The 72,089-nt window shown below is 35.1% G+C and overlaps 1 protein-coding gene, 1 non-coding gene and 1 pseudogene across 2 annotated transcripts; 2 read left to right on the top strand and 1 right to left on the bottom strand.

The window, feature by feature from the left end:
- Nucleotides 1–22,403: 22,403 nt before the first annotated feature.
- Trnas-cga (transfer RNA serine (anticodon CGA)) lies at nt 22,404–22,476 on the top strand. Its single transcript has one exon. It is a non-coding gene; the product is annotated as a tRNA-Ser (tRNA).
- Nucleotides 22,477–60,087: 37,611 nt separating this feature from the next.
- LOC149789469 (uncharacterized) lies at nt 60,088–66,867 on the top strand. Its single transcript, XM_089973612.1, has 4 exons — nt 60,088–60,180; nt 64,785–64,981; nt 65,419–65,589; nt 65,898–66,867. The coding sequence occupies exons 1-4, from the start codon at nt 60,088–60,090 to the stop codon at nt 66,508–66,510; spliced, it is 1,074 nt and encodes a 357-aa protein (XP_089829738.1). The 3' UTR covers nt 66,511–66,867.
- Nucleotides 66,856–68,287, bottom strand: LOC149789468 (uncharacterized; annotated as a pseudogene).
- Nucleotides 68,288–72,089: the final 3,802 nt, after the last annotated feature.

The following is a 72,089-nucleotide window of genomic DNA, read 5'->3' as shown; positions in this document are numbered from 1 at the left end:
ATAGTCTCTCAAACAGTTTCCAAGCATTTGTTTAGTATATTGTGAATAAGGAAACATATAATGATGCCAGACAAAACACATGCTTAATTAAGCAGTACGTCTGAGAATGTTGAAATCTGTTTAAACTTAGGCATAATTCGAAATTCGTATGTACAAATATATATTTCACTGGGTCTAAAGGTTGTGATTTCTTACAACAATATATAATATCATTCTCGACCGTTTTAGTTGAAGACCTATTTGAATGTCTGTAATGTAGATCTATAAAAATATATCATCACGTCTCTTGATTATAATTTTTACAAAAAAAGAATGAGGCAAAATTTGTTAAAAGTCTTTGAGAACACCTTCAACACACGGAGGAAGAATCGAATATAGCATGTCAAAAATATATAACTATTCCAAAATGTTATATTACAAACGCGCTAATAAAGGATGCATAACTCTTTACAATAGTTTTAACTTTTTGTCAAGTTACTTCCTTTCGATTTAATGCGCTCCTCCCATCTTGTGACGCAAGTCCTTAGTGCGTGTAGCATCTAAGCAGCTGACGGCATTTGAAGCGAGTCACCGATATTAGTACCAATGTATATTCTGTTTTCTTGATAGTTTCCTCTTCACAAATCATTCAATTTTTGAAACGTTAAGCAGCCACAAGTAGCTAAATCTGGGTAGGATGGTTGGTGGTTTAGGTTTAGGTTTTCAATGCCAAGTTGTTGTGAGGTCTGCATTACGAACATACATGGGTGTGTATTGGCGTTGTTCTAATTCAAAATGAAGCCACACTGCAATTGGTCTGGACACATTTTGCTAAGATCCTGACCTAAAATATATTAGGTTACTGTGATAGAAGTTTATCCATTCACTGTGGGATTCTCGGGTTCCATGTGTTTCAAATGATTTCTTATTTCGTTGAAGTACATAATGTGTATAACATCTCCAACGGATCTAAGACATGCTTTTACATAAACTGGCAGATGCTGTATAAACATTCTGGAATCCAATGCACATGTCGAGTTGTGTTTGAGAGTCAGTAGCCCATAGCATAGACATATAAGTAAATATATTTCTATATTGTCTTAATTTAGTTAGTTATTATACTGAGCTAAGCCTCGATGATTCCTCGGTCAGAAAGAATTCATAAAACGCAGTTTCAATGTACGTTCCACCTATCCAAAGTCTAGTTTCAGCAATATTACTTTTCGATCCTACACTTTATATGTAAGTGTATTTATTTGGAAAAGTCTTGTATGTGTGTTATAAAGTATTACATAATCTATCAAAGTACATTTGATTTCTCCAATCAGATGTGGCCTATGTAGATATTCGACCATCTGAAACTATAAGGAGGTCTCAAGATATTGTTCCAGTTCAACAACCAGAGATTGTCATTTATCACTCTGATTAGAACTGAGAGAATGAGTAGTTAAAAGAGGATCACCGTGATCAATGACTTTTATTTGATCAATACTAGGCAGAAAGGTGACCTCATCAAAAGACCAATATATGTGTCACATAAAGGAATAATTTAATCAACTTCATTATCAAGAGCTATTTTTGCCATAGCTTTAGTAACTGCACAAGGAGAGCATAAATCAGGGATTTCAATCTCAACAGGTTCAACCTTTCGACCCAAACAAGGCTTGTCAGTTACCAAGGGATTCCGAAGAAAGCTTGTCAGATACCAGCGGAATAACCACAACCTGATACCTAGCAATAAATGAAAACACCAATGGACAAAGAAGGAGAAGCTCCGACAATCACGGGGCATAAAACTACGTCTGGTGACAAAATGTACATAATGGAGATGAACATTAACAAAGACCTACTCTACTGCCTGAGCAAGGACACTTTTAGTAGAAGCAAACTTCGCACATAAATGCTTATTGCATAAGCTTCCGTGTTAAAATTATATAAAAATACATTAAACCCATCTGAAGACTGATATTAAATAAAACAAGACTATAGGAAATAAGAATCATAAGAATGAAATAATATCTTTCGCCCTATTTATACCCATATGTATCTCTTTCGACGGTAAGAGGCAACGTAACCCATCGTAACAAACTGCACTACTTAACCGCATGACATCGCAGTATTCAATCACATGCATTACCCATCCAAGGGGAAATCACCCCTAACATGTCAACATGTATATTATTGACATTGATTGTAAGCACCTATTAATAGCTCACATGCAATCTACAGGGACGTGCCAAACTAAACGCATTATATATCTAGAAACAAATGGTTTGATAACTTGAGTATATTGTCCACTGGTCATTCAAACGCGATTCCTGTCATCGGTTCGAGGGTTCACTTCAAGGTAAGTCATCTCAATTTAAATTATTCATAGAAATGATATATGCTCCTTTCTTAACACAACAGAGAGAGAGAGAGAGAGAGAGAGAGAGAGAGAGAGAGAGAGACATACACAAAGCGGGCAGGCAGATGAATACGGTGATAGGGGAGGAAGGCTAATTATTCAATTCGAATAAAGTCCTTTCTAATGTATCTGGCATAAGTGTCTTGTCTCTTTCAAATATTACAGCTGCTTACATAAGATAGGAGAGTCCTAACATGAGCGTTCCTCTTTTGCCAGTTAATCAGGCCGGCATGTATAGCCTATTATGAGCTGACTATGTCGTTAAGCCCAAAACAGCAATAGCAACATCATTTTTCCTCCACCACCAGCTCCTCCGTGAAGATTTAAATCCGATAAAGGTAAATATATGTTAAGCTGTCAATGTTGGTGCTCTTTTATCCAAAGTTTATCTCTATATGCGTTGTAAATGAAATTCAGTAGAATAATTTTATTTCTAAATAATATTACGCTTTGGAAAAAAAAAGCTTAAAAATGTGATAGCTGGGAATAAAGGACATGGTAGAAGCCTTGCACTGTGCAAAATAAAATTTGAAACCGCTGTTATTTCGCTTGTAACAGGTACATCTACTGGAAATGAAATATGCTGACGGGAAAAACATATAGAAGGAGTTTGGGATGGTCAGTAGTAACATGGACGCAAAGCACACTTTGAAATAGAAACAATGTACTTTTCACGATAAAAATATAAAACTCTATATTTTATTAGTACAAATGAACAAATAGAACACACGAGAATCCCGTTAGAAAAACATGTTGGATTCGCTTTAGAGATTTGTGTGATATTGGTGGGTCTTTATGTTATATTCAGGATTAATTAAATGTGCCTGCAGTATTTAATTGGGGGGAGGGTATGCAGCAAATCACCTTATTTCACAGAACAAATATAAATATTCACTTCCAGAACCTCCTCCTTCACCCATGCTCTACCCTCCACTTTTGTTGTGAACTGTTTGGTAGGGAATAATTTGGTGATTATATTTTGTCCCTTTATTTGACATACTGTGACAAAAAACGTGATTTGCGCCAGAAACTCTCCCCGTAATCCACTACACTATAGAATGTTTTCGTTTTGATATTTATAAATGTTCAGATATTAGATTTGTATTTGAAAACGTTTTGCATCAGACATTAGAATATACTATATAAAATAGGGTATCTTAGCACATCATATGAAATGCAATATCCTGACTGCTCGATCAACGATATCGGACATGATTTAATAGATAAAAAGATGGTACAATTTAAATCTAAAAAGAAACTGCAGTTGATACAAGTATAACGATAGATTCTATCAATAAGCATATGGGCGGACTGAACTTTTTACAATCTTCCAATGAACATTATTCGATCTATTTTGTATTTACTACACATAACTGCAGGAATGGATGAACTGTCTTAATTCTGTTTTTGATAACGCTATTAAAAATGTTCTTGATAAATACAGAAGAAAATGTTGGCAAAATCTTGACTTACGTTTCTACTTATATTCGTAATCAGAATAAGTTTAAACTTAAAATCTAAACTTAAGTTTCTACTTATATTCATAAGCAAAATAAGTTTAAACTTTGAGTTAGATCAGCTATACTAGGTCTAACGTATTCTGCTCGGTTTTCGTATTTCTCAACTCACAGTAGCAATATGTCAATCAACATGCTGTCAAGAATCCGAAATTCTCTGATCAGATCGTCCATGTTATATTTTACACCGCGCAAGTAAGATTGTATTTGATCCAACACCTTTTTATAAGTTACAGTGGCAGTTTTACATGCACTTTTTTCTCTCAAATCTAGGTTCTATTTCCTCACTTGATGCTTAAAAGAAACGCCTACTCCAGGAATTATAAAAAAAAAGAACGAGTTTAACGAAGCTCCATTAGATTCGATACCAGATCCAGGTAATAGAACTGGAAGATAAGAAATCAATCGCAAGATTCTACAGTAATATTTGTAAAACAAATTTTACGCACCACATTTGTTTTATGATAGAATTTGTAATAGTGTCAGATAAAATTATACCAGGTCATCTACTGTGAATATTTTAAACATTGTCATACCTGGATAAATACTATTCCCATTAGTATAAAATATTCTAAAATAATTGTCCTTCCTGGCTGTAGGTTTTCGTAAAGTATATTATTGACTCGAACGAAGGTAAATGCTAGACACTGTTTTTCATGATATATGTGACTGTTGTCTGCCTTCGTCTACGTTATTGTGTTTATCATGCATTGGCTGTTCAGTTCGTATGTGTTTCTTCATCTCCTTGTTTTGGAAACGAGAAAAATTAGACTTTTTCTCAGCTTTCTTTCTCCACTGCTACAACGTCCTTTGTTGTTGAACCAACAGCCTTCACGTGATACTCGCCAGTCCCCCCGTTTATGCTATGGACCCTCATTAATTACTTTAAATGACTACTCCTTGTCTCTCCACACTACATTATGCACTAGACTAAACGAACTGGGGCTACATTCATCATTACTTTAATGTAAACGGAAGCTAAAAAAGAAACGTTGATTCAAAGCTGGCCGGCATAGAACAGGAAGAAGAATTCCAGTTATCCCCTCCTCGCCCTTTCCGGCTCAACAATTTAAAACTTCGGCAGTTAATTTAGATAACCTGATTCAACTCCCTATTAAATCATCAAACTTTGTGTCCACTATCCAAGAGATGCCACTGCCTATCGCATTATTCAAAGCGTACATAATAGTTAATGTTATCAACGTTCACAATATCGACGTCTTTTTCTTGACAGAGAACATGGCTACAAACATTAGGCGATGGGCCCAAGTGCACGGATATAACATTCACCGGTTACTCCATCAAGCCATTGCCCAGCCACTCACACGGAGGTGGAATTGCTGCCATCGCAAAGAACCCGATGATTAAACGTCTTAAATACACCACAACCTTCAATTTCTACCACACGTTGTCTGAACTAGTCGAATCCACATACACACTGGAACAATGGTCAGTCGTTTCATTTGCCTCTACCACCTTCATCCTAGTAGAAAAAAAAAGCTGAATTAATATCTGTTTTTGGAGCAGTTTCAGAATCTCCTGGAGTATGGAAATTCGAAATGTGGCAGCCTGGTAATGTTTGGAGATTTCAACGTTCACTGTGACTATTATGGTAACCCATAGATTCTTCATAGACCTGATGATAATATTTTACGGTCCTCCCTGGTATCCCTTTAACTTGCATCATATCACATCTGCACCACATGACATCTTGACGTATCAGTCACTAACCCTCCACCGTTTCTTGCAATCCACGAACAATTTCAAACATCCAAGAAAACATAACAACTTGCTTATCTCCTACAGCATAACTATTCGATACATGCCTGTGTTTATTGCTTTACCAACATGCTGCAGCAACCAAATGATGATAACACTAAATCCATACTGATCACAACACAAAGACTTTCTCATTGACATCCTTTACCTCAAACAATAAATATCAGCAACAACAACATTAATTTCACACAGTCAGTACAAAACCTAGGTGTAACTCTGGAAAGTATTCTCGCATTACAACATTTTATGAACATATGCCAGAATTCATATCTTGAGCTGAGACGCATCAACTCCATTCGCAACTATCTTTAAGTTGATGCCTCTAAGATACTTGTGTGTTCATTAGTACTTTGTTTCTGTTACATTGGATTTTGTTGTTCCAAATTTCATAAGAAAAGTCATTCTTTATTAATAACAAGACACAAATTTCACTTTAGTGAATGATGCAATTGTGTTACTCTGTCTAACGCGTTAAATGTTCTGGTTGGTTCTAATTTCTTAGTAATAGTTAGTTCATGTCTAACAATATATTTCAGATTTTTCAAAGTCCAATGTTCAGTAAAATTTAAATCTAGTATTCTAATCAACAGACTTAGTTAATAAATTACATTAGCATCAGCATCGTCAAGTCCGTGTTAAAAAATTAATTGTATGATCTACTGGTCCAACATAGTCCATGTTTACTAAACAATTCTTTATTTCATGTACATATATCATGATTTAAGTTTTATAAAAGTATATATTGTATAGAAATGTCAATAATCAACTTTGATACAGAACGTTCAATCAAACATAAACACAACATTGAACTCCCAGATTGTCATTATCTGATTGTTGGTAGAACCGGATCTGGAAAAACAAATCTATTAATTAATTTGTTTCTAAATGGCAACTTCAGCTATGACAAGGTCAACATTTATACAATTATTCCACAACAGGATAAGAATAAACTGCTAAATGAATAGAACGAACGATGAATTTGGTGTTGATGAAGAAATTTTTATTTTACACCAACTGAAAGATCTTATCCTTATAGGAGAACTATATTCTTCTGAACAGAAAATAATTGTTTTTGATGATATTCCTTAAACAACGATGAGATGAACAAAATAAAATAATACTCTTTTTGATCTAGAAACCGCTAACGTAATTCAGCTTACTTAGCACAAGGGTTTTAGGAAGTAGATTGTTTAACACGAAGAAATACAGGATGTTTGATATTATTTATAGTTTTAGATAATGTTGATGTTCGTAACATAGCACGTGAACAATGTAGAGATGTATATAAAGCTAAGTGCATTGTAATCATAAAATGCTACGACGTGAAAACCAGAAGTACCTTTCAATTATGCGTGACGTGGAACTATAATGTAGTTATTCAACAGCATAGGAAGACCCTGTTTTGGAAACTAATAACGATGCAAATTACACACTCTATTCTAAGAATGAAAACGAAGTTAGGGCATGATCCGTTCCACGTCTGTTTGGTATTTACTTCCACGCATATTACCCGGCCTAAGAAGAATTATAATTTATAGACAGCCAAGAACAGCGTTTCAAATTGACTGAACCGCAGTTAAATAGATTTCCTTTCTTTACAAAGTTCCGGTCACATAACAGCAAACACAGGTTGATTATATGAAAAATTTAGAATACGGAACCCATAATTAATCCCATAATATTCTGCGATTACAATTGGTAAAATCGCTACCCTTTGTGCGGGACTATATTTCCAACTTTAATAGTTGTAGAATAGAAGTAATTATATAATTATGATCAAACATTCATTATTTTCTGGAGAATAACACACTGTTTTCTAGTCTTCTCTTAAACGATGTACCAAGGAAATATTCACCTTCACTAATATTAATATCTTTTGTGTACGCAGCTAATGCAAAAATCCTTTTATGGGGTAGTGGGAAAATTCAGGAACAGAAGCACTAACGGTAGCGAGGAACAATCATATCTTCAATTTGGCGATTCAAAATGTGCATTTTACCTTGTAAGTAATTGCTCTTTTTCTGTACCTACCCAACATTATGTTTTACAATCTGAGTTGTATCAAAACAATCTCAGTTGACCCATAGACAAAGCTATCTCTCTCTCACCCCCACCCCCACACGTACAATCTCTCTCTATTAATATATATATATATATATATATATATATATATATATATATATATATATATATATATATATATATATATATATATATATATATATATATATATATATATATATATATATATATATATATATATATATATATATATATATATATATATATATATATATATATATATATATATATATATATATATATATATTAGATCGATCTGTCTTTCATTCTGACTCTCATTTCTTCTTTATGTTTCCAAAACACAAACATAGCGGAAACGATGTCGAATATTTCTTCTTTAATTTAAGAAACCATGTCTTCGTTTGTATGAGAATATACTAGTCTATGTACATCATGCGTCAAGAATAGTACGCATTTCTCGTTAATTAAGCAGCACAGAATTTGTTTGATTTTGTGTCTCAGTACAAATGTACAGCGAATTTATCGCAGGTATAGCCTAGGTTTGTAAAATGTTATGTTATCGTAGGAAGTGGCAATGGCCGCTAATGTTATCTTATATTAACTGCATAAAGACCCATGTTCCCAATGTTTTCCTTGATTATCTTATATACATATAATAACAAACTGAAATCGTATGTTATCTAGCTTCTCTTAGTGTAGTTATATCTGAATATAAAATCAACATACAGACAGGCCGTGAACTAAAGGGATATAGTTCATTCTTTCCATTGATATAAATTGTTTTAAGCCCATCCTTTTGTTTACTGTTAGTACGACGTTTGTTTACCTTTAGTACGAAGAATAGAAATCAACATTGCTCTCTTTGTACAATTAAGATTAATTACCGCACGGCTGATTAATAAATAGTGCACATGGAGAAGAAAACTAAATAAATCTACCATAATTTCTACAAGACCTGTTGTCCATGACCATATTTAACGAGCGGTGCAGCACTGTCGTGATTATCTTATCTATTGCTATACTTGCACGCAAGTGCATATTTGTACCGAGTGCATATGAAGATGAGACCTAACTAAACCTTCCTTAGTATTGTGTGTCTATTACACCATTTAGTGCTGCATTGATTGTCTTATCTATGGCGGCACTCGCTTGCATTTACTTGTCTATGTTGTACGTTGACGTTATCAAATTTACTATTTCCGTATGGTCATAGCAATTTTTGTTGATAAAATCACTATTAGAGATAATGAAAATTAATTTCACGGCATATCAATCTGTTTATTTCATATTCCTGTAATGAAAGTCACATAAATTCAAGATCGCAGTTAAATTTAAGGAAATTATTCTTACAACGACATACTCCAGTACTTTATTGGATTTCTTAGAGATATAGTCTTATATTTTCACATGTGCAACAATACAGTAGTTCCATAATACCATGCGACGCTTGAATGTTTGTTGCCGACAAAAGTTGTACCTGTAGCTACAAAAACGAATACTTTGTGAAGCAGAACAAATAAACTGAAAGTGCATTACATTGCAGACTTGGAAATTAATCTTTGAAAAGAAAACTGACCAGAAGCAGTTCGCGTCTTTCTGAAGTTGTTTTCCATTACGTTCTCGATAACAGCGACAAACGAACTGTAATATAAAGCTTTGTCTGATTTGCATTGTTGTCACTCAGAGTTAAATACTATACAAAAAGTAAAATGTCATTATCTGCTATACTTTAGATCAAGCCAATCATATCGTGTTCTTAAGTCACGTACATTTATACGACCAGGCTTTAAAAGCGAGGTGAATTTATGTAAAAGAGGAGAAAGTTAGCGTATTGTGCCGTGAGAGTGAATTTGATCTTTCAAATGGTAATTGTGGAGCAAGTTTGGTATTTGATAAAAACAAATCTTTTCCTACGTTAATACCACAATGATTTCATATATTGCTACGAAACACTATATATTTTATCTGGAGGCATCGCCACACTTGAATATATCATGTTGTTGGTACCACACGTGGGCATATATCTGGTATTAACGTAGGAAAAGAAAATATTCAAATCCCCTCCCTCTCTCTCTTTCAGATTTCCTTTTCTAAATCCTGGTCTTTGACGAAATTATTATGCAAGGAGCAATCATTACTACGGTATTTGATATATGTGGTATTTGCATTGTTCCCTTTAGATTCAAACTAATCTGTTTCTAGTAAAATAAAATATATGTAACATAGGCCTGGTTTTATCATTCTTGTGGGACTACTACTAGTTTAGTTTAGATGCGTGCTAAAAAAAGACATTCCACGGAATCTTTATCATAACTGCCATCTCTTCTAAAGCAGTTAAGTTTTCAAACTAGAATCATAATATTTTGTTTGTCTCTTTCATCCATGGTATTACGACTCGATGCCGTTATCGTCTATATAATGCTATTTCTCCATACTTGACATGAATGATATTCCCGCTTGATTCAATGCTTTAGCTTCGTGGTCAGTTACGCTGAAATAGTTTACACAATTTCAAAACTATAAGTTACTGCAACGTGTTGGGTGATCCCAATACTATGGCTCTCATTAGTTGCTGATATTTATATGATGACCCTATAAATATGATTGATAATGAAGTCAGTGCATGAAACGGGGGTATGCTGAAGAGTCCGTTTATTCCTATAAACTTCCAGTCAGGAGCAAATTAAAAATAAAAGTTTATTTTGTTTGGCATACAGTCGAGATATATTTCACGTTGTGGCACAGAAAATGATTATTTTAACTCTTGGCTTTAAAAGAGTCAACCAACCAATCCGGTGTAAATATGAGAATATTAAATATTCCTCTTTTTCACCTATATCTGCAGGAAGAGAGAATACATATTTTTTATTCCTTTCATTTTTCATCTCATTATAATACCGAAAAATTTAATAGTATTTTGTACATTCTCAGGGAATGTATATATATAAATATATATATATATATATATATATATATATATATATATATATATATATATATATATATATATATATATATATATATATATATATATACATTCCCTGAGAATGTAAAAAAGAACATTATTCCTGCCAAGCACACCGAAAAATAAAACATTCTTTCAAACTTTTTACTACATGTTATAGAAAAAATAAAACGCTGTGGGTCTATCTACTGTACTTTTCTGAGATCGGATGGAAAATGCAAACCGACCATTCACTATTCTGCCATGGTCCTTACGTCCACACTTTCACTAATAGGACATAAGTACAAATTGCCAAATGGGACAACTAGGTGACAGGTTTCCAAAATTAATATTGATCTTATGAATGAAAAGCTGTTGTTATAAACGAAATGTCATTTTTCAGCTTTGGGCTCATCTGCTAGTAGAGTGGACCATTTGTTTACGGTAAAGAAAACGCGATTAATTCCGAGCTGATAGACCGTCTATAAACACACCTATCAGAATGATACGACAGATGAAACAATATGCTTCTGCAATCTTGTGCAAAGATAGTGGAAAGTCTAGTGTCATTAGGACGACATCGGACTGAACCCACCTTTTATGTATCGTATGATTGGAAAGCAGTAGACGGTATAATTTTACTGCCTTTGACATAACACAAATAATGTAACATAGACGAGAGTGAGCTATATGTATTTATAGTAGAAGAGATATTATATTTACATTTGAATCACTGTCAGTCAGCTAGTTTTAATTAAAGTCACACCAGTCCTGACGGGCATGTGTGTACAGCGGTCACAATGTCACAACGACCTTTCTAATTATAACCCATCAAATTTCCTTTATAAAAGACCTGTATTTAACGGTCAGATGTCTTCCAATTTCTGCTCTCAGAAGTTTCCTAACCAAACAGTGGTTGCACCCTGATTTAAGGAGTCACTCGAGCGTATCAACAATGATCGCTTCAAATATGCAAATTAAACACTTTTTTTTATAAGCATGGCTTTGTTTTGATAAAGGCATATCCTGTGAATTGATATTTAAGCGTTTCATACCTCGGTTGTACTTAACGTATTCCACTAACACTGTCAATCAAACTCAAAGCTGTCAACATGTCGGCTTCAAAAGCAAAACAACCTGTATCGTTATGGTATTTTGTTCGTTCGCTGAATGATGGGAAAAGTAATTATGTGGATCGAAGCAGACATAGAAGGAACATTTTGTACCAGTGTGATAGGTATAGTTTGATATCTTATCTCTTTGATTGTGAATTAAATTATCTATGAAGAAAGAATGTATGTTCTACTTCGAATATAGATAAGAGTTACATTCCTTTTAATTAGGGTCATGGATCATTCAATATTCCAAACGTCTCTGGTAAGGCAGGCGAGGTTTCGGTTCATGTATCAACACGAATTGCAATATACAGCTTGTTTTGAATCACTGTTAAACACAGGCTTCTCAGATAAGCCGACTGTCTTTTGATCTTGGCAAGTTGAGAAAGTGACTCATCCAGATATTTTTATAGCATGAACAAACCACGATCGATGTATACGTTTAAGTTGGAGATACTATCATTTTTAATACGTATTAACGTAGATAAAGTAATCATGTGTATACACGTTAATCAGTGGGTATGTAGTATATACACATACTTATTATTCTTTAATACAATGAACACAAACAATCTTGATTATTTAATAATAATAATAATAATAATAATAATCGGTGCATGGTATATTTCAAACAATCATTATAAAAATAAAACCCGGTTACAACTGGTATCTCTGAGTAGCGGCCAGGTTTTCCTATTTCCATGTGTGACAACTATTGACAAGTTTGATTAGCTTCATCTTTCCTTTGAAAAAACACACACGAAACAAGAGGCAATTCATCAAAGGTATGCATACAATCTTCTCCATCTCAGAGACTAGACATAATCAAGAATATAGGTGTATTATCTTATTCGAGTACAGAATAATCAAAACATGTTGATAACCAAACCATCAGAATGAATGCATTTATGAGTGGGAAATAACCAAAATAGAGAAACGATGAACCAACAACATGTAATTCAATTATTTTATGTGTATTTACAGTTTATCTAAATCGTTACTGTGATTTAAATAACTTTGCCACCGACCATACAGTCGTTTCAATCCTCCATTTATATTTCTTTTCGTTGGTCCGTTTGACTTAAATGTTACCATCATTCATCGGTCCAACTAGTCCAGCAAAGACATAGACCCTGTGCGTTTTAAATCTCTAATGGAAATAGCATCTGTTAAGCTGAGGTGTCCTCGACAATAGTCGCTTCAGGAAAGGAAGGTCATGACGCCAAATGTTTAAAAGTTGTCTCCACTAGAGCTACAATATGCTTTTTTCTCGTTAGAGAGGCGGTATTTATCCATTACATAGTTCACAATAGTACGTCTGTCTTGTGCAATAATAGCATGTCCTTAACAAACCAGACGATTCAGTTTTTTATATTAAGTATATCGCTGATGAAAAGAAAACAATGAATGAAAAAGGATGATTGTATCTACTCGCGAAGATATGCAAGTGGAAGGGTTGCATGATGTTGTCATCTGCAGCAGATATTATGAAAATGGGGATTAAAGAAATTTGCCGACGATTATTTCTATGAAATTTGACAATGGAATTGTATTGCCACATGCCATTTCAACTATGAGATTTATTGTGCGATATCAGTTTCCTTTATACATGTTAAAAATAATCTCCACGAACTCTTGCTTCGACCCTTAACCCGTTAAGCCAGCAAACAGTTTTCGAATTGCCAGATAGCCTGCATGCGAAACGGACAGAGATTCCAACATTCTTTCTTAAATCACCAGCCAAACTGGTAAGTTGAAAAGACTTAGATTTATTGTTTTCATTTAATTATCATCTATTGGTGACCTAGATAAAGGAATACATGTACCATACATTATGGCCCAGTACCGATAGTTAAGGAACGACATTTTAATGTTCAGACAAAGATTACGTTTTCATCCATAATCTCAAGAAATTAAAACAAATTCCAGCAAAATATGACGAATTTAGATTTTTCACAAATCAGATCATGGATACTTTTTCACGTTATTTGAGAGTCAGAGTATTTTGTCGAAAAACACAGTTCTCCTGTAAGATATTTCTTCTTTCTCAGTGTTTTTGATCAAACTGATCATAGCTGTACATACGATTTTCAACTAAACACATTTCTTCTTCTGGAGTGCTTGCGCCACGACATATTTAAAGTAGTCGTCAGCTTCTACAGTAATAGCCACAGTCATTCCAACATGTATGCATTTATTCATGTGCGCTATTTATGTTTTTCAAGAGAAACGTCGACCCTCGTCAGGTGTAAAAGATTAACGTTGTACACGTAAGTCCAAGTATCTACATATCTGTACATGCTAATTTACGTCATGCAGGACACTAAAAAGTCCATAGTATACTCATTAGTATGCGATACATCTCAATTCATTTTGGCAGATACACTCACCTCCTATTTAAAGCAAAATATATCTCTTAAAATGTTTAATACATAAACGTGTGCCCATGAAATATATATGCATTAATATTATAATATTAATTGTATATTCCTGTTAAACCACGTGAATACTGGAATACAATTCAGGCATAATTTACTGAAAATACAGACATGAAAGGAAAGAATTCACCAATACTCTTTCTTCGGTGTGTACTTTTGCAATGACCCAACAATCTAGGGATTAGTTAAAATATGTCAAAGTTAGTATAAACATTAACGGGATATATTGCTTCACACATATACACCATTAGACTTAAGTGAACATTGCATCATAGCAAAGAAAATATGTTGGTTGACACCGAATTAGAGAAATTTGCTTTCATTCAACATGCTGATTAGCACGACAAAATCTATTAAAAAATATCAATATCCGTGAAACGTTCAGGACATTTCGCTTTATGTGAATGACTATACATATATGCATTTAGGTTTAATCCCTGTAACTGTCTCCAAAGCTTTGTTGTAGAACTGAGGCATGTGGCTAATAACTGGGACTAGCACACTAAAATTTCATCCTTGGGTGACAACAATATAATTCTGGAAAATATATCCAGTTTGTAACAATATGATAATGCCATTTTCAGGACATGTTTATTATTGTTATGCATATTCCATTTAATTGTTAGTTAGTTTAATTTTTTATTTCATTACATATTATCGTAATGTCACACTATTTGCTGGTCTTGACCTTGTTCATTTCTGCTTGACTTGATTAAGTTTGTTATTATTTAATTTTATGTAAACCGCTAATACATATCTACATTAGTCTGTCTGTGTATGGGCATACTATCAGAATCTTTATTAATAGAATGAGTACATGTATAATTTTGTTCAAAGTTTTGAAGTTTCCTAAGTGAATTATACATAATCCAGGTTATTGATTTTTAAACATCAAGATAATTCTAGAAGGTCATTTTCCATTACGTAATGTTTCTTTTAGAAAATGCTGATTCTGACCTGCTGTCAAATCGAGAACTATATAATCTTGTGGTTATGAGTATTTTGTCATTCGAACTTTATTATCTAGCACTTTCAAGTTATATTATGCTGCGACCAATTGGGGATCAATTTAATTTCTTCAAAGTATTGACTTCAAGTGATTTTTTTATCCCAAAATACAAACGTTTTCTTACAAAAATCTTGGAAACAAACATTAACTAGAATTTATAGTATATTCAAGCCTAGAATTATATTATTGTGATTCATAAAAGACTGCTGACACGTCACTCTTTAATATCTACCACAGACACGTCATCGACTTCAGTTTTGGGATTTTTCAGGACTTTTACTGAATTTTCTTCAGGACCTTATATTACTAGGACTTGTGTCTGCAATTCGTGCATTATTTTGGGATATAATTCGCAATACCGTAAGTTCTTTTTGTTTTCACTTTGTATTCATGGGGAAAATATTTGTTAAATTTTACATATCTGGATGTCATTAACACTTTTCTGTTACTAATTGTAAGATCATATACTCTTAACATATTATTATTGTTATTATTATTATTATTATTATTATTATTATTATATGTAATCTCAAATGTGTGTGACCGTGTGAATGTGTGACTGAGTAATATGTTTAGCGTCGATCATGTAACCGATATTGTTCCTACCGATTGTTTCCCCCGAGATTTTCTGGGCCAAAAGGATCGTGATTTTGTAGTTAAACACTTGTTCTAAACAAAAATGGGAGAATGCGTATTCTTTCGTCATGGTATTTGCTATTAAGAATGATGGCGGTGGATTAAATGTGAAGAAAACTTAGGTCCCGCAGTCTGTTTGAAGTCTGCATGGTTGCTTACGATCACACAAAAGGGCTCAGTGCATAACTGATCTTTGTATTCATATACATTTTTCAGCATTTCAACTTAGACTATATAAATAAAGGACAATGATATATAAGATATTTCGTTGAAAATATAATTATTTATTTTAATATAGGGTCAGGGGAAAGGATATGCCCGACAATTTTTTTCTCATGAAATTTTATCTAAATAAAAAGCTATGAGCGGGTATGGGCGGTGGTCATCACAGACTTAGAATTCAGGTTCAAACACGTCGCAATAAATAAACTATGATATGTAAAGATACCATATGATGTATGATCATAACGTTTGTCACAGAATGGAAATATTACATAATCAGCAGCAACATACTTACAAGGCAACATTTGCTCTGATCCATTACTTTAGGCTTTAGAATTGTATGCGTTCTTCATACTATTTCAGTTTCGATGTAAACTCCTGACCAAAGCCGATCAGCACAAAATGTATTACAATTAGAAGTTACTATGTTCTTCACAAGGCAGTGAAATTGTGTAATCCAACTTCGGATACCTAGGTAACGTATTCCATGAAGTTGTTGAATATAATAAATATACTTAATATACAATTATATTGATATCTCTCTTTCTGTTTATATAGTTTATTTTATTCAACATTGTACGTTGGACTTAGACTTTTCCAAAATCTGATCTGAATTATTCTTCTTTAATTCGGTAACTAAACTAGTACATAGCTAAACTATTATCGTTGTATATGGGTTTAATATCAGGTTTATTTTTAATATAATTCAACGTGTTTTTTTAGGTCTGTGTTTAGATTATTGGAATTCCCATACAATATGCATGGTGTACCTGATATAGTACAAGTTATATATTATACTTTTAGTAACAGACTTTCTAATTATATCTAACATTTTAATATATAATCATTAAGAACTTGCTAGAAGGATATTTTCTGTTAGGTAATGATATTTATTATAGAAAATATTAATTGTTACATGAAGTCAACTGGAGTACTATATAATCTTGTTAATGGAAAGATTATTCATTTATACTTTAAGATCGAGCAGAATCAATTTTGCATTATTACTGTGTCCAGAATTTCATTTCAGCTGGAATTTATTTCTTCAAGTTATTAAATTCAGTGATTAAACATACTTGGACAGAGGCATTCACTCCGATTTATAGTTAATTCAACCCTAGAATTATATGAGTGAGTTTCAACAAAAGAATGTTGGTACCACAACAGGATACGAGCCAACATATGCATATCAAAGGCTCAGCGTTATACTTCTTTAAATTTCCAATACAGTTTTTTTCAGAACTATATTATTAGGACTTGTATCTATAATTCTTGAATATATTGCGATATAATTTGCAATACGTTAAATTCTGTTATTTTTTTTTCGCCTTGTATTCAAGGAAAATACATTTTGTGTAGGATATTACAAAGCTTGTTGCTTTTAACTCTTTTCTGTTACTGCATCACTCTATTATACCTAGGTAAGACACTTTTATCCACGTCTTTCGATTTTTACAAAGAGTGATATTCATTCAGTAGTTTGTGCTAAACGTTCTTATCCAATATTGCTATCTGATCTGTATAAGCGTATTTCATAATTAGGTCTTTGTGCTGCTTTCTTATTTGTCTCCAATAAAAGTACATTTGTTCCGGCTGGGAAGTAAGAACAAGTAGCATAGGGCAAGGAGAATTTCCTTCAAAGCATTTTTTAGCACCCTTTTCGAAATTGTAGAGACCGTTTGTATGATGTAAACTAATATTGGCAATTTTGACCAATATTCCATACACATAAACGTCATCAAGCCAAAGAAACGGAGTGGCATGAGACGCTCGAAATAGCATTAATGACGTTTGAAGCGGCATTAGTGCGAACGCACCTGGACACAGTTCGAAAGGATAGTTCTCATAGCCCGGGAAATAGTCATAACTGATAGCCCATCTGCCTTTTCTGTCGACAGGTACGGTTTTACGAACTCTACAAGCAATCATATTACTAGAATTTGAGAAAACGGGCAACAGATCTTCAATAACTTTAAAAATATTTAACATCACATCATCATCTACCTTTAGTACAAATTTTGTACTTTGGCAATATTCTAGTACCCAACGATGACCGAGAATAGCTTTGTGTGTCAGGTTATGGTAGTCATCTATGAAATCACCTTGCACTATATCTTTGTGTACCCTTTCTTCGTCTTCTAAACGTTTTTGTACTAAAGATTGTTCTATTTTTCCTACGATAAATACAAGTCGAGATGTGTGTTCTTTCAGGAGCAAAGGATTAGCCCAGGTCTCGCGTAGTGCCTTTCTTTTGTGAAAATGCTGCACCGCGCTATGCACCAATATTAAAAATGTCAAATTTTCTGGAACGTCTTCACAGATATTTGGATTGTTAAGTAAATATTTCGAATAAAGAGTAAGTGACATAAATGTATAATTTGTGTAAGGGATCTCTTTTCCATTTTCTAACTTGATGTAATATGGTCCCATAAATGTTTTGCACATTTTTCTAGGTATCCAGGAATTCTTTTCTGGAACGAGCTCATAACTTTTGCTATCATTTTTCACACCGCAACGTTCATCGATTGACATATGCATATTCTCCAGGGAAAGTACGGGCTCTTTAATTCTGTACAAGTTCATTTTCTTATAATTAAATGATTCTTTCTGGTAAGAGTTTTCTTGGACAGTACTCCACAATTTCTTGGCTGCAGGGGTGGTTTGCTTTTTAATAGCGCTATGGTTTGGGTCTTTATCTAACATATTCGTCCATGCAATTGCATAAAACGTTAGGACGATTGTCAAGATGACTGGAATGAGCATCCTAAATTTCCTCCTCTTGATGAACATGTTTATTACTATCTGCAAAACAAGAAAGCAACAGTTTTTATGTGACAAAATCTTCTAAAGGTAGAGATTGCTGATTATAAAATTCATTAGGATTGTAAAATAATATGATTATAAATGATCAGAATCAACGAGCACAATCAATTTAACAATGCATTTTAATGTCAGACTTAAAATTATGCAACAGTCATAAAGCATTAAAATGTATAGTAGAAGAAGCACACTAAATTTTTAACGTAGCTTTAACAATTTTTGAGTCATATTGCTACGATGTCTAGCACCGGGGCATTATGCTGCAGACATGTAGTATGATGTCCTACCCAGTGACACTATTCTGACACCAGACCGACCAGTCCTAACACTAACCTCATAATGCTGAGCGACTAGCGGGGCAGCTGTTAGTACCATTTTTTAAAGTCTTTAGTATGACTCGGCCTGGGTTCGAACTCCGAGGCGGACGCTCTAACCACTAGGCCACCGGAGCGGTTTTAAATGTACATGAAAATATCAAAATCATCCGAATGAACAACATGAAAGTACAGAAGATATTATATACGTATTTGATATCTTACTGAAGAATGATCTTCTTTGATGACGAGTGTTTGAATAGAATCATAATATGATCAAATCGTGTAGATTTAAATGCCATACTAAAGAGAATATAAATATGCCCACAGGTCCAATATCATTTTCGAAATAGCATTAATTAATTTTATCATTATGAGAGTATCATGCGACGGTGCTAAGGTTCTATTTATTGGAACTGCTGACATTTGTCAGTGAGTGTCAGTGTACTGATGCATTTTCAAAACAAAGAAAATTTACGAGCGCTAGAGTTAACTATTCAGAACATTATTAGGACAAATGAATGATTATTATTATAAGTTGTATCCTAGAGTGTGGGACTATGTATGATGGTGTTCAGCTATGCCTGACGATTTAAAGGTTATAGAGACGTATACAGTAAACAAACCCAGCTGTAAATGCTTAATGTTAAACCCGGACTCTATTTCATAACACAAGGAATAAAGCGGAATTCAAATAGTTTCGGAACGCATAAGTAGTAAATCCATAAATAGTCTGAAATAAATATATCCCAAAGTTCATTGCGAACATATTTAGCAATATCTTCAACTTGAAGATGTTAGGTGCTGAATCATCAGATGGGGCTGTCGATGTAGTTGCCAGCAACGCAAATCATGTTGTAAATATGTGAACATCTCAGAGAGTCGAATATCACTCTCATTCCGCTATACATTTAGTCTTCATATCTGTATCTGATTTCTTTCATCTTCTTTAAAAAGTCATTCATTAACGTTTTCCTCACCAGCCGATGTGTCATATTCTTTCTTTCACCTGTTGATTGTATTATATATTTAATCGCGAAATATGGAGACTTTTGCGAACTACTTTTCATTCATTTTCATTCCTTTATTTCCACATGGGAAAATATATCCTTATGTTTTCACATGTGAAAATGTACGATATCCCATCATGCCATGCAACGTTTGATTGTGTGTGCCCTCAAAGAATGTACATGTAGCAACATAAAACGATTAATCTGTTAGCTCGAACAAATATAATCTGCCGTACAGTTTAGACAAATAAATCTTTGATAAAGAATTGGACCAGAAGCTGTTGTCGTATCTCTGAAGTTATTTACTTTAAAACCAAACCAACAACAATAAAGCAATTTTGATAAATTGTCGAATCAGACTTGAATAGTTACAGATAGGGTCACATTTTTTCAGAAAATGATAAAACTGTAATATAATGTGACAAGTAAGGTCAACAAAATCCCATTGTTTTCTTAAGTCACGCATATCTATGTGATCAGGCTATGATAAAGGTGAATTTACGAAAACAATGGTGTTGGTGTGAGCATTATATACCGAAGAATGAGTTTAATCTTCTAAACTTCGATTCTAGACTTAGTTTGGTATATAATACAAAACAAAAATTATTTTACTATCTTCATACCGGATATATGTAATATTGTGGTACCCATAACAACATATTTTGACTAGTGGCTTTGCGTTGCAATCTACCCGGTATTAACGTAGGAAACGAAATATCCTTTTTATGTTTATTTATCAGGTGGATTCCTATTTCAATTTAAAACTCAGTTTTAAACATTGAATTATAATCCCAAACATTTCGGTTTTTTCTCCTCTATCTAAACTGATATTACATACATACCTCTCACATCTTGACTCAGCGGGTTTGTGAAAACTTAATAATGTGGGCACATTGTATGCCTCCAAATATATGGTTACATGTTATGCCCTAATAGCAAACCAGATATTTACATATACATTTTGTCTGTTTATGAAATAAGAAATTTGTTAATCAGTTTCTTGGTTCCAACATATACAAGCAACGTAAGAACATTTTTACGTAAATTATGCTTCTTTGAGAATACTTACCCAGTCATTTTTCGTTAGGAATATTAGCCTGCTATATAGCGAATCCAGCCCTACTAAAGGACGAGGGTCGTCTTTTTCTATACATTTCAAGAGACAAAGGGCAATCATTCTTATCCATTACCTTCCATTAACACTTCCACGTGTCGCTAGTTTTTAATTGAGCGAGATCCTAACGAGGGTGCTTGAATGGCCATGGTGGTTGGAAGGGTTATTAAGTAATGGTTTGGGTTAAATACTCTCAATGAAACATAATTTACTTAAGTTTTCTTTCTCCTTCGATTACGTTTCCTAATCACATTAGGTAATAATGAGAATAAGTAATAGGGGGAGGGGTTGCTGAGCATCCGACCCCTACCACGTGTATCCTACAAGGGAAGAATGGCTGTATCCCATGTGAATGATAACTTGTTCTCCAACTTACATACGCAATACAACCTGTTGTCACCTGACCTGTGACGCTAACATACGGTTAAGATGATGAGTTTTGAAACTTTCTTACCTAAGACATTTCACCGACGAATCCAGCGAAGCTAACAGTTTGTTTCGATTGATCTATTTGGGTCTGTTAGCTGTCTATGCTTTCGCCAATGGATCTATAAGCTTCAATGTATTCCTCTGCCACGCTTAATCTCTCAGATGAAAGCTCAAGATGGTTGATTGTACATGCCAGTCAACAGCTTCAATTCTGAAGTAGCGAACACTCTATAAATGTCCTCAACGGCGGCATGACATCCAAACCTCAGTCCGTTGCGAGGTCGGATCTGAGTATGATGTGAATGATGTCGGATTTGAGGGAGATCTTTCGTTGAGGCCCAATCTGGGCCTTCTTGCAGATCTGGAGAAGACAGACCAAGTAGTATGAAGATTCGATTCCATCGTTTTTGAAAACGTCATCATTTCTCTCTTGTGTAGTTGATAGTGTTTCTGATTCCTTATATCTACTCGCAACGTCAACGATAGTTAACGCGTATTTGTATGTACGTAATTGAACTCTACCAATTTTAATAGCATCGTATGTTGAAACTAAAATATCTGCTTGATGATTTCATTAGGAGTGCTGACATTAAATTGTGCATACTGAATTTGTTTAAGTGTTGGTATGCTTCGGTGGCCTAGTGGTTAGAGCGTCCGCCTCGAATGCGGGAGGTCGTGGGTTCGATCCCCGGCCGAATCATACCAAAGACGTACAAAAACGGTACTAACAGCTGCTTCGCTTGGCGCTCAGCATTAAGAGGTTAGTGTTAGGACTGGTCGGCCCGGTGTCAGGATAATGTGACTGGGTGGGACATCATGCTACATGTCTGCGGCATGATGCCCCAGTGCTAGACATCACTATAAACTGCCACATTGCAGACATCGTAGCGATATGCCTGAAAAATTGTTAAAGCTACGTTAAAAAATCCAAATCACAACAGCAACAACAACAACAGGTGTTTGTATATAAATTTGCCTGTCGTGCTAACCAGATTGCAGCCACAGAACGTGTAACATTTGTTGCATCATAAAGTATACTAAGCACTGCTCTACCCCTCCGATATCCTCTTAGAATAATACATCGATTCCATTATTTTATACTAATCGGTTGATTAATTACCAGCCCCGAATATTAGCTTACCTTTCATCGCAGATCTTACCAACCAATTAGATATTGATTCTATGAAAGATTTTTTTTTTATCGAAGTTAACTAGTGAATCAATTTCACATTTGCAATATGTCGTTGTTGTTAATCCGTATTGTTGCATGCTACATCGCGAACGTGACATTCCTGATCAATTGCATTTATTGGATACTTTCCAAGTCTTCGTTGATCTCGTTCGTTAAGTCTGATATCAAGTCTGGTTCCAGTCTGGTTCCAGGACCAAAATAATTATATCTTGGAAGATGTTTTTCTCCTGGGTATTTAGCCCATGGAGCTAGTGGTTATTTTCCTAACGAAGCGGCAATATCACCGCCTGTTTTCATACGAGACGAAATAAATTTATATTTTTTTGGGTACTACATTTTACACATTTACCTGTAAGTGTACGCCTTTTAATTTCAGCTATTATTGTTCTTACTCCACTGGTGAGGGGTGGATGCTCCGCATCGAACGCAATTTAAATACATATTATTTATTATATTTGTACAATACGGATGTCATTGATTTCTCAGCGTCACGAAAGTAAGAGCCAGTAAAACATATTTCAACATTACCGAATTCCATCAGAATGATAATAATAGGTCCATCCGGATTGGGTAAAACACAATTACTGCTTAATTTGATAATGAGATGGTTCGAGTGGGATAAATTATATTCAGAGGCTCCATCCGTAGATGATCATAGATGTTATGATGTACTTAAAGATTATAATGAAAATGCAAAATTGTTGGACGAGGACGGCAATGATATTAACAATTTTATAACAAATATTGATGAAGCCCCATATGCATATGATCTCGATGGATGTATTAATAATCTCGTACAATACTATGATGTAATGCTGGACAAACAATCACATTCATCTAGATTATGTTCTAGAGGCAGACACAATAACACCGATTTTAAATATGTTACTCAGCGATATGCACAAATACGTAAAGTGATCAGAGATAATTGTAATATTTTAGTTGTGTTTAATGGAATCGATACACATACTCTGCGAAATATTCATCAAACGTGGTGTAGTGGTGACATGGACATGATTAAGTTCAAAAACTTCTTTTCAAAAGCACAATCTACCCCACACGGATTTATCACGATACATTTACGTGATCCTCTGTCGCGATATCATATAGGTCTTGATAAAATCTTTGGTTGAGAGACTGATATAATAATGATTTAATTACTCATACAGTACAGCGGCAGCTAGGGTGCAACCAAAAATTAGTGTCTGACGGGTAAACAAAATATATACAAATTTAGAAAACACGAAAGACCAAACTGTAATAGCGAAAATTTAACCAGTTAGAGAAACTCTCAGTTTAGGTTAGAGGCTTCGGTTATTGGCCTTATATTTTTCATTTCTTTCGTATAAAGTTGTATTGTCATAAATGGACTTTAAAGCAAGTGGTCCGTTCACCCTCTCTGCTGCTAAAATTAAAATCACACACACAACAAAGGAAATAATTATGATAAGTTATTAGTATTATTAATATAGTAATATAGTATATTAATGCAGATTTGAACGATTCATAGAGGTAGAAACAATCAGTCTAATTTCCATCACAGCATTGTTTTATAACAATTATTGAAAGGTCCAATTTGAACAAAACAAAAAAGTTATCACTTAGATAAAAATAAAGAGAAAATAAAGTTTATTGAACGCTGTATCATATGTTTGTCCGAAAACAATATGATCGATGAGACAATGCTTAGTGGGTAAATTACATGATAAAGTATTTATTGCTCGCTAAATTACGCAATACTGTTCAGCAATGTAAACGAAAACACTGATGTATACCAAGTTGGTAGATCTACTGCAACAATTTAGAAGATTTAATACATGTATATGTTATTCGTGCCAATAAAGGTTGTTTTTGCACACGAATTTCCAACAGGGAAAAGATAGATGCCATAATGCAGTGTAGACTAATTGAAACTTCAGAATATAATGGATGAGACCATAAGTATTTAGATTCAATGTGGCTCCCCCATGGAAAAATCGTTGTCGTTTTCTCCGGGTTCCCAACCTTGTATGAATTTGCATTTAGTGGTCTTATTATTTGCATTATATTTTCATTTTGACATTGTAACAATATATATATATATATATATAATGAATATATTCGAGCAAATCACATTAGTTAAAAAGGACACTACGTTTCTACTATCAGTTTGGATCAATACATCTATGCCAATAATGAAATGAATTTATGTAGTAACTCATTTTATATAGCATTTATTATTTTGAGGAATATAAAGTGTTAAACATGGGTCCTTTTCGCGAAACGGTTATACCGTCTGCGAAGAGGATACAGCAACATTTTATTAACAGCTTTAATTAATAGTTCACGAATGAAAATCATTTGTTTATAAACTAAAGAAATATTGCATACCGATTTATTGCCTTGAAAATAAGTATTACATTAACCTTAACTATTATCTCCCACGAAACCAACATATACACTGAGTTATGTTGTTTGCACATATTCCTGGCAACATTGTAAATTACTTGGATAATACTATAAAAGATTCACTACTTAAACCAAATAATAGGGGGATTGGTGGCTATACTACTACCACTACTAATACTTATAATAATGATAACGTACCATAAAGTGTGAAAGGATGATGCAACTAAAATATATTAAATAAGTATAACACTTGTACATTTGAATTGTCAATAACATTGCTGACCATAATTCCTCAATAAAAGATAACTTTCATAACTTAATATATGTGATTGCATAAACTGTATACTGTTACAACACTTTTAACAATATCATTTACAATGCTTAAAGAAAAAACAAATTTTCATACCTTATACTGGCTGCGTTGAATATGCACGTTTGAGTTACTGGCCGTAATAGTGTCACAGATCATAGCTGCATATAAAGGTCGGTTCTTTATCGTTTTGATTCAATATATTCATGTCGTCCAACGCCCATGGACATCTACGTCATTTATTATCTATATTATTATTACTACTATTATTATTCATTCTATTAAAGTCGTCTTCCACCCATGGGGATTTACATGTATTATTATTATTATTATTATTATTATCATTATTATTTCTTCGTTGGAGTAAAGTCATCTATCGCCCATGGGTGTTTACAACTAAAACATACATGGTCTGACAGATTTTATCGTGACGTCCGCATATATTATGTCTGGTAAGAACTATTTCGCAATCGTTCTTTCGAAGAACTCGCCTTTGTCCTGCGACTAAGCTTTTGACCATAGGGATATCGTATATACTCGAGTACATATAGGTATAGTACAGATTACATAGGTCAAGTATGTGCTAATATTTAGCAGCTATAGGTGTCAGTTTTGAGAATTTGGTTACACGTACCTTTAATTTGCGTGTATTCACTTTATTTCGCTCCTTCTCCATCAAAATTAAATTAAAGGTTATTATATAAATTCCTCGAGAAATGCTGAACCGCTAATTTAATGATACGAACAGAGACGCGACAATGTCGTCATTTATAAATAAAGACCGGAAAACTGGCACACAATTCCAACAAATTGGAGGTATTTATGTAACTTCGTATATATCCTATTCATCTGCTGTATTATCTTATGTTTTAACTCATACATAATACATATTTCACAAACAAATATAATCCTTCATACACTGAAAATACAGTAGAAACATGACCTTTAATTCAGATTTATTTTTGTTAAATTTTACATTATGCTAAATTATAATTTTGAAGAAATGTAAAACGGACAAATTAAAATTAAAACTTACTTGCAAACAATGTATCTTACTCCTCTATCCCATTCTTAACTGAACATACGTACAGACGAATGAAATTGAGCCTGACTTCTTGTTCAATCGACTGCACATTGATTCACCCTAGACTAGTAAAAATGCAACCCAGTATTAACATTCTTGATACATTCTAACAGCAAACTGCCATTGTAAAAGTCCATAGTAATTGATAGTTTTCATCTGGAAATTCTGTCATTATAATTATTGTGCATATTACTCAAAACGCAAGATTTAATAAACTTTGTTAAACTATATAACAATTAAATTTTAAAACAAGATTAAGTTTTGAATTTATATATGGAAGTGCGTTTACATGACCCGTGTGACTTTTCTTTTAAAACAGTTACATTCATATATGAGTCTTTTTCCAAAACGGTTATATCTATCTTCAGTCTTTCTGTATTGCAACAGGAATAACAATATCTGATCGTGGAAAGGGAGGCAAAGGACCCGGCAACTGGAATAATCATGTCTGGCCTCGGCAAAAACAACATCGATATTGAAACACATTAATTCCGGATTGGAATTATAACAAAATTTATAATGGTTATATTAGTACGTGAGTACTTGTCATAAATATAAAATATACTTTGAAAATGTCATAAACTTTAAACATCGACAAACTGTCAGTGCCTAAAATCCACTTCAAAACTTCCATACAAGAGAATGAAAGGAAACCTTTATTATTGGTTGGAATGCAATACGGGACGAAAGAGATCCTCTTCGAGATATTTAAAACCCATACCAAAGAAAGTATGGAAGAAATGAGGAAAGTCTAAATCAAATAGAAGACATTCAAGAATTCACTTTGTGCATTGGAGTATATATTCTATAACCTAAATGAAGCAATAAACTCTTGAATGTAAATAAGGTATTTGTCAAAGGAGACGAAGGGATTATAAATCACCAACCGGTGTTACAAAGACTTTTAAAATGTAACTAAACAAAGGTCCATATATCTTGAATACCATACAAAATTCCTTTCTATATAACGCCGAAGGCATTCGAAAATAAGTTTGGAGTTACAGTGCAACATAGCAAAATGTCTCATTACAAGGAATACCATTACCTTCATACCGAAACTAAAATTCTAGAAATGGAAAAGAAGGAAGAAAACTACTCACTTTGTTACATACATGGAATTTATTAGCAACATGGTATAAGTGAGGCCTGTATTATAGAAAATGCAACCGGTGTGGACATACAAGGCAATACTCAATGAGCTGCAAACGCAAGGTAAAATAGCAAATCTTAGAAACAAAACTAAAACAGCAACATGAAAACAAAATGGAAAATGAAAAATAAAAGGAGATATTAGAAAATGCAAGAAAAAATGAAACAAAACCAGCCAGAAGAACATAAATGAACCAATACATGGAATCACAAGAAAACCAAACAAGACACGACAAAGCAAACTAATCGGGGAAAAAATGAAAAACAAGAAGAAAACACCAGAGAAAACTGAATAAAAAAATAAAGAAGAAAATCAAACTGAATCAAATAGAAACAAGAAGGTATTACAATTATTAAATTCACAGATAAGAAACCGAACCCCGAGAATCAATGATCGTCAAAAGTGGAATTAGTGCAGAACATATAGTGGAGATAAAGGATGACGGTGAACACTATATATGACATCCGAGACGGAAATGTAAAGTATTAACTCAGATCTTTATAATAGTTAAAAAATTAAAAGACTAGTTTACTAGACGCAAAAGGAAATTTGATTTAATTAGAAAGGAAAACGACCAGGCGATTATAAATGAAGAAAGTACTCTAGAAAGCCAATAACATGGATTGAACGCGTTATATATATTGCTTTCAATCATGTCAGCACGTTAACAAAATGACCTACGTTTAGATAAAGTACTTAACAACAAAAGACCCAAAAGGACAAAAACACCAATGAAAAAGGGACCGACAACAAAATAGCAACAACACTACCACATACCCTTGTAAATGATGTTAAGGCTGACATCAAGACAACAACAATTGATACAAACACAACAACAACCTCAACATACAATACACACCAACATCAAGAGACACAAGATGTACTAGAAACAACGACGAGCAACAATAAAAGGATGAGAGACAACAAGCTAACAAAAACGACATCATCAGCACGCCTACGCAAACAACACCTATCACTCTACGCAATCAAGATTTAATGGTAGTACTTGGACAAAAAGCTGTCAACAAATACCACAAACTCCACAGTAACAACAACAATCACTAGCACAACAAAAATCCTCACTCCCGTCCAGTACCCCAAAATACACCATACATAAAAGCAAATTAGTATAAATGCGCCAACTGCAGAGGACAACACACATCATACTCTAGGGAGTGACCCTACACAACACATGATATACAAATCATACAAATCATGGATAACAGGCAAATCGCATATAATCTGGCCAAAACAAAACTGCACAAGAACAACAACCCAACACAAGCAGCGACACAAACAAACGAAGGGAACCCTACACCAACGACAGCAACTAACTCTCATGGATCACGCGCGACGCACAGTCGACTTCAATCACCCACAACTAAGAGGAATTGCACATAAATTAGACACTACACAAAAACAGATACCACACCCAAACAAAACATACAAGAACCAGCACGTAGTCAATACATAAACAAGGAAAATACCACCCTTAGTGCTGAAGAAGAGGGAAAAGATGTAAATACCACAACAGAGGACTATATTGATCCCGCCTTAATAACCCAATATTTCAACAATGAACTGCAGGAGGGTATACAACAGAACACGCATCAAAATCGAATTAAAAAGCTAGACTTACTCCTCTTACTCCTGCAACTACTAGAATAAACCTTGCCCAAGGACAAATAAAAACTCCAAACTTCCCCGTATCTTATTAAAAATCATGCTAAGCTGATCAATAACAACATTGAACAATGGATACACATAACGACTAAGAGTATGCAGACAAACTCATCATATGGCAATGGAACTGCGGAGGTCGAATTCGAAACCATCGAGAACTAATTTCAGCCATTAACATAGCCACCAGCAAATCGAATATCAAAGGCTTACAAGAAACACTCTTAAATGAAAAAAGTAAGAATATCCCCAAAATAAATGGTTTTAACACGAAGTTTCTTAAACACAGAAGTAATGAGAAAGAACTTGTCATATATGTTCACAATGTTACCACAGATGCAGTAGAGATAGACACTAACATTAATTTAAATGGAAACCTAATTGAATATTAAACAGTCAGTATTAAAATCGGACAAAAAAAACCTTACATATTTATAATATATATGACCCTGGAGGAAATAATACATACCCCACCCAAACTTACTAGGAGCTATTCAAAGGTATGGGTATAAATATCATCATTTGTGTGGACTTTGAAGGTCACAGGCCATACTCCAACATTTTCCTATTTATTTCAGATTTGCATTACATAATTAAAAATAATTATGCTCGCACAAAAATAACAAAAAATGTATCAAGTGTAAAGAAGAAATAATTTAATTACTCGAAATAGAAGTATACAACGCTTTTACGTCCCTTAAATACGATTTCCCACCTATAGATGACGCCAACCGGAAATGACGTACATTTATCCCTACAAGACGAAGAACATGCTTCTGGTTGTCTAAAAATGAAACACTATAAACTATGGATAGGGGAAATTTAGATGAAACTAATAAAAAATAATTTACTGTTCAGACTTATATCGGTATGCGTGCACGATGCAGTAGATTGTGTCGTTTTCAAAACTGTTCCATTGTTTCAATTTATTTTAAAAACTCACGTTAATACAGGTAAAAAGAATCAATGTTGGCTTCCCTGTGTCGACAGACTTTTAAAAAAAGATGAAAGAGATCGGCACACTTAACGAATCCAAAGGAACCAAACTTGACTTCCTTTTGTCAGCCGACTTCAGAAGGAAAAAATCGGTACACTAAAACAGATACCAAAGTCAAGTTTCCGGGGTTGGTTTGCATTGTAATAAAATAACCTATGGATTTGATATCCTGTCGGTTAGTTTAAACAATGAATTTATTGCTCCCTGACAGTTGCGTATATCACCCGGGCTTCTATTTGTTTGCCATATGTAATCATAATTGATGTTTGCAGTGCAAATAGTATACACAATAATAACTTGCTTTTGTAACCCATTCTGGCAAAAATATTATCATTTGCACTCGCATTGAATGTATTTTAAAGTAATAATTTTTTTTATTTGCGAGATACCGACTTATAGTTAACCTGGATACAATACAATCTGGGTTAGTTTGCAATAAGTAACTTATCATGCGTAAATGGCAGGTGCCTTCAAGCAATCGGGTGATACTTTCGTGTCATTTGCGATTTTGTTATCTGACCTATGCGATACACTCTAAACAAAGGACGCATACGCAAACCGGCATCCGCTACATATACGGAGTTCACGGATATATACTTTTTAAAATTAATTTTCGCATGATGAAAAAAGAAGAAATATATGATAACAATGCAAGGTTAATATATTTCATTTTATTTTCAAACAAGTGTATGTTTATCAATTTATTTTGTACCTTGAGTGTATGTTTGTGGATGGGGGTGGGTCACAAATTAAACACAAAATTATTTCCTTTCTAATTTGTACGGAAGAATGGAGCAAACATGATTGACGATATTGGCCAGTAATGACAAGCTTTTAATTTACCCGCGCACACTAGGACTATTTGAAAAATAAAAACCGACAATAAAATTAACTGGTAAGAGCTTCATATTGCAGCAACTAAATACTGACAAAATGCTAAACAGTACTCTCTCTCTCTCTCTCTATCTCTCTCTATCTCTCTATCTCTCTCTATCTCTCTATCTCTCTCTATCTCTCTATCTCTCTCGCAACGTGAAGCCTAAAATGAAGTATATTTTTTATAATATCTCATGTACACTACCCTTAGCACAATGTATACGTATTATGTAGCATAGTATCTGTTACGCATTTTTGTTTTGTACATGATTATTGGTAATTTGACCGGCAAACGCATACATTTTTAGCATACAAAATATATATAAATATTTTAATTAGAGCAAGCAAGATATGTCAGTTTGTGTTTTCTCTTATAAATATGTACGTTACAAAGTATGATTATTTTCTTTCAAAGAATATCAAAATATTTTGTTTAAATTTCGTGTTATTTCTCCTAAAACCTATCTTACATAGCTTTTTGGTTGAAGAAAAAGGACGTAAAAAACTATTGTCAAGTTTGGCCGAATTGTATCTCGAGTTGGGCCGAATTGTCTTTGGGCCAAATTCACTATAATCCGGCATAAATTATATAACTTTCCCATCCCTCACTGAATGGGGTGATGGTCATATAAACACAAGAGGGAAAAACATCGAAATATGCGCCAGAGAGAATCAACATGTAATATTAAATACCGCCACACCCACCAGAATAGAAACCATTCCACGGAAAACTGACAGATAATGATTTAACACTCGCTACACCAAACCTTGCACTTATCACGGACTGGAAAGTGCTATAACAAAGATCAATTGGCAGTGACCAATTCCCGCTATATATAACAATATACATACAAAGTCCAAAGAAGCAAAAAGTAACCATACAAAAATGGAAAACAAAGCAAGCCAATTAGGACCTCTTCCAACAAGCCTTGAGCAAGATACAACTAGAAGAACTTCAAAGTAACGATGCAAATCAATACTATCACAACATAACCCAGGCTTTAATTGAAGCGGCACAAAACATGATATATAAATCACGCCGGAATACCAACAACAATAGTATACAATGGTGGACAACAATTGCCACATTACCATCAAGGAGATAAAGAAAGCCCTCAGCAGTTTTATACATAAAAACAAGCTTCGGACTTTATAATATATAAGCATAAAGAAAATAACACAATAACAGTAATAAAGGACGCAAACACTAATTCATGGCGTACATACTGCTCCACACTCAACCATCATACCAACTCTACAGGTGTCTGGGCAAAAGTCAAAACCATGAAAGGGAGGGTCCCGGCAACATCACCAAAATATCATGAACCGACACAAACCGTAACAAAGCAGAAAGCTGGCACGACATTTTGCTTTTTCGAGAGTAATACAAATCATAACCAAATATTTCTGGAGCAAAGACGACAATCGAAGAAGAATATCCTCACATATTCACGGACCAAACCAACTATGACTCACCACTAAATGACACAGTCCATCTTGATGACTGGAAAAAAGGACTACATAACAACAACAAGAAAAACCCACATCCCCAGGTGAAGACACCCTCGGCTATGACATCTCCCGATAAATATGCAAAGAATCATACTTGACATGATAAACCTAATACGGCACACTGGAAATATACCCACATTATGGAAACAAGGATTGGTCATAGCCATACTTAAACCAGGAAAAGACCCCCAAAGCATTACATCATATATACCCATCTCCTTGACTAACACCACTGCAAAGTCATGGAAACAATGATCAACAACCGACTAAGGCACCATATGGAACAAAACCATCTACTTACTGAAAATCAAAGTGGATTTAGAACCAAACGCTCCACCATTGATCAGCTAATTTGAATAGAAGCCAGCATTAAACTTGCCTTCATGCCAAACGGAAAAAGGATAGGCACTTAACTGTGATATTTCTAGACCTCGAAAAAGCGTTTGATATGGTCTGGACTAAAGGCCTCATCTCCAAACTCAGTCAATTCTGCATAACAGGAAGAATGCACCATTGGATCTCAATCTTCCTAACCGGGAGGCAAATCAAATCCAGAGTAGAAAATGCATGCTCCGAGACTTGCACTCTGGCCAACGGAACTCCCCAGGGAAGCGTAATAAGTCCAACACTGTTAAACCTCATGATCAACAACCTCTGCAACAATATTACCAACAAACTAGTCGAACTGTCTCAATTTGCTGATGATAGCGGAATATGGATGGCAGGCAATCCCAACAGCTAAAACAACATCAAGCAACTACAGCAAAGCCTAGACGCCCTCAGTAAATTAGCAGACAAATATCTGATACCAAAACAGTAGGAACGCTTTTCTCCCCAACAAATAGGAGACCTACTATATAGCCAAAACTCTACATCCAAAATACACCAATCCCTTTCATAAAAGAAATATACTTTTTGGGAATGCTACTTAACGAAACACTAAATTTTAAAACGCACATATCAACCCTGATCACAAAATGCCAACAAGACACCAACCTCCTAAAAAATATCAAGGGAACAACGTGGGGAGCTGACCAACAGACTGCGATCGTGCTCTACAGATCATTAATCAGTCCTAAACGTGACTACGGTTGCCAAATGTATGCCTCGGCAAACAAGAACCTGCTTAAGAAACTGGACAGCATACAATATAAAGCACTTAGACTATGTACGGGGACTCTACCTAACATCTCACTCGATGAGCTACACTTACGTACGGGAGATCTACCGCTGCACCTCAGACGAGAAGAACACATATTGAAATTTGTTACCAGAAACTCAATACATCAAGACACCAACCCAGCCAAAATGATGATTAAAAAGTGCAACACTCCGTTCAGGCTCCACCCAGCAGGTAAGAAAATGCAAACACTCTGTGATGAAATTTAACTATCCTGAATTCAAACAGAACAATATAAAATCAAAGCTCATACCCCTTCGGAAAGCAGCACGCCCTAAATAAACCTGTCTGTCCAGAGCCTACGATCCAAACTACAAAATCCACCAAAAAATTCTAACAGAAATCCAGAAAATCATCCAAGAAACAATCTGGATTTCTTAGATCGACACAGACAGGTCTAAATCGAAAGAACTAAACAGAACTGCTGCTGAAATAGTGGTGCCGCAACAACAACTTAAAATGGGTGTAAGACTAACTGATGGCTGTTCCATCTACACAGCACAATTCTGGGCAATAAATGAAGCCCTCAAATGGATTAATACCCAAAACCACAGCCAGTACGTCATTATAACAGACTCTCTAAGCGTACTCAAATCCGTAGAAACTGGCACTTCATAAAGTAGAGCAAATATGATAGAAGACACTATGTTATCCATCAGGGAGATCAAAGATAAACAACAAACCATCTAATTCATATGGATATCAATCTGATTGGCAACGATAAAGCTGACCGAAGGGCGAAATACAATCTCCTGAACAATGCCACATAACCCCTTATCTACAGTGTGCATGAGATATATAGCCAGAAAAGAAGCAAAACGAACAAGAAATAGCAGCTCTGGGACAAGAGCAATAAGGGCAGTCATTTATACCAACTGCAAAAAGAGACCACAAGGGTAATCAAGACACCTAAAATCCTGGAAATTGTAGACATCCGAATTATCAATAGGATCAGAATAGAAAAACCTTTACTCCGAAATAGCTTTGGGAAACATGTGAGGAAGGAATTACACCAAACTATTAAAAAACTGTCCACATTGCTCTGCTGCAGAAACACTGGACCACGTATTCAACACCTGTCCCAGATACCACAATCAACTAGTCGGTTTAAAAGATTACGAAAAGAAACAACCCTGAATTTTAGGACAGGGTACACAGTAAAAACAACGATACCCCATAGATGAACATAATACGGTACCTCAAACACATTAACAAACATTGCACCATATAAATACACCCACAAGTAATTATAATAACAATTAATGGAAGGGCTAAATCGGAACGGTAAGACTGCTAGCTGAAGCTCAAACCCACGGTTGCTGTTTTTGTGTGTAGGTCTTTTTATTTGTTTTATTTTTATTTATTTTTTCGCATGTATGCATGCAGCTAACACAATACTAACCATCATGGTCTGAGGAAAACAACACATATATTCTCATAGCTATGTATACATATTATAATGGTGGCAAATCATCTCCATCAGGCCCAGATATACACGACGACAGTGGTAAGATATACATATACACAAACAATTATTCGGTCCTAATCATCTTAAGGCTATACAGTGGCCTAAGCGCAGTCATCAGGCCTCCCCCCCCCCTCGACACACACAAGGCGGAACTAAATAAACAACAATAACACAATCCTCCATTTGTAATACGACAATTAAATCCAACACTGATAATCAGGCAAAATATACTAATTTATACAACACAAAGGGGCACAATATACCTTCCAAATTCATTAGAGCTGCTAAACAAAGAGTCATGGCGATAAAAGACCAGTCGCAAACATCAATATCTAAGGCAATTGAAGTCGAGTCGAAGCAGAACAGTAAACTCTAGCGAAACAGCCAAACACTACAACAGCACGAAGACGAAAGAAAGAGTAACACAGAATGAAGGAGTAAAGAAGAAAACGGACTTGGATTTTCAAATTGCCAATTTATATGAAGTTCTTTCTTTGGCTATTGAAGACCTCTTTCGATAAAAGCTCTATCCCCACAACCGAAGTTCAATCGTTTGTATATCACGATCAAAAGTGAAAACCGAAAGTAAACACAGCATGAACCAAACACGTATAGGGTACCTGCCACCCAGCTGATTGACAACATTTCGGAAAATCAAAAAAACACCATGTATACCAATATCCAATTTTAATTAAAAATAGTAATGAAATTGTACAACTCAAAGGATTAGGACAATTACACGAGAGGCCTTATCACCACTGGAATATATTTCTGTCCACTATTACAACCTCGGGTCCCTTGCCTCATTTCCTCGGCCGGACATGTACATGAATCAAAAAGTGCGATATTCGCACATGAAAGCGGGACTGAAGTGGCTAAATTCCTAAAGTCTCGATCAATTGAAATTCCCCTAATTCAGTAACTATATAGGTAAACTTGTGGCAGGTTAAGTCACATAATATAGACATAAACTCAATTCCGATTGGAAGTTGAAAAGTGCGGTCGGTATTAAAGTCACTAAACCTAAACCAGGCTAGTTTGAACATTGGTGAGTGAAATTGGCCTTAGGCGATCAAACGAAACATAATTGAGCCGAACTATTGGACTGATTGATTTTAATAAATACGAACAGGCGCTAGGAATCATAATAGGACCCGCTTGTGTAGAATCCTGTCATGTCTATAAGCCCTATTGACCAATGTTAGACTTTCCGCCAAGTGATATAGAGTTATAAATACAACGGAAATATACTAAATTATCAATTTTCAAACTATTTAAACAATATTAACAGCTCAAAGCCCTGTATATGTCTCGATCAAATAATATATATATATATATATATATATATATATATATATATATATATATATATATATATATATATATATATATATATATATATATATAGTTAGATATAGATATAACTCACAAAACCTTCCTTTACAAATGTTGAAACGTGAAATGAAAGTCGTATAATGTTTGTAAACAAACGAAAAGGAAGCATATTTCAAGATATTTATTCTGAGGACAATTACTAGAAACCCAACTGCTGTCATGGCAAGGTGGGGAATGGCGGTCTTTGACCCTACATCCCAATGAATATGTCAAAATATATAAAATGGGGTGAGAAGAGTCAGGGGAAACTCTTTTTTAAAATGAAAAATTTACTCCTCCATAACTCCATGACTTCTAGGGAAGTAGACCAGGTAATATGTTGAATTGAGTGCATCGAAACACCGGAACATTAAGAAGAAACACTTTACCATTCTTATATTATATTGTATAAACGACCGTTTATAGTCCATTGTGTGCATGATGTATGACACCACGTTTTATCACCTGCTGTATCATATTGTCTATTTGGCAGATGTTAGTAAATTTACCTTTCTTATTAATGATTGGCCTCCTGTTTTGTGTCAAGTGACATTTAATGTATATTCTATATCAGCTTGTTTTTTTTTTGTTTTTTTTTTTTTAAATGTGTTGTTGATTTTGTTCTGATTTGTGGTACCGTTTTTCTAGTAAAGAACAGTATTAACACATTTACTACTTAGCCAACCCCGTGGCATACATTTGTATTCTATGTTGCAAATGAAAATGATTTAATGGCCTTAATTCATCTTCAGATTATCTTATCTTTTGTTTCGGAATGTTTTAATGGGTTACTAGTCTTGTTTTCTGGAGGTGAAACTTTCAACGTTGGGTCCTCTTCCTCGAAGTCTTCATCAACGTTGGGTCCTCTTCCTCGAAGTCTTCAACCGCTGTAAAAGAAATATATTATTCACTTTATTCTGAATCTTGAGTGAATAATTAATTACATCAAACAATGCAAACCTGATGCTCTGATACTTTGCCATCAATCCCACAATTTCGAAATGAAAGAATTAAATTTCAAAGACCACCCGTAGATTAAATAGTTTAAAATAGACCTAATATACAATTCCGAATATTATATGGTGCTACTATTGGAGGGAGGAGACAAAATGGTCCAGTGGTAAGTATGAAAGACATGTGCTTGAAAGGCTGTAGTTTCGAATCCGTAGGTTCATCTTACTTTAGCTGCTATGTTGTTAACTTCGGCAAGGGATTTTTCTTGCAGAAGTTCCTTGATGTGGCAGTAGTTGTCATCTTAAAAGCTCCTGTGCAAGCTTATGGATACACGTAAACAGTGTTTTTAAGTAATCTGAATTTTATGTAAATTGATGAAATGCATTTTCAAGTATAACTAAAACGAAAATATCCGCAATGACAACAACCCACTTTTGGCACAAAGTGAAACTTCTGGCATGCATGTGGATTAGTTGCATTTAAACGGTATGATTTCGTGAAACAATTTGTAAATGTCATGGTTCTACTTGAGTGGATGTATTATGATGTCTGCGCAAATCCTTGAGCAGAAATTTCGTACGTTTACTTGTATTGAAAATGTTGCATTGTAAAGTTGAATCATTTCTGAAAGAATTTTAGGTAAGCAGACTCAAAAAGTATTTTCTATGTAAGTCAAAAGATGTGCGTCGTTCGAGTGTTGCATTTTGTGTATGCTTTGAAAACCACCTGTTGTCTGTTTTCTAAATTAAAATTAGTCACTTTGCTTCCATTTAAAAGGCTATTAAAGTCAGACCCTTGACATAAAAAAAGACACAAGAAAAAAGACACATCATCAAAAGAAATTCTTCTTCACGCTGGAAAGACTCTGCAAGATCTGCTTATTCGCTTATGAAGTCCAAACTCCTCTGCTGGAGCGTGTCCACCAGAGCTGGGCAATCTTCCCTATTCTCTTTTTGTTGAACATGAGAATGTTAGATAGTTCCTCCAGAATGAGTTGCCTGGACTGGTTGTGACTTTTTGGTAGGAGGTTTCATCTGATCATAAAGATAGTACCTTATCATAAGTAGCTGTGAAGATAGGAGAGGTGGCAATTTTGAAATTCACCACGATTTTGCAGTGCAGGGTCGCGGTTTATCTGTACACGCTTGGTTAGGTTGTGGCCCAAGCGATGGGTCAGTTCCCAAATTTTCGAAGACAAATCACCTTTCTTCGTTTTGAAACTTGTTTCTAGCATTTACTACGCTGTCATACCTTGCATATGATATAAGTCAGCCCAGGTTGATTTCTGTTCAGGCCATGTGGTACAGTCGTTGTCAAACGTGTTTGTCATAACGCACAGTATTATTGGAGGACGATGTTACTGGCAGATTCATCTTCCATAGTCCAGCATGGAATCGTCATTGCCAGTGGTCTGCTAGCATTTGATTGTAAGCGCTATGCAATGCTTCCAGTTGTCTCCATTTTTATAATGGTCCAAACAATACACACAAAGGAGATGGTCAGCACATTTTTGGATCATGGCGGCTGTTTTGCCACAATAAGTTCCCTCTTAATTGGTTCACAAAATGTTATCTTGTGATTGTAATTTCCGACGTTTGTGAAGGGTCTGTGCAACTTCAAATTCATTTTAATGTATTCCATGCAAGTTCTCCACCATTCTGCATTTCAGCATTTTCATTTAATAGAGACATTTTAATATCGTATTAGATTATGCTTCCACACTCCTGTCTATCTCAACACTATTTGTACATGAACTGAAATGTTGAAAGATTTCAGTTTAATGCCAGTAAGATGTTTACCTGCCACTATTATAGAACTTATCTTTTCCGCAATGGAACAAATCCTCCCATTGCAGTAAATTCTATAATATGTGCATCGATCCAATTCAACTTAGTTCTTCTTCCCATCCACAGTAGCACCATCAGTATTTTCTGTACAAAAAGCATACCGATAAGATGCAAAGAAGAAGGAAAAAAAAACGCTTGCTTGTAGTAGAAAACAAAAATACTGGCAAGGTTTTTTTGTATCCGGACAAAATATTCATGTTCTTTGTTAGCGAAATATGATCCCTTAATTTTCAGACGTCCAGTGACAGATTTTAGTCATTTGAAAACGATGAGGCACTTACCATTCCTATTCTACATTTATTATAGGGCAGGAAAATTTGTCATCCACCCTTTTCACCTCGAGTGTTTACATGTTGTATGTAGTTTCATAATTTAGTGTCTTTAATACCATTTAATTCAATGTTTTTTATTATCATCTAATCAATCTCGAGTGCCATAAAAGAGATTATGCATTCTTCTATATAGTACTGAATGCTTGTCACATGTTTCGGATTCATACACGATGTTCCTATGTTTACAACTCGTTTCCATTTAAGTCAAAATAATAACATCAACGTGTTTGATGATAAACTTTTTATCATACAAAAATTGCTTGTTTCAGAATGTCTTTTCAGACGTCATAGAGTGTGGGAATGTATTGTCATACACAGTGCCTCTTTAGGCACTCACGCTATATATTGTACACAAATGGACAAATGTCAAAGTTGTTGTCTAAAGTCTGACAATGTATGACACCTAGCTGAAAGAAGGCAAACCTATAAAAAAATAACTGAATACATTCTTCTTCCTCGAAACCCTTATATCATAGAATGTATTAAAAGCAGGATCAAGTGTCACCACGAATCAAAGAGGGAGAGACAACACTAAACCGAAGATAAGTACTCCTATTACCTTTGATGAGGGAAATGCTACATGTCACTGGATTAAGTACGCTTCATCCGGAATAAAAAGGATACGTCTTTTAAGGAAACAACAGTGTTTATTGGTAAGGGCTATGTGCACACTGGGATCGATTATACACCCACTGCAACTTAAGCAGGTAGAACAAGCACCACCCAAGGCACAAGCAAACATAGTAGAACGGATTATTATGGAGTCCAATTACGTCCTATTTTAAAGGCAATACCAACATTCACCATGTACCCAGGATCATGCGATGATAATTTACGCAACCACATGAGGTTAATGAAACGTTCCAGCTGTCTCAAATCTTAGAAATCAGACGTTCCAGCTATCTTAGATCTGAGGAATATTCATCCGACTGATTTATATCACCACTGACGTAGGATGTGGAGTATACTCATTCAAGGGAGATATCATTCTGTATATTGTACCCTCTACACGTAATGGTGTGCAGGTTAGAATACCACCATATGATACTCAGGATGTAACAGTGAGGATGTAGAGGATTTTCCCCCGTCTCTAAAGAGACCTGGAAGGGACAACATGTTTGTCGTTTGAAAGAGGCACTACTTGGTCACCTAATGCCCAAGTCCCTACTTACAGGCTTATCTTTGTTGGTCTGATGTGTCAGTGTTTAAGGCTTGGAACAGGATGATAATAAGGAGTTGGCTATCATAGTACAGTGGTCCTCCTCTTGAACGTCGGTCCCATCTCCCTACCAGCAGTCTTACGTCTTTAGAAGGTCAGAATCCCATGACACAGACAATTCTGTGTGCAAACGTACTCCTCAAGGACCAACAACTCTCTAATGCAATTGTTCCCAACCTGTGGGAGCCGCAGGGTTATCCCAATGGGTACGTGTTTTCTTAATTAACGAAGCCTAAAAGTACATCTATTAGCACGTGGGTGTCTGCAAAACGTTTTAAGAACTGGTCCTCATACTTGAACAGGTGTAGAACCATTGCTCTAATGTGACCAGCATCCGCCCTTTTGGTGCAATTGCTATCAAAATAACTCCTCACTTGCGGCCACATGATGGGGTTTACATACAAATCTCATGAATAACTGACTGATCTCTCAGATGAACACCTTGGCATTTGTTCCAACATGCCCATAATATATCTTTAACCCATACAAAGATGTAATTCATCCAGTTATCCTTGCAGTGTGCTACTTAGATATTAGGTCTTGTGACTTTGATACTTAGCAGCCATTATTACGACTTATAATTGTCAAGTTGATAAGAGCTAACTTCTGCAAAGCTTATTATTGTTGAATGTGTCCATGATAAACATCGTCAATACACATTCTACTGCTAGATGTTTATACCCTGAATTCATTGGCAGAGAATTCAGAGTATATATGAATGAATGGAAAGTCATATACATTTCACCAAAGGACTTATGTCTAATGGGTCTAATGGGTCCTAGATGAAAATAATGCCGATTTGAGGTTCAATATGATAGCCTTTGTGACCATCTTCAAAATCTTGTATTGCTACTCCTCTTGAAAGGATGATCATATCAGCACTATCAGTATCATTTTTCACAAGAACGCGTCTTGGTCATAAACAAACATTGTGCCGAAAGTGCGATCAATATGGCCGTCATGTCAGCCATCTGAAAATCCTGTTACTACTCCAACTCTACAAAATGTCACATTGATATTGGTTTTACATCAAAGATTTCTTATTTTGTTTAGTTGGTCCTAAACTATAATGTTGTAGGTCTTATATCATATATGACAGCCACATTGGCTAACTCTAAATCTTGTTCCCACAACATGCTCTAATTTAATAGTCATAGAAGCATCCCAAATGAATAGCTATATCAACATGGTGGTCTCCACATAAGGTATTTTTATGGTGCATAGTTGGTCCTAAATTAAATGCCTTACATAATTTGGTTCTTAGCAATGACGAGCAAATTTAATACTTGTGCGCATGTCTATATCTGTGCATACGACATTGTCGTTGATCGGGGCCCAGGTGCACTAAGATGGGCATAGTCAAGACCCTTTGCAGATGAACGTATCATAGTATTTCACATTCACCTAAATGTTAAGGGGGAAATTCTTTATAAAATATATTTGTGGGGACGGTGATAACTGGCAAATCTGTTCTCTGTAGCAAAGTATAGATGCCACTAGAAACATTGCCCAGAATGCTTCCTACCCTCGCGCCGCCACGAAAGACACCTATGATTTTTCGTATGTTAGTTTAATCTTTAAAGATAAAGAATCCTTTTTATCAGTACCATATAGTCAGTATTTTGCCAAACACGCCGTTAAATACGATATATACTTTCTTTACAAAATTGCATGTACAGTCATGAAACTATGTAAGACTATTTACCGTTAAGAGTACTTGCATCTCGAACCAAAATAAAGTGAGCCACTTTTCACTGTCAAGTCCAATTGTGTTTGACAAAATAATTTCCATGCATACATCTTGCCTGTCAATCAACATATTGCGTCAGGTTTTAGCTTGTTCTGGTAAGTACTTAATTAGAATGTTATCAACACGGTACTTATATATGATGATTCAAGTCTGGAATCCGTAGTAACACTCCTTAAAGGGGGAGGGACTTATCTAATCTTATCGCATTTATGCATTTTATCGACATCATTTTGTGCAGTAGAGGAATATTTGTCACATTCATCTTGGGAATAGAATACATTGATGGTAAAAAGGACACAGAAGCTTTTGCTTTTCAGCATCTTTTTCAGGTTTTAATTTAAATTATAAATTAAACTTGCTCCATAAAATTGTTTTGGTTATATTGTGCCAATTGCTGTCACCTGATCAGCATCTGCCAATACATTAAAGTAAAATAAAATAAATCGATAAATAACCTTTCTGCATCTTGTAAAGTTATACAGAATACAACTTAAAATTTGCGTCTCCAATAAACATTGAACATCGCGACGTTTCATAGATATGATGTTGTAGTGTGGTAATATTAGCGCTAACGTTTCTATGTTAACAAATTTACATGACAAGTTTAGTATCCTGATTACTGTTTTGGAATTGGGCTGCATAAATTTCAGTACTAAGTTCAGACAGATTATTCGTCGCACCTACTATTCCCTAAAAAATAAACCATAAAACTCCGCAAAAATAAATGCACATTGTTAGTCGTTGTGCCTTAAGTTTGCAATAAAGATTTTGTTTTATAAAACTCTAACACTTAAAAACATCCTTGCCCACTGTCATGTACTAAGTATTAAGCTGCGCTCATTTGTTCTGTAACAAGTACTTAGTAGTGGTAGGTATATTTTATATAAAAAAATATATAATGTAACAGCAGATGTAGAATAGTGGACCCTCCATTACAATATTCGGGATTTGTGGGGAAGTAGAGACTGACCAACATATTCCATTTTGTAACAGGATTTGTCCTGAATGGATGCTGCATTAAATGGCAACACAAACATAATACGAAAGATGGAAGTTTATGAAATGAATTAATAAATAAATGGATATTCTCTACAACAATTACAGCGTGATTCTTCAAAACCTAAACATACGACTCATTCAATTACTTCACAAAAACATTTGTTATATGTGAATGAATTGGTGATTTCTGAAACTTTATGACATAAAAAAGTAATAGTCATTAAGAAATGGAAAACAAAATGTGATTTATATATTCCAAAATTGTAGACATATGGTACAGTAAAACAAGATGTGATTCAAATAATCTCATGTAAGAAAAAGGTAAGATTCATATGATCTCATGCAATTTTTTAGAACTCCAATTTTACTCAGATATACGCAATGTAAGCACAACATATTTTTCATGCACTCAAATGACACAATATAATATATTGAAACAAACATGATAAATTGTAATAACCATAGCAACTGTATCAAACACGACTCATAATTCGTGGTCATTTGACAACACTTTCGTACATGTATGGCATTGGTGGTCGAACATGCTTCCATCCCCATACACTCTGTAAGCGATCCACGGTCCACTTTGTACAAACCTTACACAAAGTCCCCTCTTCTTGCAAGAGGTTTTGGGGTTGGCGGATTGTACCTTATTTCAATGTGTCCGCTTAACTTGGTTCTCGTTATCTAGAGGTTGACCACCCTCGATGTTATTGCCCGGATCTGGTAAATATAAATATAAGTGTTGAAACTTATAGGTGGAATAAATAGAGATCTGAGCAGATATATAGAACAGACCAACGCGAACCTCATTACATGTAAACAATTTGAGCAATTACATTAAAAATACCTGTGATAATTCATTAGTTAAGAATATACTCTGCTTATTGAAATAAAATATTCAACGAATTTTATAAAAACCCCACAAAAATATTAAAAATAAAGTAGCTGGTCTGTTTTGTTGATATATTTAGTTCATCATAGGATCGAGTGAACAATCGATGTCAGTGCCTTGTACTATTGCCTAGCCTGCTTCTCCGGTTCACTCCACGTCTACTGTAGCTGTTCCTTCGACTTCCCTCTGTCTTGTCTCTTTCGGTCCTCAACTCTGTGCGTCGCACGTATATTCACATATACCTTGATCGCAGGATAAAACGTCTCAGAATACGTCTCAGAGATAATACGTCTCAGAAAACGTCTCAGAGATGATACGTCACAGGATACGTCTCAGAGTTAATACTTTCTTTTTTTTATTAACCCGTAATTGGTAGACCAATGGGTCGGGGAACCATCCCAAGAACACCTTACAATCAAACATTTCTAGTTATCAGATAATCTAGGGATAATAAATATAATCTACAGAGAAAGAAAAAAAAAGAAAGAGAAAAAAGACACACACTTACGCATACACACATGCATATGGCACACAATCTAGGTGACATGACCTTTGTGATATTACAGTATTTTGTTCCTGTTTGCCATCAAGTCAGAGACAAGTTAAATGTTCATTGTTGAGGTCCATTTTTGAAGAAATTGGTCTTCTTTTTTATTTACCTTAGCAGTGTATTTTTCAATGTTCTTATGCATTGCAACTTCTTGTTTAAAAGCAAAAATAGAAGGATTTTTCATATTGAATCTGCAAGTATAAACATAATATTTTGCCAAAATAAGCAGGAAATTACCCAAACTGTCCAGTTGTTCACTTCCTAAGAATGTTTCTTTTTTGGACAGATGTACAATATTTGGGCAAAAAGGTACAAAAACTTCAATAAAACGGTACCAAAACTTTGAATTAATACTACAATCATAAAAAAGATGCTCAATACCTTCAGCTTCACTCTTACAGAAAGTACTTTTGTTGTCATCTAATATGTTAATTCTTTTAAGAAAGCATTAGTAGCGATTATTCCATGGATTAATTTAAATTTAAAAGAGGTCAACTTGGTATCCTTGGTACAGCATTTTGCCCGGCTATAAATATCAGACCACTCCTCACTACTTATATTTTTATTAAATACTTGCATCCAAGTTTCTTGCTTTGCAGTGTGTTGCCTTTTATCTTCCTGTAAAAGATCTTTGTAAACAAACTTGAGTGAATCTTGTTTTCGCAAGTTCATTATTTTATCCTCCTGCTTATCAAAATTATTATGTACTAGATGGGTTTTTTACGGCATCTTTCCACGCTTTTGGAATTTTGGATATTCAGGAGAAGTATTTCAAGAAATCATCGCTTCTCGTTTTTTGTTTTATTATCTCAAAAGGTATTAAATTACCATGATCATCTACTAGATGATTCAGAATTTAAAAACCAGCTTCTGTCCAGGATTTGTATTGACAGATCATTTTAGGGGGGACAAAATGTAAAATACTCATGGATAGATACTCGTTAGAACTTTGCGGTTCTTCTTTCCAATTAGATACTGCCAAAATTACATCTCTCCAAAAACTGTTTTTAATGAACTTACTAAATTTTTCTAATTTCCTTCTCCCTAAATTCCAAATATCCTTTTTATTTCTGAGTATAGTTGTATTGACTAAGTTCTGCCACGTTCCATTTTCCTTTTCCAGCAATCTTTTAGCCCATCTTATCTTAATATACATAATGAATGAAAATATGTGTATCATATTTAGTCCTCCTTCGTTTTCTGGGGAAACTAGTATATCACGTTTTATTCTCTCTACTTCTCCACCCCATACAAATTTAAATAACGTGCGATTTAGTTCTGCTTCAACTTTTGCTGATGGGTTAGGAAGTGCTGAAAAAAGATGTATGAATATGGGCAGAACAAGAGTTTTTACAACAATTACTTTACCAACTATTGACAGATGTCTTTGATTCCAGCTTGCCAGTATTCGTTTTGCCTTTGTTAGTTTCTTCATATAATTAAATTCCACCATCTGTTGTAAATCTGGAGAAAATTCTATGCCATGGAGTGTAAAGTTAGAAGAGGACCAAATTAGGCCCATTTCGGGCATATTCCTTCATTAAAAAAGTTCCTGTTTCCAATCCAAATAGCTTTTGTTTTTGTTATGTTACATTTAAGTCCAGATAATTTAAAAAAAAAAACCTTGCAAGATATTCATAGTTGCTTCAAGAGAGAAACTAGATCCATCAAGAAGAATAAAAGCGTCATCGGCATACTGACCAAATTTATATTCACTGGCGTCATAGATTACTAGAGTTAATACGTTACAGGAGCTCTTTTCACATTTTAATAATTTAAATAGAGACAACCGAAATTTTCTGTTGTTTATTGTTTATGATAACAGGGGCTTGCATTATCTTCCTCTCGTTAGAAGATCTTACTATCGGTACTAAACAGATGCTAAGGCTATCAATCGGCTACACATGTCCTATAATGACCCTAGTTAGTTTAATGGCTAATTCATCACGCGTTAACACCACACATTAACACCACATGAGGCAGAACGGTTCCGAGCCTGCCTCAATTTACAGAAGTGAACGAATGATATACATTATATGTCATTTTATCATTACTACGTCATTTTGGTCAATACACACTCAACCTTAATCGTATGTGAATTCTTCTAAATTCGGTGAATTCACACTGATTCTCGTAACTCATATTCATTAATATAATGCATGACATTCTTAGAACATAATTCTTATGCAAACTTGAATTAGGGATTTGATTGTGAATGTAGAGTACTACGCAAGTTATTGAACACTGAACGCTATACCATTCACATACTGGCACATGAAAATTATTTTGGAATATAAACTAAGCGAGGTATTTAAAACATTTTAATGTATTTGCAGTTGGTATAAGTTATTATTATGCTTTAATTAAAATTAGAACCGACCATTAGATTCTTCTCTCTCTCTCTCTCTCCAAGATCTAAATTATATCACAGAATGATACTATTTTTAATAGAAAATAACATGGGTTAGAATAAATGAAATACATGGGGACTATTTGAAGGCTTCACTCCCTCTGTTCATTAATTAACTTTGCTGATGTGCATCAACATACGCCCATTAATAATATATACTAATTACTAAGTGCAAACTATCACAGAAAGCCCTAATTAGGTTTTGTAAATCAGCAGATAGGGTGAACAAACCTTTTCCTGAGACATCATTCTGATAGCTAGGACCTCATACGAAAAAACTAAACATTATCAGCGTATTAACGCCAAACGGAAGCCTCTAACTATTCCGATAGTTTCTCTTATTGTGTTATTTTTTTTGTTACTTTATCTTTGTCGTTTGTGTTTTCCTAATTTTTAATGAGTGATTTCGTTTACCCCGGGGACGTTTCATTAAGATGGCAACCTCTTACTGTAATTAAATCATTATTATCTCAATAAGTGCATCGGCTATGGAGTCGAATACAGCTAGATTAGCTCTAAAGAGATTAGAATCAATCAAAAATGTTTTGCAAAAGCTACTGAAAAATTATTTAAACCTATCACAAAAGTTACTCAATCAGCTGCATATGCTACTGAAGGCATTCTTCCAGCAGTTGGACAAACTGCTGAGCAGACTGAAAAGGTAGCAAGAAGGACTGATCAAGCAAAAAGGATTTTAAGAGGTCTTCCAGCTGGAAAAGCTGATGCTCAACCAAAACCTCATCCTCTCTTTCAATTTGAAGAAGAACATGAAGGTGGTGTTGGAGTAAAATCAAAAACTATTAAAGAAACAATTAAATTATTTGATAAATTTCATGAAGAAGGTATAATTTAATATCACTGCGTTAGTGTCAGTCTGACTCCTGGTAAGATTAAAAATATTCAATCAAGTTCAGCAAAGATATACGGAATAAAAATATTACTAAAAAAAGAACCTTTTGCAGGTGGTCTGAATAAATTACCGAACGTCAAATCAAACTTTTAAGTAACGTCAAACAATCAAAAACAGGCGTTAAACTCAATCTTTTTGCTGATGCGATTGACAACTCATTAAAAACAGGTGGTATAATTCCACTTCTTGCAGCTTTACCAACGTTAATAACTGCTGAAGCTCCAGCAGTAGCATAAGGAGTTGCTCTTGGTACTGTTGGACAAATAACGGTGTTTTTGCTGATTGCTGATACAACGAAAAGAAATACGTTTATATGTCGAAGTAATGTTAATTTATCAGGAGGAACTAAATTAGGTACAACAGTGGGTCATATTGATGGTGAGTCGCTGCAGTGTATTCGTCTAAGATCTTTAATGCTCGCGTACTTTTCCTTAAATCTATTATAAATGATAAATAGTTTATGAGTTATGCATCATGTGGTGAATGATGAATAAAACAAGAAAATATACTTAATTATTCTGAATCCGCTGACCTAGAAATTAAGGATATATATTACCAGAAAGAATAAATATCAAAATTGTCATCAACACCATCGGTATATGATCCAGTACTTAAACACAAAACAGTTTATCTCAAGTAGAAATAGTTGTATTAACACTCACACACAGACTCGAAAGATAAAATAAGAGAATGAAAAATTAAATCAAGCACATATCACAAATTCTTTCGACGGGATGAAATGTGTACTATTATAATAGAAATATTAACAATATTTCTTGACCGGTTATTGACACAAATGCTGCTGTAATAATGTCTGGCGATCATGGACAACAACCGCACTTTGAAAGATTATGTCAACATGGATGGCTGAGAAATTATGCAGATTCTTACGAAGAAATAAATTATGATTATAGAGCACTTGATCCAGAAGAGTTTAAGAAACAAATCAGACTACAACCGAATAACATTCATGTCAAATAATGCGTGAACTAATTTCAGAAACACCTATTAATAATGTTTGGAATTTATGGGGAACAAATGAGTTGATAGTTGCAAATACAAAGAAAGTCTATGATACGCTTCAACAATTATTGTTTATGTTGCATAAAGAAATATTTTCAAATCTACCCGTACCATTGTTTTATCGACCGGTTGATACGCGAAGACAGAATATCGACCTTGACATACCAGGCTCGTCAGAAGAAAAAAAGTCATGTATTAAATGATATGGTTTTAGTTATTGTCAATGTTCTTGAGAGCGCGTTAACCATGAAAAAAAAATCCATTGATGCTAGGATGCGCAATGACAATATATTCATCACAAGGATTTACCAACTCTGATATAAATTTAGTTTATATCGCAGTGTCTCGAGTCAGAAGAACACCTTAGCTGAGGAGAAGTGTCATATACTTCACACGAACTACTGGTAATAGCGATGCTATTGACAATGATATAGTACAAGAAAGATTAGTTACAAACAATTAGACAACAAAAGTAAGTGCGACTTTGATCGCGATGCTGAATTTATCATGACATTGAAACAACAGTAACGTAATCATGGTGCGAGCTGTACAACACAGTAATATTATGGCATTATTCAAATAATAATACGATACAATTTACTCCAGACAGAATTAATAGTAATTTTGGTCTTACACGCGAGTATGTAATGCTGACCTGTCTTTAATGTAACTGATGTCGAGGTGCTAGTTTACAAAAGTGAATGGAGTGGTAATTGTGTGTCTTCATGAATTACTTGTAACTGCTCGCGTACGAATCCATATTCAAGAGTAGTTGAATCTAATATGTAGGCTGCAGGTCTACCCGTGGATCTTACCACGCTAGATATTGTATGTTTCGTAATATTTCATACTGGATCTGTCGCTCCTTTATACCACCTTCAAGTTTTGAAAATTCCTGTCGTTGTATTGGTATATGCTTTCTTTTGTAATCGCATTAACGGGTGTCATGGGAGTTGTTTGAGCAATTTCATTATTTAACGCAGCTATCACACTTGGTAATCTTGCGACCCGGTCATATCTTTCTGAATTATTTCTCTGCATATTGATATCCAAATAACCGCTCAGCAAGTGTTTGATTAAATGACTGATAACGATGAATTGCAGAACTTCCTCGTCTGACTTTGATATAATGTTTTTTCATCAGAGATGATACTACACCAAGACATTTTTGCTAGGAACAGCCTGTTATAGTTGTGGCCATCGTAAGGGTCCTTGTTGATAAATTCGTTCATAAGCAGAATAAACTTTAGCTGCTGTTTTCGTTGATAATAGTTCCGCTTCCTTATATCTACTTGCAACGTCAATAACAGTTAACGCGTATTTGTATGTAAGTGATTGACGTATTCCAATTTTAATGTTATCTTGTTGTAAAAAATAAAATATCTGCTTGATGAACTTCATTAAGAATGCTGACATCAAAATATGTATGCTGAATATGCTTAGCTGATTATAGTTAAATTTGCCATATTGCCTGTCGTGGTAACCATTTTAAACAGCATAACGTGTAACATTAACTGCATCAGCGAGTTTACTAATCGTTTTCTCTACCTTTAAAATATCATCTTGGGATATTTGAAATCGATTCAATTATTTTATAATAATCGGTTGATTCATTGCTGGCTCCGAATACTAAGTTATCTTTCATCGCAGATCTTACCAACCCATTAGCTAATGAGTCTCTGAAAGAATTTATTTTTTCTTGCATTTAATGCATACATTATTTCTACGTCTGCAATATATCGTTGATGTAAATCTTTACTTTATAAGCAACATCACGAATATGACATGCTTTATCAATCGCGCTTATTGGATATTCACAAGGATTTGGTTGATCTCGCTCGTCAAGTTGGATATCAAGTCAGGTTCCTGGACCACAATAATTATATCCTGGAAGATGTTGTTTCTCCTCGGTATTTAGCCCATGGAATTCCTGATAATTTTCATAATGAAGTTGCATATCATCACCAGACACTTTGAGTCCGGAGATAAATGTATATGTATTTGTACCACATTTTACATATTTACCTGTAAGTGCACCCATTTTATTTTGTGTTAATAATGTTGTTAAGCCACTAGAACACAATATAAATCCACTTTATATATTATATTTCTACAACATGGATGTCACTGATTTCTCAGCGACACAAAAGCGAGAGCCAATACAACATATTTCAGCATTACCGAATTATATCAGAATGATAATTATAGGTATATCTGGGTCTGGTTGAACGCCATTGTTACTTAATTTAATAATGAGATGGATCAAGTGGGACAAGTTACATTTAGTGACCCCGTCAGTTGATGATTAGAGATGTTATAACATACGTAAAGGTTTTAATGAAAATGCAAAATTGTTAAATGAAGATGGCGATGCCAATATTAACAGTATAAGTGATATTGATGAAGCACCATCCGTAGACGACCTTGATGGATTTAATAATGATCTCGTAATAAATGACCGCGTAATGCTAGACAAACACATAAATCCAGCTCAGACATTTCCCCCAGGTAGGCATAAAATACTGACGTGATTTATCTTACTTAACGATACACAAAACTAGCTAAAGTGATCAAAGATAATTGTAATATATTAGTCGTGTTTAATGGAGTTGAGAAACATTCTCAGCGAAATATTAATCAGACTTGGTGTTGTGGGTATATGGACATAATTAAGTTCAAAATTTCTTTACAAAAGCACAATCTGTTTTGCACAGGTTTATAACAATATATGTACATGATCACAGACCGATATATGGAATAGGACTTGATAAAGTATTTGGTTGACATAATACTGATATAATTATAGCAGCAGAGAGTGTGCGACCTCAATGAAACACCCTGCGTTAAGCGAAAACACACATACAAATTCAGAAGAAGAAAAACAAAACGACAAAGATAAAGTTTCAAAATAAACTAACCCAATTAGAGAAACTCTCCGTTAAGTTAGACGACTCGGTTTGGCATTATTACGCTTTTATATATATATATATATATATATATATATATATATATATATATATATATATATATATATATATATTTGTTTGTACGAGTTTTTAGTGTTCATAGTGACGTTTCAGCAAAAGGTCTTTTCGCCCTCTGCTGCTTGTAAACAACTGCCACGTTACATTTTTGGTGCCATGGTGAGGATATTCGGTGAACTTTGCATTATTATTTGGTATTATTAAAGTTTTATAGCAATCAATTTAGTCAGGTCGACTGCCCGGAGATAATTAAAATATTGCGGTAACTGAATTGTTTACAGATAAAATCTATTACGAAAATTTAAATAAGGAAATTAACAAACTTAGGGTACTACAGGTTTGTTCACGGGGAACTTAGGGTACTACAGGTTTGTTCACGGGGAATTATTTAGAGTCCGATTAAGATAAACATGTTTACCTCCATTGATAATGATCCTAATATTTAATCTATACTCACAAAGAAACATTAGTTATGTTGTTTATCAAATCAATATCCCTAGTAAGGTATATCCTGAAATTGATTTTGGACTAAGGTCAATTGTTATAAAAAAAAACAATTATTCATAACATATTATTATTAAGAAACGCCAGTAAATAAATCAGATTTTTTTTAAAGAAATGGTAACCAATAATACATACATACATACATACATACATACATACATACATACATATAAAAGGAGCCCCGAGTGGCCGAGTGGCCGAGTGGTCTAAAGCGCTCTCCGTTACGGATCACTGCCATCTCACTTCTGTCTGCGTCGGTTCGAATCTCGAATTCAGCCAGTGTGAGGTATGTGAGAAAGCATGCCAGTAACTTCTCGTGGCTCGGTGGTACTTTCCAGTGTTTTTCCGGTGTCTTCCTGAATCATTAATGCGGGCCGCCATATATAGCCTATCGTGTGTTGAAAAATGTCGTAAAACCCCACAGCTACAACAACAACAACATTATATATATATATATATATATATATATATATATATATATATATATATATATATATATATATATATATATATATATATATATATATATTCTAGGATAGATGACTTAACAGATAATTCGAAATAAACAAATCTTCATTGCAACGTTACATGAAGTCAGACTAGATCTTACTCTGGGTGTTGTATTGAACGATAATTACAGAACATCAATGTACAATAAAAATGCAATTAATTCCCTGTTTCAATGTGTATCGCTCTCTTTCCTTTGTGGAAATTAATAATCAAACAACATGACCACACTAACGTGGCTACAAATCATACGTTCAGTCCGCGTTTCGATACTATCAAAAAACAATCATTAAAATTGTATGTTAGTCTAAGAATCAGTAAGGAATCGATACTAATAAAAATAATGAATCTCGGTTTGCAATATTTTCAAATCGAAGAAAAATTAGCATTACACGGAGAAATTAAAAACAAATGTTAAATTTGTAATTTTTACTATAAAAAAGGAAATGTCCACTTCTGTAGCAATATTCATAAACTGTCGAAGTTTATTTTGAAGATATTATTGATATGCAATACTTTTTTAAACTTGTTTTGGTTGATATTTAACACGCATAATGAATATTCAATAAATGTATTGATATAAACGCTAAGTTGACTCTTTAGGGTCGACAAAACTTATTACTTTAAATCATTTGGAAATAGCCAATCACGTTTCTCAGAAGTCAGGCCTATATCTGAGATTCCTATGAACCATTCTTTGTACAAGAAGACGAATTCGCTCTATGTATCTATCGAAGCAAACCATGGTAAAAACATTGAGTCATTAATGACATATTGAGTAAATGCCTCGCCGTCTATCACAGACATATGTTCAGTCGGTCAAGTAATAAAGATTTTTCGTGTAAATCAAACTGTTATAATTGATTTCGTCAAATGAAATCAGATATTATTATTAAATAGCTAAACAACATCATATTCATGTTCGAGTACTCAGATGTTAAACTGTGTTCAGAATTAGCTTTAAATCAGACATTTCTTTACGCACAGAGAGTAAGAGAATAATTTGACCAGAACATCTATTGCTTCAGCAACGAAAAAAGGGGATATTGTTGAAGTTGTAATTGGTTCAAACCCAAGCTGCCGATATTGCTACCCCCACCTCCCTTTATAATTAGCGACTCCCTCAGCGTGCTGCATCCCCTGTAATAGGGTAACTCTTCTAGCGGAGAAACTTTGCTGATCGAAGTCAACCTGAGACTCAAACCCTGGATGAAAATAATTCTCCTGCAGAATTCATTTGAGAGCTATCCCACACTGTCATGCCTATAAATAAAAAGCCTATACGAAAGCAGAAAAAGGACACGAATGACTCTCAGCCAGCATATAACTAAGGATCCGTAACTCAAAAAATAATATGTTTACAACCATTATAAAAGAGGAATTACCTCAATCACGTCTAGACTGGATGCGGGGAAAATATGCTAGAGGGACGAGAATTAGAGATATCATTCCCACTAGAGGACATGGCTCGCGGTATGCTCAGCCTATTCGGACACCCTTGTCAGAAGGGCGCCCTTGTACGCTCTCAGACAACTACAGAAAACCCACCAAATAATTGTTGACTCACGTCACTTACCTACAAATACCTACACATTACTTATGAGAACAACACTCACTGATCTCTAACTCGAATACACGCATTACTCCAACTAATAAATCTTCCATGCGCTTTCTTATTTAAAATAAATTCCACTCTATTTCTTCTTTAGTAGGATATTAGTAACGGATAATTACCAGGAAAAATGCAAGTACAATCTCACATCCATACGAATAACTAAACCATATGGGGTAGTTCTAAGCCCAAACATCAGGCCCCATTGCAAACATTGGCAATGATTGGTTAACTTATAAACAATATGAATCATAGGACCTGCAAAATTGACCCCAATAACCTCACAAATATAAGGTAGTTCAAGGCCTAACCATCAGGCCCTGCTGCACAAGGTGGCAATATTGGTTTCACTAAGATGGACTTTGCCATAGGACTCGCTAATCTAATGCCAAAGTTAGTAAAAAATAGTAGGTGGTCATATCGCCAGACCATCAAGGCCAGCCACAAAATGCAGTATCTCTCCATCTCAAAATCCCAGAGCAAAATAGGTAAGTAACTGCACAAATAGATACACAAAACAAAACAAGGTTTAAAAATTAAACAGCATAAGTGATTATAAACCTAAAACAGCAGGGTTTATTGCACAAGGTTGCAATACTTCAACTAAATCAAAAGATGCTCTACATCCCAGCATAATGGTGCAAATGCTTACAGATGTTTAAGAAATTATACGCCGTTAATCCTGGACACAGTGCGATACATAATTCTGTCATCCTTAAATATACTAAACTAAACAAAGCTACAACAGTGCAAAGTTTTACTTTTCAAGCTTCAATATCCAGGTCCATGGATCTACAGGAGTCATCAAGTGACAGCAGCCCCTCATTTATTGCCGCTTCCAGACGTGTAAATAAACTCGTATGCGGTACATAAAGTGTCGAATAGGAACTTAACATTTGCCCATCGACGAGAAATTAAGTAGTACGCGGTATGTACATTACGCTGGTCTCACATGACCCAATGGCCGCACGCGACTTGCACGCGACAAGGCAAGCCAAGACAAGTCTGGACAAATTGTCAAATTTCTTTAACCCGGGATGAAGAGGAGACTTGCTCCATCTCCTTCGTTTTAGCCCCTGGGCATCATACTAAGATGTGTGAAGTGCGCACCTTAAAGTGGTGTCCGATTGCCTTGCACCAGTACGACTATTAATTAAGAAGTATGCGGTGCATACATTAACCAGTCCCACATGGTCAATTGGTTCAACGCGACTATAATCCAAGATAAGTCAGCAAGTCTGGCCACCCGTCGTTGATTTATCAACCATTAAAATTATCTTCGAAGAGTACTCAAATAAGTGGAGTCACAGTTCACAAACAGCGGGTCAGGAAGCATCCGAACCATAAGAAGTCTGAGAGGAAGAACAGTATCGGCTTTAAAAAACACATGACTTTGTAGATGTCATGCTCGAAGAAATCATGAAAGAAAAATGATTAGGACAAGATAAAGACGAAATAAAAATGCAGCAAAGGTAACAGCAACATCAACATCGACATCAACAAACAACGACAAGGATGAGAAAATGTGGAATGCAGAATGAAGACGGAGGACTTGTTATTTTTCATAAAAGTCGACCCTATGCCATGACGATGGTTGTAGTGAGATATGACCTTGTTCCAAGCCTATAAAGTCCAGGGCAATGCAACAAAATAAAACGGCCTTTTTCAGGGCCACCCACATCACTAGGAAGGAGATATACTGATCATTTTGGCAAAACAATTTATATTTTATGTTTATTTGTATGTCTTTGATTTATCTACCCTAGACTTTAAAACCATTCCCGTATAAAACGTAGATTTTGATGGGTATAGTGTGCGCGTCGGTGTTGATATAGAATGTGCCTATAAATATTCCCGTACCCATGTGTATACCTATGTAACACAAAATCTGCAACATGGTTTCTTTAACGTGCGCACGATTTATGTTTCCTATTCTAGTCTGTGTTAGGGTTGTATTCTGTGATGGGGATGTTTTTCGTCACGTGCGTGATTCAAGCTTATAAAGCGGTGCGTTCACCAGTCTTGCCACGTCACAGAAGTTAGTTAACCTATACCTCTACCGCAGTCAATGATTACTAACGGCAACCGCAATCACAAACAGCTAGATCTCTCTATGGAGAAGGGGTGTAAAAGCAAGGCTGTTACTCTTGGGAAGGCATCAGGAAGTACCCGACTCAGTGGGTGCCAGTCTATGAGTGTAGCAGGCCAGAAGAGAAAACTGAAGAAATGGTCAAAAGTTTCTTTGAACTGCAAAAAAGCGACCAAAGGCGTGCAGCAAACCAAAAAATGAGATACGTGAAAAGACATTTCCTGGTACTGCAGCACATATGACGACTGGAATTGAATCAGCCTGCCTAAGGACCTGTCCGGGAAAGATACACTGGCGGACTGATCAAATTTGCCTGAATGAATGGGATTTTTTTGTTTTAGCTGTTGGGAATCACCTTTACATTATCCTTTCTTAAATTACAAATTTTATCGTTTCGAGCCAATGTATATATTAAAACCATACATTTATGCAAAGTTAGTATGTGGTATTAAATTAAAAAGAGTGACTTTTACTCACGAATTGGTTCTATATTTGTTTGGAAAATTGATGTACAGTACATGCACAAAATATTCAAACTTCAATATTATTAATTAATGAAAGTTTCAGCTTGTACGATTCTCTTAATAAAATGTATGGCTAGCACGATATTGGTTTTAGGGATCAAGTGATGTAGTTAAATCTTGTCAGCATTAGAATATTAGTATATGTTTTGCGTTTCAGAGAGGTTTTGCTGACGTTTGGGGACTCTAGCGGGACTTTTCCTTCTTTACCGCGTCCAGACATGTAAGTTAAGTAGTGTGATGTGCATAACTTAGGGGATCGATTGGGCATGTTCCTATCGACAACTAATTATTTGTGTATTGTGTATACAGCTAATAACATAATCCCCGAAGTGCCTGTTTTCATGCAACAGGGGTATCTACTCATCGATTGGTGGCTCCTGTTTTTCCACTCTACAAATACTTACGAAATAGTTGTATTCTTACGATTAACCAGTCATGAAAGCCACGATTGTCGTACACGACTTAACTTCGTTGATGATTAATGAGTCTAGTCAGATTGGGGAGGTGTCTGACCACTCTCCTCACATTATATAGAATACAAATTCGGTAAAAAGTCGATTATGGTTGTCACGTTTATGTCTCGGCCCAGCCCAATTAATTAAAGCAACTAGACTGTAATCATTACCACGCTGTAGCTACTTGCAACGATGAACTATGAAACACGTCCAAAGAGGATCTAGGACTTTTTTGCAGGGGAACGGTTCATCGGGCTAAGTAGGAAAGAGTTAATCCTGAGGTTTGCGACATTTTCAATCCATGATAAAACGCACCCTACTAGAACTATTATAGAGAGATGCAACAAGCCCTTTAGATAAACACTGGTTGCGAACAAACCAAGATGAAAATAATCCGTGAATTAAAAAGGGAATTAAACATCACCATTATTCAGGTGGAATCTGTATAGCATCCCAACACGGCCTAACGACAAGCAAAATTCCAAAAATAAATTTTTAAACGTTAAAGTATAAGAACAAACAATAACAACTCTTAGAGATAAGGTCTAAATTACTCTTGGAAATAGGTGGTCGATATGAAGGAGATACCGAAATTTATACCGACGCTTCAAAATCCTCATGCTCAGAAAGCAACTATTCGGTAGAGTTTTGGGCAATAAACCAAGTCATTAAATGAAAAAAAATAAAAACACTTTTACACGGAAACCAGTTATAATTAGAGGAAATAGCGACTCTCTGTGTGTGACGTGATCCATGAAATCAGGCAAATCTTCTTGCCACGGAATTTTATAAATCATTCTATTTATTAAATACATGTACTCGGGTTTCATTTTCTGTGTGCAACGATACCCGAGAGTGATTTATGCATATTGTACAAAATTTCGAAACAGTGAGTTCGGTTCATCCAATGCCGCGCGTGAGAAGTGCTTTCGATGGGAAAAACCGATATTCATCAAGCTCACAGACGACATAGGGCTACATCGTTTGTGTAGAAATACCAAACCGCAGATCGAAATCTTTACATTACGGAACGTCTTTTCAGTGTGCAGACATATATCATAGGTTATAACCATTGTACTACCACATTTATTTTTTGCATATGTTCTATGTAGCTCCAGCTTGCGTCGTATAATGCAACTAGTTTCTATTCTTGTATGTGGCTTAACAAGATATCCATATTAGCAATAAAGTTGCATTTTATTAACAAACGTTTAGTACCAAAGGATTCCTATCGGACACGGGTATGTTCACTTCTGAACCTGTTTATTGCTTTGTAATGTTGTGCCGATAATGTAATTTGTATAGTTTATCGTATATAATGTTATTACGTGTTATCTTATATGCCCGTGTCATTCTTAGTACACGGTGTTAGATTTATTTTCAGCTGATCATAGCTGACCATGGTGATCAGAGGTGACCGTGGAATCTGTGGAGCTGATCCATATTTATCAGAGCTGACCATGGCAGCTGTGTAGCTGACCATGGTGGTCAGGGTTGACGGGGTACCAGCTGCAGAGCTGAACATAAAAGTTGACCATGACGGCTGTGGTGCTGGCCATAGCGGCTGTGGAGCAGACGATGGAGCTGCTGACGGAGCTGCTGTATGGAGGCCGTGCAGCTGATTGTACAGTGTGTTGCTGGTTGAGTAGTAGATGATCGAGAGTTGCTGGCCGATTGGTGGGCGCTGATTGCTTGATTGACCAAGGAAATGTATGGTGCTTGGTGAGTACCTGTAATGCTGAGTGCTTAATTGACCAGTGTGACTGGTAGCCATGTATTCTGATGACAGTGTTTTGTATAACTTCTTACATGTAATATTTTAGCCATGGGCTAATTTTAGGGTTTGTTATACCCAGTGTTTTGTGACTATAAATTTATTTTGTATGATTTCTGTCCCATCGTTTCATCATTTTACTAGCTGAGTTAAGTACTGCGTGTTTCACTATTTGCGTGAATACATTTTACTATATGAATAAAGTATATCATTTTTATTATCTGAGCAAAACACATCATTCTTTTAGTCGTGTGAAATTACCGTGAATCATTAACCTTTGTCTTTGTACTGTGTAAGGTCATTTACATTTATTCACATTTATGTTACATTATTAGGTTCGTAAGGAGTGTCATTTTGTCCAATATTTGGATCTTATACACGCACGTATTAATCATGATTCCTAGTTCATTTGAGTCATTCCTCAATAAACATTGCATTTGTCTCACCATCAAAAGTGTTCTGTTATAAATCCAAAATCCAACCCGTTTACCTTGATGCACTTCTTTTGTCTGGACAATCTGTTGCGTACAGTTTGCTTGAGACTTAAAATCCTGGACCAGAAAAGTATTATTGTAGAGTGCATGTGGTGGCCCTTTTACATTAGCATATCTGAATATGAAAGGGCCTATAAAGAAGCAATAAATGAAAAGAGAACCAAGTGACCAGCAACTGGATCAAAGCTTTCAGGAAATATACAGTATAATTCGGCAGAAAATCTGTAACAAATGGCAGGGAGAATGGAATATTATTTCTAATGGACGCAGGCTCTGCGACCTGAAAGAGCAAGTCCGTAGAAAAGTCCTCGCTCCAAACCTGACGAATCCACATGACACCAAATCAAAACTAGTCTTACAACGGGCAAACGTTATTTGCCAACGGTTTTGGAAAATTCCTGCCAGATACCAAACCAGCTGGAATTAACTATCCACATTGCTCCATCACAAAAACACTCAAATATGTCATGAACGGCTGCCTTAAATATAACGACGAAAGACGCAGTAACAAATAATTCTCGAAACAAAGACAGCGCATTCAGAAATCTTAACATCAGGATAAACAAATATCGCCATATATTCTAAAATAGTCTCTTCGGCCATAGGGAAAGGATAAGAAATATAATCCTCAACTAGAATCGAAATTTTATACACATTATGGCCCATCCCCACCCGTCTAGACTGGGCGACGAGGGGCTCTGAGCCTGGGGAGTGTATTGGCAGATCATTCCCACTATGGGCGAGCCAAGACTAATCCTACTGAGTGGCAATAGCTCCACTCCCGTAAAATTGACAATCACCGGTAATCCCTATAACCATTTAAGACCTTCCACCGTACTGAATTTTAGACCCGTTTTATGTCGAGGAAATCGGTTAATGGGTTACTGTATTAATCATAATTGTTCAATTTTCTAAGTTTAAAAGCGTGCTCATAAGATTCTTAAAAAACAGATGATCACTGATGGGTTTTTTTGTTAAATTTTCCCTCCAACCGTGATCTGTGTATAAACGGGTAAACAAACAATGCGCTGAAAATCAAGTCAAACAAATGATTAAACAGTACAATTTTCCCCGTGTTCGAATTCTTAAAGAAAAACACGTTAAAATTAGCAAACGTATATTATCTGTATGTTTGAGTTTTATAATTTAGATAATTATGATTTAAAATTAAATAATTAAGATAGAACGAACTGTTTTGGTGCCATTTAAAATAAACGAGAGGTTACACAAAAATTGAATCGTTCTTGAGTTTTATTTAATATTTTGCATCTGAACATGAACGTCTATAAACTGACTTGATCTCTACTAAACTGTGCCGATAAATTGTCTGAGCTGAACAATAATTAATTTCTCGTATACGTCATTATACTCTATTTCACAAAAAGTTGATGAAGTTAGAATGTACGCTTGTATTTGCCCTTTAACAATTTGCATCGCCGAATATATAAACGATTGATCCGACCTAATAATGGCAAATACAGGAGGTAGAAAAAAAAACAGCTAGTGAAATAAACAATCCTGTTAATTTTAGGAAGAAAGTCTACGTTTTTGTATTAAATGCAGGTATACATGGCTGTAAGACACTAACGTAATGACAAAAGTTGTTAGATTTTGGGTACAGCTATGTTATCAGTTCATGTTTAAAACTTAAATGGTAAAGAAATAAGTTCCCACAAGAACGATGCATTGATAGTCAACAAAAGTTTTTCTCTTTTCTTTCCTTTTAGTTTTTGTTTAGTGTGTGTGTGTGTGTGCGTGTGTGTGTGTGTGTGTGAAGTAAACCAAACGATTGTTCCTGTCATCCATGATGACCCGTCAACATGGAATTTCATAATCTAACACTTACATTTATGGAAACATTTGTTCTTGTAGCTCCTTTCTTCACATTTAAAATTATGGTTACTAGCTAGGTGTTGTACATCGTTTTCAGTGTTCTTTCATCTTGTGTCCGTGTAGCCGTTCTGGCTACTTTTTATTCAGAGGATCGTGGTTTATTTACTTTCATGATCTCTTTTCTTCATTTCATTATTGCTCACTTTCATATTTATATTTCTCAAAAATATTTAATCTCACCTATATTACAAATACCGTATTTACTCTGTGTGTGTGTGCGTGATCTAAATTTTTAACGCAGCTTTAAATAATTTCCGTCATATAACTGCGATGCCTACAGTGTGTCAGTTTATATTGATGTCTAGCACTTGGGCATCATGCCGCAGACATGTAGCACGATATCCCACCCAGTTACATTATCCTGACACCAGGCCGACCAGTCCATATACTAACTTGGCGGACGCTCTAACCACTAAGCCACCAGAGCGGTTACTCTTACATCTCGGGTCTGACAAATATTTCACTCAGTCTGTAAAAGTGACTCGGGCTTGGTACTTACAAGTACGTTTAAATAGCGAGCGTAACTAATGTTTTCTTCAAATGTTTTGCATAAAGAATATGGTGTTGAACAATCAAATATACTTGTCCACAATCTCAAAATACAATACCAAATTTCCAATTGTTGACTGTTTTACACATCCTAAGTTGTATTGATCTTTCAATAAAGTATCTGAAAAACAAAAGAAATTATTTTATAGTTTGAGACGGTCTTCAAGTCACCAAATACCTCATAAATGTGAAGCCTTCTAGCTACATACGTGGATAAACAGTAGAAACGTAAACTGCATTCTAAAATTTGTTCCCAATGAGTCAAGCTAGTTTCAAAATACAATATTATCTGACAAGCATATCCTTAACTTTCTCTTAAAATGGATTATTATCATTATTATTATTATTATTATTATTATTATTATTGAAGTAGAATTACTAATCCATATGGCACTACATTATTTCTCGTCTTGCGCGAAGTAAAGCATGCATTCCTTCATAGCAAGTAGGCCTCGCTCATATTAATAAATAAAAAGCTCTGGACTAAATTCAGTTGTGCGACCTTGTTCTACGCTTCAGTGATATGCGCTTTGTACAGTAAACCCGGAGTCAGGTTACGTGACAGTATTCATGTGACCACGTCCAACACTTGTCTCATCCACAGGGGCTCGTTACAAAGAAAATCAAGGGATGGGGGTTCTAACCTGTAATAATATAACACAAGGGAAGACACCGGTCCGCACCCCTCGGCAGTTCCAACACTGCTAGTTTATCCTAACTGCGTCTGCTAATTTCCAACTTAGGCCAGTCGTAATCAAGAATAGTTCAATTTTCAAAACAGCTCGACACACTTCGTTCAGTTTGTGATATAATGGAGAAAATGCAATAATTGTTCGCCGATCTTGACGTCTGGACATCAACCCTACTCACAGTGCAATTTTGCATTCGGACAATCTTGGATTTCACCATTGACCGAAAGGTAAGATCCGAACAAACTTTTAATCAAAAATGTGTACATCTCATGTTATATCATTGATACAGCGTATATGCTATACATATTATCTATATTTATATCACATAGATTAACAAAACATGGCTTTTAAAGTATTGTTATAAAGCTAATTGATATACGAATAGGCTTTTTCAATAAGTTACTTACTTCCCTTAGATGGGGGCGCTGTCATCACTTAATAAACTTCCGGGGGCTATGTTTATCGATTTTGATTACTCGCTACAATGAACTATTTAAACAATGACGCTTTGGAAAGGTGTAAAATCCCGAAACTTAAATCTTACCTGAGACAGCATGGGCAGAATGTTAGTGGGAGAAAAGAAGAATTATCAAGCGAACGAAGGGGATTAAAGCAGTGGGCCTACAAGATGTAAATTGTGTTTCGTTAAACGATCAGCAGGGACACAATTCAAGGACAACCGAGAAACTGGTCACTCCTCTTGGTGAGAAAATGCCATTGCCGTCGTCATTGAATAATTGGACGAAAGATCTGTGTAACATTCCTAATTTAACAGATAATGACGTTTACAATTATTTCGTTTTGACAATGAAGGCAAAGCGATAGTTGAAGAGTGAAGTGTTATTTCAAGACCGGCACTTCCACAATGTTGAATTTAACAATGTTTCGGAGGAATGTTCACATTGTTACGTGAGATGTCAAGTGATACCGTCACTACCAAACAGTGATAAGAAGGATTATACTGTATGGGTCAGTCTGTCCAAAGTCACTGGAAATGTGAATTCAGCAGACTGCAATTGTACAGCTGGGTACCTATTCCATTTTTATATATTTTGTCTTGTGATACTTGTTTTAATAACAGATTAATGTCAAACCTGTATGCCAAACAAATCTTTTTGTTAAAGAAAAAAGGACATAACTTTTCCTGTCTTCTCAAATTGGCTTAAGATATAAATCTGCACATCCTGTACTTTTTGGTTATTAAAATATCCATATTCCAGGCTTAAAAAATTACCCAAATATATTGCTTAAAAATTCTAACATGTGCATCATACTTCATTAATTATACTTAAAAAAATAAATTGGAATAATAGAAAAGATATATGGCAATGCATTTACAACATACTCCACCCTACCCTAACCCTACTTAAATTTAATCACTTATTACAATATATATTTAATTATACATATATAACATTGATGGACCTTGTACACCAATTATTTATCTTGACTTTGTTTTTTGCAGTCTGGCTGAAGCCTGCAATCATATTGGGGCAATGTTATATGCACTGGTGGATATATCTGAAAAGAACAAAGATGGAACAAATGCTTCGACTTCTGCCAAATCAAAATGGAATAATCCGAGGAAACGACGTCTTAGTCCTAAGAAATCAAAGGATCTCTCCTTTCGCCGCTCACCATAAAATATTGAGGAGCCATCATTAAAACCAACTGTTAATGTTGAAAGGTTTAGACAAAAGCTTTTAAAGCTAAACTCCAAAGCTGGATGGTTAACCAATTTTGAGAAGATCAAGGATGAATAAGATATCATACCAGCTCTCAATGACAACAATGACTTCATGTTTTCTGATAAAACAAATTTATCTTCTTAAAGCGCCACAATTCATTTCCATAATGACTTCAGAAACATATCCTATCGTAAAGAACAATGTGTCAAAATAGAACTTGGAACGAGAGGTCAACATACTAACATTGTAACAATAGGTGGATGGAATACCACAAAGGGAGAATTACAAGTTCAAAGTTTGGCCAAGTGGTAATGCGTCAAAAAACTACTCAACCAGATAATTTAGTAAACGTTCTCATGGGCTATGCATCATTTGATAACAAGTATGTCAAATGGGGTAGGGATCATGAACCTGTAGCCCGGAGAACTTACATAAATATCATGACACAATCTCATCCAGATCTTCATGTGACACCGTGTGGGCTTTATGTTAACACACTTTTTCCTCATTTAGGTGCAAGTACAGATGGAGTTGTTCATGATCCGTGTTGTCATTATTCCTCAGGGTTACTGGAAATAAAGTGTCCAGCATCCGACAAATGGAAATTTAAATCTCCAAGTGAATGTGCTCAAGATTCAGATTTCTTTTGCACATTAGACCTCCATGGCATTGCAATCTTAAAAAGGAAGCATGCATATTATTTTCAAGTGCAAGGACAAATGGCCATTATGGGCAAGGATTGGTGTGATTTTGTGGTTTGGACTTTGAAGCAACCACCATCTATTCAACGCATTCCATTCAATCTAGAATTCTGGAATATTATGGTAGAAAAATTAAATTCTTTCTACTTGGAAAGGAATTATTCCTGAAATGTACACAACACGTGTGCTTAGAGGTGTTCCTCTCTACCATTTGGTCAGTGATGACGAGAAAGAGAAATAAAGCGATTGTCAAATTAATGACATACGGTGACATTTCAAGTAATTTATCAACTCAATGAGATTGGAATAAAAAGTTACACAACAATATGGACTGAAGAGTTTAATGTTTTCTTTATTAAAACTGCAGTTGACATGTTTACTAAATGAGTTTAAAATATGTGTTGTTATATAGGCAGGTGTTTTTAAAAGTCAAAATTATTGCCACAAAAATTTTGAAAGTAATGTCATGCATATGATCATAACAGACTGCTGTAATACATGTAAATTAAAGTAATATAATACTAATTTACTTTGCAATGTAGTGGCTGTAAATTTGTTAATTGTGTACATATCTTCCATATCTTTGTTGTGACATATTTATAGGCATAACAGTTTTAAGAATATTAATTTTTTTTATCCTTTCCATCTGTCTCTCAACATGGATACGAAGATTTGCAATTGTTCGTGTTTGTTGCACTTCTCTTTTGGAGAACTGTTTTTTCTTTTGCTTAAATGGAGGGATGATGAGATGGACACCTTTTGGGGTTGTGATGTCTGAAATAAGGAATCCTTTGTCTGCCATAATGTCATCTCCAGGTTCACACATGTCAACCAGGGTACTGTCTTTAGTAATTTGCTTGTCACTTGCACTCCCTGCCCACAAATCTGATACAAATGTTACAACCCCTGCTGGACTAATTCCAATTAGCCCTTTCCATGTCATATGTGATTTGTAATCACTGTACATCAAAGATTTGTGCTGTAAGGAACTAGGCGTTTCCGTACGTAACTCTGTACAGTCAATTATCACCCTACAATTTGGATATTTTTCCTTGAAACAAAGTGGCATTATGTTCATCAACAGCACGTCTTGATGGCCATTGGATTAGAAAATCTAACTGTATATACAAATAATCAATTCACTTATTAAAAATCATTCCACGTGTTGACCTTCCAATGTTAAATCGATCTACTAAATCTTCAGTAACAAGCCTAGTCTCAATCGCATCAAGACAAGAAAGAATTCATCTATCAGACACAAGTGTCTTCGATGTCCCTTTCCACTTGTAGCACCATAACGAGCTGTCTGACTGGTAGCATCATCCTTAATTTCATCAAATAATGCCTTGAAAATAGCTAAATTTGGAACTCCGGTATAAAATAGAAATTTTTGGTCATCATGTTCAATATCCTCAAATGTTAAAACAGGGGAATTAACCTGTACCCGCAATCTACAGTTGTCACTTTGTTAACAGGTGTGCCATGTTCAGGTGACATTTCATTAAAATCACACTGTGTAGAAACATTTATCCTCAGTAGGGTATTGGTTTGTGTTGATTGGTTTTTAATATGACTGGCGGCAATATCATTTAAATTTATTGGTCCACAATAATCACGTAAATGTATAGAGATGTCCAGAGGTGATTCAGTTTTTGCAGTAAATGGTTCTGAAATGTCATTTGAATCATCCTCGTCATCACTCTGTTGTTCAGCAATGTCACCTTGTTCCATATCTTCATTTACTTGAAAGTCACTATTGGCAAGTTCCAAGGTTTCACTCTCCAGATTCTGATATTAAATAATTATACAAATATAAACATAATTTTTATAACAGTTAATTGATATTTACATATAATTTCATCAAATAATGCCTTGAAATATGCACATATTAAAAGTTGGTGCTGGTGTAAGTTACAGCATTTTCTTTAAGTACTGGATGGGTAGACAGTTAGTCCATATTTATAGTGTAACTGTGCACATTACAGTGCCAATGGCAACATCAGATTTAAAGACAATACAACAGTTGATAAAGGTCATTACAACATCAAATTAAACTACAGTGCAGTAGCAGACTACACACAAATGCATAAATTTTGTTATCTCTGAACATCTGTATGTAACACATCACAGAGAGGAGTACACTTAATAAGTTAAATATGGAATATGACTATTTGTTAAAAAGCATATACAATGCTATTGATTACAGCTGATTAAAAACCACAGAAGAACATCTCTTTTAAAATGGATGGAGAATGATAGTACTCAATGTAGCCACTTACCGACGTTTGAAACATCTTGTTTGGGAAAACTGAAGGCACTGGATGCTCTTTTGACGGCCCACTTCTATTCACAAAATGATCGGAACACATTTGAATGTTAGCTGTGTAAGTGAAATCTTTCCGTACTAGTCGTGACCGCTGAAGCCAAACTCTACGTAGTTTACATCTTGTAGGAAATCTGTGCAATGATATTGTTTTTCCATATACTTCCTTCCCTCTGAAATTGCTACAAATGCAACAATACTTGCGGGTTTTTGCCAGAGGCATTCTTTGACAGCTGATGAATGGGTAGCCCACGGAAGTTGAAGCGGCAGCTAAAGCATGCGCAAAAGATGCACTGAAGAGTTCCTACTAGGGGGAGACAACAACCCTTATTGAAAAGGCCTATAGTATTGGTATATCAAATCGTGATCCGCCAATGGAGCAATAATTCGAATATATAAACATTTTTTCAACTGCAGGCCAATCAATCAATGATGAATTTCCACTTATTAATCATTAATGACGTATGAAAATAAAGATAAAAAGTATTAATAATCCCCGTTTTCTAAATGAATTTAACATGGTATACAATTTCATCGCAAACCTTTCTTGTTTCTGTTTCTCTCTCCCCTATTATGCATAAGGATCAACATACGCAGAACTATGGAGTGGAGGGAGGAAAGCAATTTGTACTGGACTAAAACCTTAAAACTGAACTTTCACCAGGTAACGTAGCAACATATGGTTCATCGTAACTGTATGCTTACACTTTCCTTGGGATCTGTCTGCACTGTTCATAGTATAAATGATAAATAGGTGCAATAGCATGTCGACACTATAAGTTAAATTCGCCGGTCACGAGGCACATATACGGTAAAGTGGTAAAGTATTTAATGGTTTATCGTTGTTGTTGTTGTTTCTTAAACATATTATAATGTTCTAAAAATCGATTATTATTAATTAAATATGATATTGTCCAAAACGGCACACCCTTCCCTCTCTTTCTCTCTCTCTGGACCATCATTTCAAGATACTGGCGAAATACATGAAAATACGAGTGTTGGGGATTTTTGCTTGTGTTATAAGGCGATGTCTCTGGACTTATGAATGATGGTAAAGTCTAGTCAAACAGTCCAAAGAGAGAGAGAGAGAGAGAGAGAGAGAGCATTTTATAGTCGGTAGTAATGTTATTAAAAGCAAAATAATGACTCATATCAACTATAAATATATTAAAATATTTTAATTATCTCTTGTTGGTTCCTCATTTCGCTTAGTTTCTATTCCACGCTCATTTCCATACCCAAGTACGTGAATGCCTGAGCGTTCGGTGTGTACAAGAAGCTAACGTGTTTATAGTGCTCTACTCTCTTCATAAAAAACAATCTTTCATGCTTAAATCATTGGTGTGTCTTATATTAATTTAATCAATGTGAATCAAAAAAGAAACTTGAAAAAGCAAACAATTAACTTATCAGTTTGCCAATTTGATTGTGAACGACAAGAAAAGGCATATAACTACATTTTATAGCGGACACACTAGTAGGGATGTAAGGAGTTAATTCACTCGGTGAATACAAGGGTGCCCGGAGCATATCTTAACTCTGTTCAGAAGGCTAATATATGTATTTGTCTGTGATATAAATAAAATATATTTTGGCAAGCCTAGTTTCCTTTTAATGAAAAATGTATACGTCTTGTGATATATATATATATATATATATATATATATATATATATATATATATATATATATATATATATATATGAGACAGAGAGAGTAAATTGTTGAAAACTTTGAAAATAATGGTGATATAATACTGTAAATGACATTTTCATGATGCATTCATTATTCTGAGACGATGCAGTTTATTAACTTTGCATTAATATTTTTTGTGGTTAATGAAACATAAAACAGACTCTGTGTCATGGTCGGTATGAGTGCTAGATCCTAACGCTTATTTACTGCAAGGCAGAATCTGGTAGAATCGACCTCTTCCGCCTGATGGAGCCTTCTATTATGACTCTGTGGCTGTATTGCTGAAAAAAGTGTTGATTCGCCGGATAGGATTGATGTGATTTTCATCCGAGGGCTATGCGTTGTACGTTACTGTGTTAATGTGTAGCTTGTTCAGTCTTCGTTCGATTCTGAGGCGATAAAAGACGCATGAATATCGAATCGAGTATAGGGATGGGGTCGCTCTTGCACTTCTGAGTATATTTATAGAACATATTAGGTGATAACTTGTTCTCACAGATTTTGGCGTATTTTATTAGTAAAACGTAGGATTCCTGTGCGTACATAACGTTTATCAATCACGTTTTCGACTAAACTGTATATAATTTGCTATGTGACCAAGCAAGTTGAATTAAAATCAAATTGGAGTAAAATACTATTTCCGACTTCAGCATTATATTTGTATAATGTTTATATTCAGTATTAGAATGGGAAATAGCATAAATATAAAAACAAATGGTTATTAACAGCGGCTTTTCGTCTGTGTAGCTGTATCGAATTCAGCCTGTGTGGTAATAACAGAGCTGCATCGGCTAATACGTGTACATGTTCTGGAAGCAGTTTTAGGTCGACTGCAGGGTGGCCTTTAGTGCTATTTTCCTCTGATCTTTGTTACTCCGTGTTAAATAGTATCACGGCAATGTTTAGGCTCAATGTCAGAATTTACCTCTGTTCACGTGGGCTTGTGTCTCAGGGCCACTTTGATTAAGTTACCCAGGTTTTCCCAGGCTCTTCCACCGCCAAACAGACTGGCCGCCACCGTTCCGGTGGCCTAGTGGTTAGAGCGTGGCCTTGGATGCGGGAGGTTGTGGGTTCGATCCCCGGCCGAGTCATACCAAAGATTTATAAAAATGGTACTAACAGCTGCCTCGCTTGGCGCTCAGCATTACGAGTTTAGTGTTAGGACTTGTCGGCCTGGTTTCAGGATAATGTGACTGGGTGGGACATCATGCTGCATGTCTGCGGCATGATGTCCAGTGCTAGACATCACTATAAACTGCCACACTGCAGACATCGTAGCAATATGATTGAACAATTCTTAAAGCTACGTTAAAAATCCAAATCACACACACACACACACACACACACACACACACTCACACACACACACTCACACACACGTACATACACTGGCCGCCATGTATACCCTATCATGTGCTGGAAATGGCTGTATGTATCCCGTCTTTGACTTCTGACTTCAAGTCAAACGTAGAGCACGATATGTTGGATCATGTGAGCCAGCAGTGTATGAAAAGACTGAGTACAAGGTCTTTTTGTAAAACCGTGTATCTGTCTACAGTAGCGGTCTGATGTAGTGATCATATGCATTAGTTGGTTTTGATAAAACTAAAAGTTTGTAATTACATTCATTTTGGGTGATAGAATGTGCTATTTCAGACAGTTTTGAATGGCTACATTTGCTATACCCATTTTGTCACCGCTTATATGCCCCAATGTTCATTCACTAATAA

This window comes from Sinohyriopsis cumingii, chromosome 11, assembly GCF_028554795.1.
Source record: "Sinohyriopsis cumingii isolate HCF-2022 chromosome 11, ASM2855479v2, whole genome shotgun sequence".
NCBI lineage: Eukaryota > Metazoa > Mollusca > Bivalvia > Unionida > Unionidae > Sinohyriopsis > Sinohyriopsis cumingii.
The sequence above is the reverse complement of the archived record's forward strand: the minus strand, read 5'-3'. Positions and strand labels throughout refer to the sequence as shown.

Coding starts and splice junctions, on each gene's coding strand:
- LOC149789469 (XM_089973612.1), top strand. CDS start 60,088: ATGACGGCTGTGGTGCTGGCCATAGCGGCTGTGGAGCAGACGATGGAG. Junction 60,181..64,784: donor GCCGTGCAGCTGATTGTACA/GTGTGTTGCTGG, acceptor CGATAGTTGAAG/AGTGAAGTGTTATTTCAAGA. Junction 64,982..65,418: donor GACTGCAATTGTACAGCTGG/GTACCTATTCCA, acceptor TGTTTTTTGCAG/TCTGGCTGAAGCCTGCAATC.